The sequence below is a fragment of the Nicotiana tabacum genome, chromosome 24 (genome assembly GCF_000715075.1).
Source record: "Nicotiana tabacum cultivar K326 chromosome 24, ASM71507v2, whole genome shotgun sequence".
Lineage (NCBI taxonomy): Eukaryota > Viridiplantae > Streptophyta > Magnoliopsida > Solanales > Solanaceae > Nicotiana > Nicotiana tabacum.
The window spans coordinates 101,989,165-102,061,253 of record NC_134103.1 but is presented as its reverse complement, the minus strand read 5'-3'; the positions used below and the strand labels follow the sequence as shown (position 1 = coordinate 102,061,253).

Genomic DNA, 72,089 nt, shown 5'->3' with positions numbered 1-72,089 from the left:
ATATCGAACAATATCAAAATCTAGTACGGGGGCAACCCCGTTCTCCTTAGTATATGGCTCCAAAGCCTTGATTCCATTCAAAGTCGGGGAACTCAGTGTCAGGTTTCGATATATAACAGAAGAGTCAAATCACGAGGCTATGAATACTAGCCTCAAATTATCGGATGAAAAACGAGAAGTTGCTCTCGTCCAATTGGCCGCCCAAAAGCAGTGAATCGAAAGATACTATAATCGAAGAACCAAGCTTCTCCATTTTAAACTCAGGGACTTAGTGCTAAGGAAAGTCACCCTCAGTACCAGAAATCCAAATGAAGGAAAACTGGGTCCAAACTGGGAAGGATCGTATCAGGTTCTCGAAAATGTCGGAAAAGGATCCTACAAGCTCGGTATTATAAACGACAAACAACTATCAAGCAATTGGAATGTGTCTCACCTAAAAAAATACTACTGCTAAGGTACGACCCCCCCCCCCTCCCATATTCATTTATATTTCGAAACAAACCCTTGCAGGAGTCCGATCGGGAACAAGGATGGATCCTTCAATAGGAAGCCCTAGGTCTGAAAGCACGCGTTGCAGTCTTTTTCCCTTAGACCGGTTTTATCCCAAATGGATTTTTCAGCAAGGTTTGTAATGAGGCAACCATTGATCGTGCTAACTTAGAAATAATTTGACAGTATCCGAGGCCTCTTTACAATCGACCTCGAATACTGGGGGGTATTACCCATAAAATATATCAAGTTCGATGCAAGAAAGTTACTTCATAATAATAGGGTTCCGATAGGAAAACTTGTAAGAGCCAAATGGTCAAAACGAACCATGCTCATATAGTTGGCCTGAGCCCTGATGCAAAACATGAACACATGTATAATGACTTACAAAGAAAAATTTCTTCTTTACCGATATCTTATATCCAAGAAAAGTTCCTCTATTTCGAGATTTATTATGAAAACAAGCTTAATGTAAATCAACGAGTTCGAGCAATACTCACTCAACTATAAAGCCCAAGGGCTACACCAACTCGAGTTCGAGCAACCATTCTCACATGGGGACTATCTACGAAGCCTAAGGGCTACCTTATTTCGAGTTCGAGCAAGCACTCACTCGACTATTAAGCCTACGGGCTACATTATCTAGAGTTCGAATCACTCACTCGACTACTAAGCCTACGAGCTACTTTTATTTCTAGTTCGAGCAAGCACTCACTCAACTATTAAGCCTACGGGCTACATTACTTCGAGTTCGAATCACTCACTCGACTACTAAGCCTACGGGCTACCTTTATTTCAAGTTCGAGCAAGCACTCGACCATTAAGCCTACGGGCTACATTACTTCGAGTTCGAATCACTCACTCGACTACTAAGCCTACGGGCTACTTTTATTTCGAGTTCGAGCAAGCACTCACTCGACCATTACGCCTATGGGCTACATTACTTCGAGTTCGAATCACTCACTCGACTATTAAGCCTACGGGCTACTTTTATTCTGAGTTCGAGCAAGCACTCACTCGACTACTAAGCCTACGAAATACTTTCATTCCGAATTCGAGCAAGCACTCACTCGACTATTAAGCCTACGAGCTACATTACTTCGAGTTCGAATCACTCACTCGACTACTAAGCCTACGGGCTACTTTTATTCTGAGTTCGAGCAAGTACTCACTAGACTATTAAGCCTACTGGCTACTTTCATTCCGAGTTCGAGCAAGCACTTACTCGACTATTAAGCCTACGGGCTACATTACTTCGAGTTCAAATCACTCACTTGACTACTAAGCCTACGTGCTAATTTTATTCCGAGTTCGAGCAAGACTCACTTGACTATTAAGCCTGCGAGCTACATTACTTCGAGTTCGAATCACTCACTCGACTATTAAGCCTATGGGCTAATTTTATTCCGAGTTCGAGCAAGCACTCACTCGACTACTAAGCCTACGGGCTACTTCCATTCCGAGTTCGAGCAAGCACTCACTCGACTATTAAGCCTACGGGCTACATTACTTAGAGTTCGAATCACTCACTTGACCATTAAGCCTACGGGCTATGTTATTTCCAGTTCGAATCATTCACTCGACTAATAAGCCAACGAGCTACATCATCTCGAGTTTGAGTAATCGTTCACTCGACCATTAAGCCTACGTGCTATATTACTTCAAGTTCGAAATCACTCACTCGACTACTAAGCCTACGGGCTACTCTTATTTTGAGTTCAAGCAAACACTCACTCGACTAATAAGCCTACAGGCTACATCATCTCGAACTTGAGCAAACACTCACTCGAGCAATAAGCCTACGGGCTACATTATCTTGAGTTCGAATTACTCACTCGACTACTAAGACTACGGGCTACTTTTATTTCGAGTTTGAGCAAGCACCCACTCGACCATTAAGCCTACGGGCTACATTACTTCGAGTTCGAATCACTCATTCGACTACTAAGCCTACGGGCTACCTTTATTTCGAGTTCGAACAAGCACTCATGAGACCATTAAGCCTATGGGCTAAATTACTTCGAGTTCGAATCACTCAGCCTATGGGCTACTTTTATTCCGAGTTCGAGCAAGCACTCACTCGACTACTAAGCCTACGGGCTACTTTCATCCCGAGTTCGAGCAAGCACTCACTCAACTATTAAGCCTACGGGCTACATTACTTCGGGTTCGAATCACTCACTCGACTAATAAGCCTACGGGCTGTATTACTTCAAGTTCAAGAAATCACTCAACTCGACTACTAAGCCTATGGGCTACCTTATTTCAAGTTTGAGTAAGCGCTCACTCGATTATAAAGGCTAGAAAGTCCAAATTCAATCAAATTGCCTAAAGCCTTATGAAAACATTCATAAGGCATGAATAAAACAAAATCTTCATAAGATAGGAAATAAAACAGAGGCAAGTCGGGAAAAGAAAAGATATTTATATATGTATACAAGATTGTTTACATGATTGTTTACAACGTCCAGAATGGAAACTAAGGGCTAAGTTTCTTGGTTATCTCCGGGGGCGGGCTCCTCCCTGCTCTCGGACCCGCTCTTGCTCCCATCATCGCCATCATCATCATCATCGTCATCATCGAAAGCCAAGGCTTCAGCATCGGCCTTGACCTTTTTATCTCTTCAGTGAGATCGAAACCTCGGGCATGGATCTCCTCAAGGATCTCCCTTCGAGATCGGCACTTAGCAAGTTCAGCAACCCAATGTGCTCAGGTATTGGCAGTCTCGGCTGACTCTCTTGCTTGTACCTCAGCAGCTTCAGCATTCGCCCGATAGACGGCCACTAATGCATCCGCATAGGACTTTGCTTTTTCGGCATTATATTTGGCCTTATCAAGTTCGGAGGCCAACCAAGCCTCTAGTTCCTCTATTATTCTCGCTTGAACCAAGCTCTTCTCCTTCATGCCTTGAAGTTGGCTTGCAGTCGATGACAATTGGGCCCGAATAGTTTCCTTTTCTGCAGCAAGATAGACCATGCCATATTTCCATCCCATAGTCTCCGCCCTTATTGTATCGACTTCCTCACGAAGCTTCCCGATCGTGTCGAGTTTCTGCTGCAGTTGTGAGATCGAAATATTAGCCTCCAATCCTGAATCAAGCCCACGAATTCTTAATATTATCATTACCTTCTCAGGCGGGTTGGTCTGGTCTTGATGAGCCTTGGCCAACTCAGCTCGAAGACCTATGATTTCTTCTTCCCATTGCCTGGAAAGGAGTTTAAGGGCATTCCTCTCCTCCGTAACCCGTCGGAGTTCGGTCTCGAACCGATGCAGCTCAGCCCGTGTTACACCCTGTGAGTCCCAAGGTGACGTAATGAATATGAGACTTGTTAATCATGATTTAAATGATTTCAAAGTCATAATATGGCTATATATGATTTTTGGATAGAAAATATGAAGTTTGAGAAAAATCGGATTAAAGTTGCGAAAACACCAACTAGGGATTTGCCCTGTAACAGAGCTTTTTGAGAAATATATTTAGTGTGATATATGAGGTATTTTTGGGACATATTATATATCAAATTTGAGGTCTTGGAATGTAGTTTCCAACTCACTTAACCGTTCATTCATACGACGCCCGGATAAAAGGTTATAAGCGTTGGAAGAGGGGTCAATCATAGGGTGCCAACTAGCACTTTTGTTTGACTTTTAAATAAATGAGATTTTTACATCCATCTCGTCTCTTTCTCCAAAAATTCAGAGAGATCGCCCAAATAACATACCTAACCTTACCCTTAAGCTCTCTACAAGATCTTCAAATAATACTAACATCCCGGGCACGAAATCAAGAAGCGATAACATTAAAAGGATCCCTACGACGTAAGTATCACTATATCGCCTCTCTTTTTCTTTGTAGTTTGAGTTTTGGAATGTATTTAATAGTTAACAAAAAATTCCTATTTTCTATATTTAAGCTATATAATATCAAGAAAGGTTGATAAATTCATTTCCTAATAGTTAGAACTCACAGGACGGTGATCGGAAGTCGTGAGTTCGAGTTATTTGACTTGTAGTGGACTATTTTTTGGGTTGTTTCGTGTTGCCTCTGGGCTGTATATTTTTCTACTGTTTAATAGAGTTTTGGAGGATAAATGGTGTGGAGAAATACCACATAATGACGGAATGGTGGGCTGGTCGTTCATCGTTACATTATTTTAAGTTGTTTGACACTACTTTGGTTGTCGCTTTATGTATGAAGTGATTAGGGTGAGTGGGCTATTTTGTGGTATATTATGATGGATATAAGGTTGGAAAATGATGCTCACATGTTGTTATTTTTTTGTTCTTCTTGTTGTTAGTATATGGTATTAGAGGAGGGCCTAGTTACAGGGGAGATGCTGCCCAAATTTACGTAAACGAACTACTAGTTTAAGTTGCGGACTTAGCCTTTACTCAGCACTGATTTTGAATCTCCTTATGATGTGGTAGATTGAATTGAGTTGTTTGAATAATTTCGTGGAAGGTATTAAGGACTCAACGGAGTTAAGGTATGTTAAGGCTACCTCTCCTTTTCTTTTGGCATGATCCGTACGATACAAACGAAACGAGCAAATATGCAACTTTCATAAATGACTCTATTCATAGAAATACTATGGATGTCTATATTCTTGATTCCCCATGTGAATTATTGTTATATCCTTTGTTCATGGGTCTCAGAAAAATACGTATTTGATAAAGTTTGTCCGAAAGGCATATTGATTTTATGATATTCGAGAAATCTTATTAACGTATTTCTTATGCATTTCATGCATTTATACATGTACATTGACCCATGACCAGAAGGTGTTATATACGCATATATTATATGTATATGGGATATGGGAAAAGGTTAAGGCGCTATATACGCACTACCATCTAATCAACTGGTATACGTTGATGATTTTGCCCACAGTGGATGAGATGATATGATGGGATGCCCTCAAAGGCTTGATAGTGTTATGAATGCATATACCTATGCATGGTATGACATTTATATGCACATGCATGACATTATAAATTTTCATGATTCACAGAGCTATTCAGAATTTCAGGTTGAGTTCTTTACTCCATGTTTCTTTCATGTCTTTTATATACTACTATCATGCCTTACATACTCGGTACTTTATTTGTACTGACGTCCCTTTTGTCTGGGGATGCTGTGTTTCATACCCAAAGGTCCCGATAGACAGGTTGAGAGTTCTCCTAGTAGTCTATCAGCTCAACAGAAGGTGTTTGTGCACTCCACTTGCTTCGGAGTTACCTATTTGGCCAGTATGATTTGAATATGTATTGTTTGGTATGGCGGGGCTCTGTCCCGACCTTTATGATATTTATGTACTCTTAGAGGCTTGTAGACAGATTTCATGTATACGGATACTGGTATGGCCTTATAGGCCAGTACGTAATATGTATAAGTCGGTATATCAAGTTGGGTCACCCTATATCGAGTATTTCCTCATGTTTTATTCTACAGCCTCTCCGACTCAATTACCTATGATAGTATGATATAAAAGATACGTTGCGTTAGTACTCGATTGAGTAATGTGCCGGGTGCCCGTAATGGCCCATCGGTTTGGGTCGTGACAAAAGTGGTATCAGAGCAGTTCTGTCCTAGGGAGTCTATAAGCCGTGTCTAATAGAGTCTTGTTTATGGGTGTGTTGTACACCACACTTATAAGTAGGAGGCTACGGGGCATTTAGGACTGTCACTCTTTCTTCTTACTCTATATCGTGTGGTAGAACTCAGTTGTAAGAAATTCAAATTTCTAAATTCTATTTTATTAGTTATACAACAACATCTACATCCAAAACGACAGTTGGTAAGAGATTGAATGTGGCTGTGAAAGAGTTGAGTCAGAGGAACTTGATTTTGCGTCATGCTTATGATGAGTAAATGTAAGGCCTTCAGTAGATATGTGTGTACTACGGCGTGTGAGCCTCTTGATAAGGAGCCCTAAGACATGAATATTTATCTACCCCTATGGTAAAAAGCAACGAGAGAATCAGAAGGTAGATACAAGTTTCAACAAGTAAAAGAAGCTAGGTGAAGAAGGATCCCAGTTAGTGAAGATTATCTGTATTTACAATTCAGGCATAGAAATATAAGCATTCCGAGTTACTTTCAACAATAACAAAGATATATTCACTTGACAACACCTATTTCAGTTATGCCCCGTGGGAGCTAACAGATATAATTTAAGAGAAGGATGGGATATCAGCATCCAGCTAGGGTTAGAGTAACCCAAAATTATGGATGGATTATTATCATTAGCTCATGTTTCCGAGGGATATTGCAAACGTGGTAATGGTTCTCTTTGTGAGACACCCAGATGGTGCACTCTAGAATAGTACAATCAGATATACATACTAGAATGTTCAGAAATTTCAAAAGATTGGCATTCGAAACCTAGAAGGGATAAATATTTACCTTTGTATGGCTCTCGTCCCTAGTAAAGAGAGAGTGTTAGGCAACCCGAAGAGCCAATAGGTTGAATCAAGGGGGGCTAAAAGTGAAAGAATATTTAGAAGAAGTTTTCATAATGAGGTGATAGACAGAAATATTGTCCGGAGAATAAGAAGAAAGTAAATGAAGCATCATGAGTAAGATATGATATATGGGTGATAACGGTAAATCAAAATATGACAGGAATACAGATTCTATAGTCAAGTGAAGGAAAAGACAAGAAGTTACAGGCCTTGAGACAATAAAATAGTATAAGCTATAAAGTCATGTTCCCATTTCGAGAAATGAGTTGGTGACTCAAACATGATTACCAGAAAGAAAGGTTAGACCCCTGGAGTAATAGAAATTGGTATGGGCTAGTGAATAAGATAAACTGAACATGAATTCGGGACCGAAGGATTTGATAATAGTTGACATCGTGAGAATTTCAGAGGTTGCATTCCGACAATAATTGAATGGGCAACAGAAGAATAACCTTCAAAGGTAATTCAGGAAGACGCTTCCCTAAAACAAGCGTTGTGAGAAGAGTTAAGCTTAATGGACTAAGTGTGATAGTTACATTAGGTGTCACCTTTGTGTGTAAGAATTAAATTATCCCTGGTACAGAAGGGTTACCAAAAGGCAAGTAAGAGTTCGTGAAGATGTGAAAAGACGCCAAATATAAAGAGGTGAAACATTTATAGGTAAATCTTCATAGCAATAAATGTTAGTACTCCCCTAAAGAGGGAAAAATGGTGTGATATGATATTAAGTCGAAGTTACATGGTTAAGGTAACTATGGAATAGTAAAGGAAGAATGTGGTAGAAAGGCGAAAGGAATGAGATTTTATTTATTCAAATCTTACGGATATGATATGACTCCAGAACATTATGTAAGCATGACGACGGGGAGAGGCAAAAAGGGTTCCATCACTATATGTTATTGATAAATAAGTGCAAATGAACACTGGATACATAAGGAGCCAGTGTGCGGGGTAAGTTAAAATAAAGGATATAACCCAAGAGAGATTACGCAGAATATAGATATGAGAATGGACTAACATGTAGTTAGTAGTTGATTCAGGAAGAACCTAGCCATGGCTAAACAAGAGGGTACTGACAAATCAGCAGGCTGTGCAAGATAAACATAGCGAAACCCAACATAGGGAATATAGTCTCGCAAATATGATGACATTGTAATCCTTGAGAAATATTCAGATAGGAGTTGGGGTTGTTAAAGGTACCGTATAAGTGTTACAAAAAAAATGGTGCCACTGAGAAGTCAGTCAAAATATTTAGTTTAGAATCAACCTTACGAGCAGAAGGGTGCGGAGGTAAGTAATTAAGGATAATTATAGGCGAGTAAGAACGTCAAAAATTCTTTCGAGTATACAATGTAATAAGCTCGCAACTTTATAGAAGTCAAAAGGTTTCTCTTAAGTACTACAAAGAAAGACTAGCTGAGGGAATAAGGAGAAAGGTTTCAACTTAAGCATAGTGACATAAGGAAGAAATGGTCTTGTAACAACAGTCTCACAACAACATTGTATGTACTCCATAAGAAAGTGGCAACTATCGTGGCTAATGAATGGGAAATAAATAAATCAAAAGATGATATTTGAGATCATTTGAGTTACAGGAAATTCCAGTAATTATGGGCAATGAGATAAGCCATGTATTCATGCAACAATTGGCAGAACGACCATGAAAAGAAATTGCTTATGTTTAAAGACAACTAAGAAAGCACATGAAGAATTATCTGACCCGCGATTTAGAGTTAGATGCGGTGATTCATGCACTAAAGATGTGGAGACACTATTTATGTGGCATTCATGTTGATATCTATACGGATCATAAGAGCCTTCAATATATCTTCAATCAAAAGGAATTGAATTTACGCCAAAGGAGATGATTGGAGCTACTGAAAGACTACGACGTTGATATTTTATACCATCCGGGGAAGGAGAATGTAGTAGTCGACACCCTCAACCATAGATCTATGGGTAGCATGTCATATTTACAGCTACAGAAGTGTGGTATAGCCCATGAAATTCATCAGCTAGCTAGTCTTGGAGTTCGATTACTGGACTTAGGTGATATCGGAGTTACTATTCAGGACACGACAACATCCTCTTTAGTAACTGAAGTGAAGGAACGCCAGTATAAGGATCATGTGCTAGCTCATTACAGAGATACATCCCCTCAAAAAGAGAATACACCATTTGAGATTACAGGAGATGGAGTCCTCAAATATCGAGGTCGATTATGTGTTCTAATATGGCAGGGTTGCATCAACAGGTTATGGGAGAAGCTCACTATTCTCGTTATTCTATTCATGCAGGAGCAACGAAGATGTATCATGATATCAGGGGAATATACTGGTGGGATGGAATAAAGAAGGATATAGCAGACTTTGTTGCCCAGTGCCCTAATTGTCAGCAGGTTAAGATTGAACATCAGAAACCCGGTGGATTATTACAGGCTATAGAGATTCCGACTTGGAAATGGGAAGTGATTAATATGGATTTCATCATAGGCTTACCTCGTACCCAACGTAAGCTCGATTCTATATGGATTATTGTCGCTAGACTTACAAAAGTAGCCATTGTCTGTCTGTTAGGACTACTTACTCAGGAGAGGATTATGCAAGGCTTTATATTAGGGAGATAGTAAGAATTCATGGTGTCCCTATATCTATTATTTCAGATAGAGGTTTTCAGTTTACAGTTAATTTCTGGAAGTCCTTCCAAAAAGGATTGGGGACTCAGATAAGTTTTAGTACAATATTTCATCCCCAGACAGACGGTCAGGCTGAACGTACTATTCAGACACTGGAGGATATGCTACGGGCTTGTGTGATGGATTTCAGGGGTAGCGGGGATGATCATCTTCTACCTATTGAGTTTGCATATAATAATAGTTATCATTCCACCATTCAAATGACTCCATACGAATCTCTTCACAAACGGAAGTGTAGGTCACCTATCAGATGGTTCGAGATTGGGGAAACTAAGTTAGTAGGACCAGATTTGGTACAACAGGCAGTTGAGAAGATTAAGCTTATAAGGGAAAGGCTATTAGCAGCACATAGTCATCAGAAGTCCTATGCAGATAATAGACAACGAGACTTGGAGTTTCAGGTAGACGACTGGGTATTCCTAAAGGTATCACCGATGAAAGGCATTCGGTAAGAAAGGAAAGCTTAGTCCTCGGTGCATTGGACCTTATAAGATTATATGCAGAGTAGGCCAAGTAGCATATGAGTTAGACTTGCCTTCCAAATTGGAGTATGTACATCAAGCCTTTCATGTGTCTATGCTCCGTAGGTGTATTAGAGATCCCTCTAAAGTCATTCTAGTTAATAATGTTCAGGTTACAGAGCAGCTATCATATGAGGAAGCTCCCATTGCTATACTAGATAGACAAGTTCAGAGATTAAGAACTAATGATGTAGATTCGGTTAAAGTACTTTGGATTAACAATAATGTGGAGGAGATGACGTGGGAAGCTGAAGAAGAAATGAAGACCGGGTATCCTCATTTTTTTTCACTTCCGAATGAGGATCAGACTGAGACATCACAGCCTTTAGGTACGTATATGGTACTTGATTCTTATGTTAGTTACTGTTATTGGTCGTGTGAGGCCATTGGTGTTATTGTTGATTGTGGCCCTGTGTGGCTTTGTATTGTTGGGTTTGATGCATGGCAAGTTGGTAGTAGTACCATTACATAGGAGACTTTGCCAAAATTTCTGTAGATTTCTGGGAGTTTAACATTCGAGGACGAATGTTTCTAAGGGGGGAAGATTGTTACACCCTGTGTGTCCCAAGGTGACATAATCAATATGAGACTTGTTAATCATGATTTAAATAATTTTTAAAGTCATAATATGGCTATATATGATGTTTGGATAGAAAATATGAAGTTTGAGAAAAATCGGATTAAAGTTGCGGAAACACCAACTAAGGATTTGGCCTGTAACAGAGCTTTTTGAGAAATATATTTCGTGTGCTATATGAGGGTTTTTTGGGACATATTATATCTCACATTGAAGGTCTTGGAATTTAGTTTCCAATGCACTTAACCGTTCATTCATATGATACCCGGATAAAAAGTCATAAGCGTTGGAAGGGGGGCCAATCATAGGGTGCCAAGTAGCACTTTTTTTTACTTTTAAATAAATGAGATTTTTACATCCATCTCGTCTGTTTCTCCAAAATTCCAGAGAGCTCGCCCAAATAACATACCTAACCTTACCCTTAAGCTCTCTACAAGATCTTCAAATAATACTAACATCCCGGGCACGAAATCAAGAAGCGATAACATTAAAACAATCCCTACGACGTAAGTATCACTATATCGCCTCTCTTTTTCTTTATAGTTTGAGTTTTAGAATGTATTTAATAGTTAATAAAAATTCCTGATTTCTATATTTAAGATTTATAATATCAAGAAAGGTTGATAAATTCATTTTCTAATAGTTAGAACTCACAGGACGGTGATCGGAAGTCGTGAGTTCGAGTTATTTGACTTGTAGTGGACTGTTTTCTAGGTTGTTTCGTGTTGCCTTTGGGCTGTATATTTTTCTACTGTTTAATGGAGTTTTAGAGGATAAATGGTGTGTATAAACACCATATAATGACGGAATGGTGGGCTTCGTTCATCATTACATTATTTTAAGTTGTTTGACACTACTTTGGTTGTCGCTTTATGTATGAAGTGATTAGGGTGTGTGGGCTGTTTTGTGGTATATTATGATGGATATAAGGTTGGAAAATGATGCTCGCATGTTGTTATTGTTGTGTTATTCTTATTGTTAGTATATGGTATTGGAGGAGGGCCTAGTTACAGGGGAGATGCTACCCAAATTTACGTAAACGAACTACTAGTTTAAGTTGCGGACTTAGCCTTTACTCAACACTGATTTTGAATCTTCTTATGATGTGGTAGATTGAATTGAGTTGTTTGAAGAATTTCTTGGAAGGTATTAAGGACTCAACGAAGTTAAGGTATGTTAAGGCTACCCCTCCTTTCCTTTTGGCATGATCCATACGATACAAACGAAACGAGCAAATATGCAACTTTCATAAATGACTCTATTCATACAAATACTAGGGATGTCTATATTCTTGATTCCCCATGTGAATTATTATTATATCCTCTGTTCATGGGTCTCAAAAAAATACGTATTTGATAAAGTTTGTCCGAAAGGCATATTGATTTTATGATATTCGAGAAATCTTATTAACGTATTTCTTATGCATTTCATGCATTTATACATGTACATTGACCCATGACCAGAAGGCGTTATATACGTGTATATTTTATGTATATGGGATATGGAAAAAAGTTAATGCGTTATATACGCACCACCACCTGATCAGCTGGTATACGTTGATGATTTTGCCCACAGTGGCTGAGATGATATGATGGGATGCCCTCAAAGGCTTGATAGTGTTATGAACGCATATACCTATGCATGGTGTGACATTTATACGCACATGCATGACATTATAAATTTTCATGATTCACAGAGCTATTCAGAATTTCAGGTTGAGTTCTTTACTCCATGTTTCTTTCATGTCTTTTATATACTACTGCCATGCCTTACATACTCGGTACTTTATTTGTACTGACGACCCTTTTGCCTGGGGACGCTGCGTTTCATGCCCGCAGGTCCCGATAGACAAGTTAAGAGTTCTCCTAGTAGTCTATCAGCCCAGCAGAAGGTTTTTGTACACTCCACTTGCTCCGGAGTTGCCTATTTGGTCAGTATGATTTGAATATGTATTGTTTGGTATGGTGGGGCTCTGTCCCAACCTTTATGATATTTATGTACTCTTAGAGGCTTGTAGACAGATGTCATGTATACGGATACTAGTATGGCCTTATAGGCCAGTACGTAGTATGTATAAGTCAGTATATCAAGTTGGGTCACCCTATATTGAGTATTTCCTCATGTTTTATTCTACTTATCTCACGAAAGCCTCTCCGGCTCAATTACCTATGATAGTATGATATGAAAGATACGTTGCGTTGCTACTCGGTTGAGTAAGGTACCGGGTGCCCATTGTGGCCCATCAGTTTGGGTCGTGACAGTTCGAGACCGAGAACATGCTTCTCGATGAACCGCCACGGCCTGCGAAGAAAGAAGAAAAGAAGTTAGAAAAAATTAGCAAAACATAAAAAGTAATATCAATAAATAGAGTTAAGAGCTTACCCGATTCAGAGCTAGCTGCACTTCGCAGAGAAGGCCCGACACATCACTAGGGCCAGCAGCGTCCTCGACCCTAGTAAATAAATCCCAGAAATGGTCCTCCCCTTCATGAGACCGGCTCATCTCGAGGGCCCCCAAACCTTGGGCTTCCCGAATAGCCCTTTCGGAAAAGGCAGGGAGAGTGGGAGAATCTCCGATTACTATTGCCCCAAGCGACTCGCTTGGGGCGTTCTCCTCAGTTCGGAGAGCTTCAGGACCGGCCCCTTCCGATGTACCCACCGCTTGTTGACTTCGGTAGAAAGCATCCTCGATCTCTAATGACTTGGGGACTTTGCTCGAGCCTTCCTCCGATATATCGTCGGTCCGAGGTGGAGCCTTATCAATCACCATCGATTCAGCTTTCTTTGGGGCATCGATGCTTTTCTTCATTCGGGCCGCCAGCACAGACCCGCCATTTTTTTCTTCTTCTTCTTCTTCGTCTTCACCCCTTAGACGTAGAACTGATTCTACGGTCAAAGGAATGGTATTATTCCTCGGCTTACGAGCCATCCTCGTCTTTGGTTTTGGATCTTCAGAAATGGAGGCCCTTTTTATCTTATTATCCTTCACCGGCTTTGGAACAGAGGTCGTAGCCTCTTCCTCGACAGACAAGGACCTCAAAACTGCATCTTTGCCCATACCTCCATACAGGAAAATTTATTAAAGTATATGGAAAGTATCTCGTTCGAACTACCAAAAATACTAGAAATGGGCTTGCCATGATTTTTGGCCTCCCATCGGCCCTTTGACAAATCACGCCATGAGAGCTCGGCATATGTGGAGGTCGACGCCAGATCTCGTACGCAGTTCTTGAGATCGGGAACTATGCCGGGCATCCAGGGAACCGTTGCATCATAAAAAGGGGATATCGGTGAGAAAAGAAATGAAAGGGCAAAATAGTAGGAGATAACAACAGAATTACACTTACGCTTCATGTTCCACTCCTCGGGAAAATGCATCTTTTCAGTCGGAATCAGGTCCGAAGTCCTTACTCGAATGAACTTGCATATCTAGCCTCGATCCATGTCCTTGTCTATGCTCGATAACAGAACCTTGGTAGCCCGACGCTAAAGTTTTATTAACCCGCCTCGAAAGAGGCGAGGACAGTACAATCGAATGAGATGGTCGAGGGTGAAAGGCATCCCCTTCATTTTGTTCACGAAGTATCGGATAAAAATAACAATCCGCCAAAAAGAATGATTGATCTGGCCTAGGGTTATTAGGTATTGATGGCAGAAATCAATAATAACGGGGTCGAGGGGACCTAACGTGAAAGGGTAAGTATACACACTTAAAAACTCTTTCACGTAAGTGGTGATATCTTCGTCAGAAGACGAGATTACTACTTCTTTATTCTCCCAATTGCAATCTTTCTTTAGGTGTTTGAGGTGCCTCTTGGTTATCGAACACATATACCTCGATACTGGCTTACATCGGCCGGGAACCGACGAGCCTTTATCGACCTTAAAATCAGAGATAAGAACACACGCCCCGGGAACGCACTCCTCAGGTCGTGGCTCTACCAGTGTTTTGTCGGCGGCGGGCTGTGAAGAAGAAGCTTTCTCTTTCTGAGGAATGGTTTGTGATGTTTTCGCTATTTTTGAATTTAAAGATCGAGAATCAAAGGAGGTAACAAAGATTTGGTGGTTTTGAAGAAGGATTTTGCAGAGAAGAATCACAGATTTGCGAATGAACGCAGAAAATACGAAAAAGAACTTGAAAAATTAGGAAGATTAAAGATGTAAAAGTGATAAATGGTAAAAGGAAGGGCTATTTATAGATTGAAGCAATGGCGGTTCAATATCAGCGATGGCCGACCACCGTCTGACACGCATTAAATGCCTTGGTAAACTAAATCGATGGGACAGCTATCACGTACGTCATGGTCGGGTTCGATGCAAACGTCAGTGCATATCTAATCGAGCCATTGGGAAATCATATCGTTTCTCGCCACATCCTTCCTGAGAAATGAGGGGACTCTGTATACGGTCGAAATTGAGTTCGGCCTTCGTACGATTGATCGAGATGGGGTCATAATGGACCAAAGGAAGACTTTGTAATATCGAGATGGGTTCCGAAGATGGCACGAACGAGCTTCAGTTTTCAGGTACAGGTCAAACACCGAGTTCGAAGTCATTATCGAGCTCGGGTCTGAATCGAACTATGATGAGATGTTATGGAATCGAGCTTAAAGGGCAAAGGCCAACCACTACCTAGCTCGAGTCATTACCAGACTCCGAGTCGGCATCGAGATCAAATCTGCATCGAGCTCTAAAAATAATACCGACCAACACCGAGTCCGATCAAGCTCGAGCCCACAGACAAGAGTTGTTGCAACCGCATTAAGGGAGAGAATCTCGACGAGAATTAGGGAAAAACTGATTTATCATGGGTTCCCCACTATGTATTTTTAATTATATCTAAAGTAGGATCCTCCACTATAAAGAAGATGGCTACATTTCTGTAAATGATAAGTTTTTGCTTACATTGTAACTCAAATACCGTACACTCATATATTGAAGAGTTATTCTTTTTAGCTTTATAAGATTGATTCATCTTGCTTAGTCCTTAAATCATCTTCTTTCCCACCTTGTTTATTCTTCATTCTTTACGGTCCACATTTAATATTTTCTATTTATCCTTACGATTTGTGTTAAGTTATACTACATACCCTTAGAATTACGTTTAAATTCAACTCTATCCGTTTTTCGGGTAAACACTTACATAGGAATTGTGGCATTTTTGTGATTTGAGCTTCGTGGTAGGTAAAAAAACTCAGTTGCAAGTTGGTGTATAGTTTTAGGATGTGGCATTACTTCTAAGTTTTCAAAACAAATTTTATTTCTAGTGTTCCATAAATGCCATAAGATGAAAGGAAGTAGTTGTGGTAAAGGAATGGTATAAGATTTTGTATGACTATGTAGATGAATGAGTTGCCTAAGCCAAACATAATTAAGGACTCCTTCAGTATTTAGTTTTTGTATAATATGCCCTAATTTCATAGTATTTCAACAGTGTCGTGCATTGGTGCAATTAAATAAAATATGACTAACTGATTCAGCATCTAGTTGGCAAATGGTACATGTATTTGAAGTAATAACTCTTATCCTGTGTAAGTAAGATTTGATTGGCAGACGATTATGGCTTAGCAACCATAGGAATGTTTTAATTTTTGGCGGTGTGTGTAGGCGCTAAATCCAACCATGATTGTTTGCTGCTTGGTAGGATTGAATGAGTGCTTTGTAACAAGAACTAACTGTAAACTTACCCGTCAATGTTAGTCCCCAAATGATTCTATCTGGGCGTATTGAGTATAAAGGCATATAATAACTGGTTAGTCGTTCTACAATATTTTTGGGTAACTCAAAGGAGATTAGATAATGTTGTCTTATATGTGTGTAATACGCTAGCTAACTTTAATTGGTCCTCCTTATGTTGTAGAGGTCCCTCAATAAGGCTTCGTATATTAATATTTGGAGCTAGCCAATTGTCAGTCCAAAATTTTACACGAGTGCCTTGCGTGACGTGCCATACCAGTCCTTTTTGACATGTTGCCCACAGCAAGGAAGACACCCTTTCGGGGAATACAATAGTGTAGATAGGTAAAAAAAATAAATTATATGTATATATATTATGTATTGACTTCCTTTAATTTTCTGGTATGTTTACTTTTATATATTTTGATATCCCTTATCAAAAATTCTGGCTCCGCAATTGATTGCCCATTCTAGTGAAATGTGTTTCCAAAGTGTTGATGTTCGTCTCCGTGGACAATTGCCTGATGATATGTATTTAGAGATGAGAATGGAAGCTCACAGGGCATGTGAGTTGTGGAATAGTCTCCGAGTTGTACTAGCCAACAAAGCGTGATTTTTGTCTTTAACCCACCTTGCTCTTTTGGAGTAGTGATTGTTTCCCACTTAATTAGATGTAGCCGTTTTTTTCTGGGAAGTGGTACGCCAAAGAAAATTCTTTTGATAGCTTTCTAGTTTTGTGGTTATATAACTTGGTAATGAAATAAATTGCGTTATGTGATTTGGCATTGAGTTTAAAGTTGCTTTCATAAGGTAATATGCCCCACCATTGTTAGATGGTTTATTTTCCATCCCGCGAGTCTATTTTTGAAGTTGTCGATTATAAATTGGAAATCTCACTTTGTGGGTTTTGTCAGCATGTGTGCAATATTTTGAGAAGAAAACTTGTGATTTTTCAGAATTTATCTTTTGATCTGAGAGCTTGGTGAAGTGGTCGAGGTGATCAATAATTGTATGACAACTATTAGTATTAATTTTTTAAGCTAAAATAATGTCGTCTAAGAAGAATAAATGCGATATAGGAGGTGCTTTCCTGTGCAAAGAAATAGGTTTTCATTGATTGTAGTCCACAACAATATTAATACTTCTTGAGAATATCTCCATGCAAAGAATAAATCGGTATGGGAAGAGTGGGTCGCCTTGCCTAATACCTCTAGTTGGGATAAAGAACGGTGTTGGTGACCCTTTAATTAGAATTGAGGTGGTTGGTGTGGATACACATCACATAATGAGAGTGATTAAGTGTGATAGAAAATTGAAGTATGTTAATGTTTGGCGAATAAAAATCTATTTCAGTTTGTCGAAAGCTTTTTCAAAATCAATTTTAGGAAGCATGTTAGAGCATTTAGACTTAAATGTTCTAAATTGATGAAGTATTTCTTGCACTATGATCGCATTGTCCGATGCTCGATGATTTTTCTGAAAAACAAACTGTGATGGGTGTACAAGCTGGTCTAGAAAAGGTTAATACGATTAACAATTATTTTTGTAATGACCTTATAGATGATATTGCATAAATTAATAGGTCTAAAATGAGCACTTGTTGAAGGACTTTTAATTTTTGGGACTAAACATATATAGATTTTATTTAAGTCTACTGAAATGTGCCTTTCTTCGAAAATATTTTTGCAAAAGTGAATTAGTGATTGCTTAATTTAAATCTTGGTGGGATAGCCGCGTTGTTTCAAACCTAAAAATATTATTTCGCATTGGAGAATTTTTATGAAGAGTAACATTAACGGGCAATGATCTGAGTGGGTTCTAAACAAGTGGTGCACATGCGCTTCTGGGTAAAGATTGAGCCATTCATAGTTGGCTACAATTCGATCTAATCTTTCCAAAATCATGGCTCCTCTTCTACGTTTATTTGTCCATGTGTATTTACTGCCTCTAAATCCTAAGTCAAGTAGATTACAATAGTTGAGACAATTTAATATTAAATCTGCGCTAGTGTTATTTATAGGACAACCTCCAAATTTTTCGTTTGAGTAGAGGATGTCATTGAAGTCTCCTCCTATGATCCAAGGACCCTTATATGTATCTGCTATGAACATTAGATTTTGCCAAAGTAATTTCCTATATGTTAACAATGTACTTGCAAAAATTGCTGATAATAGAAAGGAGTGGCCTTGTGGACATACATGTACGATGCAGTGAATCTCTTGATTGGTACTGCTATTTCATTAACATTAACGAGATTGTTATTCCATAACATCACTATGCCCCCCGCATGTCCCTCAGCTGGGGCCTGTGAGAGGTTGGTAAATTCAAAGTCATCCCCTAGTATTGCATGGTCCATTAGGTATGTTTCTAGCAGAACTACCAGTGGTGGCAGAGGCGAATCCAGAATTTAAATCCTATGAGTTCAATTTTAAGATTTTTAATATTGAACCCATTATATTTTTAGAATTATAGGTTCATATCTACTATTTTTGCAATTTTAATGCATTTTTACATACAAATTTTTACTCCGCATCGAAAGTTATGAGTTCAGTTGAACCCGTAGCTAGTACGCTATATCCGCCTCTGAGTGGTGGTCTGTAGTAATTGAGCATTGAGCGAAAGTTCCTTCTAAAGTCCGGAGATTGGGCACCCATACACTTCCATATGACAAAATTCATAGAATTACTACGTGAGGGTGGTGCTGGTGGTACTGGTATCTGCTCCTCCGCGGTCTGGTCCTCCCCGTTGGTTGCCTGAGGGTTGGAGTGATCACCACTACAAATTTCCCGGCCTGCAAGTTCACTATTGGTCAGAGTTTGATCAAGCACTTGGTCACTTCTGGCGGGCAATTGAGCAATATTTTTTTGTTGTATTGCTCCTTGAGGACAGAGATATGGTAAGCCCCTAGCCACACTGGTTTCGTTCTTGTTTCTCTCATCTCTTCCATTACTGTTGCGATTTTCTATAGAGAGAGGTTGTCTTGTTCCCTTGGGCTTGGTCGTTGTGGGCTCATTGAGCCGTTGGATGGAGTGAGTGGGTCAAATGGTCTCATCGGGGGCATGGGTAGGAGGGGAGATTGCATGTGCATGTACTCGTGGATCCAAGGAATTTGGGATTGTGAGGGTGGGTAAAAGGGTAGCTCCACGTAAGTGTGAGGTTGTAGGTTGCTCTGGAACAGTGGTAGAAGGTTCCACATGTAGTGGTATGGATGTGGTTGTTGTTGCATCCCTCATGTTGTTGGTTGATTCATCTATGTTGTTGCCCATTGATACTGGCCATAGAGGTTCGTTCCGGCTGTCATTCCCTCCGTTACTATCTGGGCTAAGTCTAGTGGATTTTGAAGGAGAATGATTACTTATTGGTTGTTCACTATCATTGAGAAAGTGAGTGCATGGTTCTGTAGCCCCATTTCGAGCCATGATTGAGGTGGATTGAAAAGGTTTGGTGTTTGGGAAGTGTAGATTACTAGCTATGTTTGAGGTGGTGGTGTATGGTTCGTCATCGTTCATAAAGCTAGAAAGTGAAGGTTGAGTGGTCGGAAAGGAAGGTTTGAAGGTCGTTGATGGTGAGTTATGAGGGGAAAGGTTGGTGCATTGTGTCGTTGCATGTGTAATGGCTGAAATATATGAGTGATCAATAGTGAAGTCTTTCGTGTGAGATATTAGTGTTAATGATGCATTGTCAATATTAGTAGAGTTGGAAGAGGGTGAGTAAGACGGTGGGTGTGGAGAAGAAGAAGTAGTGTTTTGTTTAGTGGGCTTTTCGCATGGGCTAACATTTGAGTGTATAGTCTGCATGGGGCATGAGGTCCATTGTGATGTAGTGAATTGGGCTTGGTGTCTACCGTAACAAGGTCATGATTACCTACCGATGAGGTTAGTGGGCTTGGCTTAGGGTTGCTATAGTGGGTGTCTAATTATTTTTGAGTGGATAACTTGGGTGGTGCCTCGAACGTGGCTTCTATTATCATTGGCGTAGTGTACATGTGGGCACTGTTCATACTGGTAACGTGTGATAGAGAGTTATTCTCTAGGGGTGTCTCTATGTGTGTTAAGTGCAATGGGGGTAATAAAGGGGGTTGTATAGTGGATTCATAATCCGTTTCTTACTGTGCCTTATTTTTGTGGGCTGGGCTTTTAGGGTGAAGAGCAGTATCCGGGTCCAATAGATCTTCAGATTGGTTAAGTAATTGAAAAGTATATTTTATTGTTAATCCCTTAGGGTTATGCACGACTTTGTTTAATGCTGGGATAATTTATGTAGGGGAGATAATTAAAGGAAGAGTACCTGAGTTTGCCTCTTTAGTCGTTGATGGCCTTGTAGTTTTTATGTGTTTTCCGTGAGAGGATTGCTTTGGAGTTGAGTGGCGTGCATCAGTATTACATTGAGTTGGGAGATGGTGCCCCTGGTCATTGTTTGATTGGTTTCCGTGGGAAAACAATTGTTTTCCACTCAGAGTTTATTGGTTGTATATCTTGCTTGGTGTTGGAGGTAGATGGAGAAATATGGTCTAGTTGTTTTGTTGCGGTTGTTGTAGTGTTATGAATGTGAGTATGGGGGACAGTTGACATGAGTATGGACTAATCATCCACATACTACACATAACATGTTGAGATCTTCATAGAGTATTTATTGGCGGTGTGTCCCAATGAAGACATGGGACGTTAGTGATTTTTCTAGTGACACTTCTATGCAAATAGGAGCATAACGCCCACGAGATATGACGATGTGCATGTATCTATTTTTAATAGTTTACCTAGTTTGTTTTCCACTTTTTGTAAGATCTCTGGGTCATAGAACTTTGTTGGTAACTCCAGAGACGAGTCCAGATGACAGTGTAAGTAAGTTGTGGGGTGGAGGCTACAAACTGTGGTTCCCAACAACGCACTAAGAGGAGGTGGTTTAAGACAAACCATGGTCCCTCATGAAGTGCTTTGTTCATGTTTTCTTCATTTTGGTATTTAATTAAGAAGAAATCATTTCCTAAGTCGATTAATGATAGTGTTTCCGTTGGTTTCCACATGGCTTGTAATTTTTGTTTAAGGGATAGATGTCCCACTTTTCGTCCAAACACCTTCACGATAATTGAGTATGTCCATGGAGAGTAAAGTCTGGATTTGTTAGAACTGGAAAGGGGAATAAAATTTTCTGGCGTTGGGTCCTCTAACACTTCGTCAGACATGTCAATGTAGGATTGGGTGTTAGAGATGGGGGGTAGTGACATAGTATGACTATTTAATAGAGTTTGCATAAAAGAAGGATGTTGCTGTTAATGATTGGATCGTCAATGTTCATTGAACTCAGATCTGGCGGGTCTGTATTGGCAGTTGGTGGATTGTCAATCATGGTTTTGGAAGGAGAAGAAAGTTTTAGGAGGTATATAAAGGTTTAGCTAGTTAGTGAGAAGCTAAAGCTTCTCTCTCTAACCCATTCTGCGAACTTGTTGACGGTGTGTCCCACCTAGTATATCTCACATTGGTTGAGAGGATAGATTATTAGGATTATGGGAGTAAAATTGAAGAATATTTTAAATATATTAGTTGTTTCACATTGGTTGAGGAGATAGATTATTGTCTCTCTGTGTATGATCTTTGGACAATCTCATCTCATGAGCTTTAGAGTTGAGTAATTCCATATTCATTTTCTTCACATCAAATCAGAGACAGACTCATCTATGTTGTTGGCAGTGTTTTAAAAGGCGTGGGCGTAAGGCGAGGCGTTTTACATATGCCTCAGCGAGGCATAAGCCCCGAGGCACGGGGCGTAAGCCCCATAGGTATTTAATTTTTAATATTTTATAAAATAATATAATTACAGTAAATATTTATAAACATGTAAAATTGCATAAAAAATAAATAAAACTATAAATATGTGATATATATATATATATATAGATGTGTTTCATCTATATATATATGCGTGTGTGCGCGCGCGCGCGCTTCATCTCTACACAAAAACTAGTCAAAACAATCTATTATATGCTACTTAGAAGCTCAAGTAACTTGAGTCGAAAAGAATAAAGTTTTCTACATGGAAAAACAAAAAGAATGACTAACCTGCAATTTGACCTTTGAACTTGCTGCTACGAAGGAGAATGGAGTTCTCTTTGTATTTGTAAAAAAAATTGAATATTCGTTACTTTTTGGAGATATTAGCACACTAGCGGACAAGATAAAAAATTGGGAAAGACCATGAATTGGGGCTTCAATCAATAAAAAAAGGTTTTCACTTTTAAATGTAATACATTTCAGTTCCTTTTTAAAAATTTTGAGTACTTACCAAGCTGAATTTTGAGAATTTGGGTATTATATGGTCTTATTCAACAAAGTTTGTTTTAATTTGAAAAAATCTCTCTGATGCGTAAGCTTACGCCTCACTAAAAAAATACGCCCCGAACGCCCGGACGTACGCCCCGCAAACGCCTCATGAGACTTTCCCCCACACCATCGCCCGGGACGTTTTTGGTGCGCCTCGCCCAAGGGTTCGCCCCGAAAATGCCTTTTAAAACATTGGTTGTTGGTTTATTTAATATTGGGGCCCCGTGTTATAGCATCCACGCTTTCAAATGTCCAAACCTGGTGTGCAGCATATCCTTAGCACGTCTAACATTGGTTGAGAGAATGAGCTAATTTTCAACTCAAGGCTAATGTCCTTTTTCTTCTCAAGATCAAAAAAAAACCAGAACATTTGTCTCAACTCTATATTATGTACAACAGAACTTTCCAGCAAACATAATGCACTTGGTTTTTATTTCCAAGGGAGAGAATCTTCAACATGGTGTAGTGTACACAGGTGTAAAAATTAGAAAAAAACTAACATCTTGAAGTAAGTACATTATCTCCTCAATAGATTATAGGCAGGCAAATCTTTTACAGTAGAGGTATCTTCAAGAGCAAGCTCGCGCTCTAGCTGCAGTCTTGTGGCCTTCAAAACATCCTAAGAAAAGGAAAGTAAAAGGAAAATGTGTTGGTATGGCTACATATATGGAAAACAAAATCCAATAGTAAGTAAACTGTTACCAACATTAAATTCCATATATGATGCACGCTTCACTAGCCACTGTGCGTCGAGCATTTCAAAGGCGATACAAAACAGTTTGTCAAACGCCATGTCATCCTCGCTGAGTAATTCTAGGAAGCGGATACCTGCCAGGGTGCTTGGTGTCCCTGCCACTCAAAAAGAAGTATTAAAAAGTTCAGAAAAGAGAGGACGACCTGATATCGATAAAATTTTATCTTACTCGTGGAAAAAGAACAAAGTGAATATAAAATGACAGAGATCTTACACAAGATCAACAAGTTCTTCTTGTGTCATTAGAAGGAAATGACGATATTAGATCATATGATCACAAAATAGATTTGCAGAATAACTAGTTCAGGACAATTTAATTACCACGAAATTTATTCGAAAGGATGCACTGGAAACTGTTGACTGTTTACATATTCACCACGTATTTCTCAGCCAAAAAAATGGAAGATGCTCTAACTTCTAACTGAAATATTTCCATACCTGATTGAAGATCCAACATTTGGACCAACATAAATGATATATTGATGCCAGCTACAGCAAATGGATACTCCCACTCAGATCTATTCCCCTTTCTTTTGTGCAACAAGTTCTGGAACGATTCCTGTAATAGAGCGGGCGGCCAGGGAGAAACTATTAATGAAAAACTTACTTGCTCTAGAGGACAAAAGAATAACGGTCTCAACTCTCAACTGAACCCAATTATGCTTTCCTAAACAGTTATATACATCAGGCTTCACAAAACACAAAAGCAAGTGCCTAAATATTAGGAGTCTGAAGAGGAAAAGGATAAGTTGAAGATAAGAATACCAAAGAACATGGATTGCTCCAGGAAACAAAAAATAAGAATCGTTCTCTTTCTTCAGTACTAATACCAAGATGAGGTGAATGCTCTATCAGCCTAGAAACTAACTTTTGCGACTCTAGCCATACTCACTAAGAATTCTGAGTCTTCTTCCACCCAGGGTCCCAGGGGAGGACAATTTGGCAATTTTAATTTAGATTGTCCTAAAAAAGTTCACTTCTCTTTCCCAACCTCTTCTCACATGGAGCTTTTTATATTTCTTTTTTTTTCAGTGGAAACTCTCGCATATCATATTTCCTCATTCTGCAGATTCCAAAATTCAACATAAACATAACAAATTATAGACATACATAGGAGTGTCAAACCGGCGGGTCGGGTCGGATATGAGCGGGTTGAAAACGGGTAATTCAAAAACCGGATAAATTATCCGACCCGACCCATATTTAATACGGATAAAAAACGGGTTATCTGGTGGATAATATGGTTATCCATATTATCCATGGCTTCTTGAATATAATCACTCTTGGGAGAATTCCTAGTCTCCCAACCTTGAGTAGCCCCCAATTTGAGGCTTTAAAAATGTAAAAGTTAAACCCATTAGTTATCCATTGGTTATCCATTTTCTAAGTGGATAATATGGTTCTTATCCATATTCGACCCGTTTTTAAAATGTTCATTATCCAACCCATTTTCTAATGGATAATATGGGTGGATAACTGTTTTCTTCTAAACATTTTGCCACCTCTAGACATACATATAACAGACTGTTCAAAAACACATGATTGAAAAGCCAATTCCAATCAGAACAAACATCAGGTAAATAAGCTGATGTACAAACCGGGTATGTCTTGGCAAAGAAGATAAGGTTCTCCAATGATATGAATCCTCCACCCCTACATTTGTGTTCATAATCTTAGTAGAAGCACCAGCAGCACAGCAAAATTGTAAATCAAATATATAGCCCTTTATACCTGAAGTCTGTTGAAGGGTCAGATCCTTGCCAACCCATTTCTTTCCAAAGCTCAGATTTAAGAGATGGAAGTGGCCTATCAGGATATGATAACCTCCATAGTTGCCTAAGAGCATCCTGGCACCAAATTTGCATTTTTTTGAGTAAGAAAGAATCAACGAGGCACAAAATATAGGTTCTGACGTACGAGAGACTAGAGTATCCTGCTAAACATGTTAAAAAGGCATAACTACGTCCTTCCTTAATAAGAAAAATTACATGTAATTAATTGAAAGAAAAGCAGTTTGACGCTCTCCTTTCTATTTTTCTCATCACTAGTTTAAAATAAGGTGATATGTTTTGCTTGATCTCATACTATTTAGCTGTTCTTTCAGTCACAAATGAGATGTGTGTGTGTGTGTGTGTTTGTAAATGAAAAACTTTCCAGTAATTCAAAAATCGCAAAGGAGAAAAAATCAGAGTAAGTCATGATATCTTCTCATAACAAAGCAACCATCTAACGTGTGAACCTCCCAAAAGTTAGTACATAATCCATAAATAATATTGACTAGGAGCTTTCAGACTAAGAAACTTAACCACATGGCAGTAACGACTTCCAACATTGTTGCAACCTCTTCTACTGCTTATGAAGAGAAAAAGGTAAACATTTGAAAAGGTGTTCAGAAAGAAAGAAAGCAAAGATGGTGCAAGTTTCCATACTTGATGATCCAAGAAAGAGCCATCAAAAGGGATTGCTAGCCTTTCCTTGAGATGTTTCAGCCTTGCTTCCTACAATCAAATGTTAAAGAATTTAAGGCAATGAATGACTGATATCATGGATCACTAAACAGAGAAACAAAATATGGATGATAGGCAGGTAGCTGGATGAGCTTAACGGATTTTTTTTTTTTTTTTTTGTGGGTTGGGGGGAGGGGAATAAGTGATGGACATGATGATACTCCGAAGCCAAATTACATATCACAAGGTAAGCCACAAAAATTCCATGCATCAAACCTCTGGAGACTGCCAGTCCAGCAAAAAAGAATGGATTTGGATAGCTTAGGCAACAGTTGTATCAGATGTGTTCCTTAATTACTCTGAAATCCTTCTCTATGCTGATAAATTTCCAATTTTTTTTTTTTTTTTATGACCGAGAAATCCGTCTGGGGCCGATCCTTTGGACCAACCGCAGCCTTCGAAACTCGGTGGATAATGGGCCTGCCCCTCTACCCTTCTCCACTTAAATACCAGGCTTTGCTTTGCATGGTGTGGGGGCTTGAACCTGTGACCTAAGACACAAATCCACCACCCTTTGCCACTTGAGCTAGGCCCCGGGGGCGATAAATTTCCAAATTATGCATTATATTTTTTGTTATGTACACTTAGCAAAGAAAGTTAATATCATACATCTGCAAACAACAGGTGGGCGAAGTCATAGATTTTGCTCTTTAAATCCTCATGTAATACCTGTAAAGGGCTAAGTAAAGGAGGTAAAAGATTTGCTGTTGATCCAGCTTGAGTTGCTGAGGCAAAAGGAAAAATCCGGCCAAGAAGTGACCCAGACACAAAGACAATATTTGCTGCAAGATCAATGGAGAATGAATCAGAAATGTTGAAGCCATAAAAAATTGAAAAAAAAGAAGATATTTGCCGATGATTTTAATTTTCTAATTCAATATGCATAAATAAATAGTTGCTGATACAACAAGACAGATAGATGCTCTAAGAGTAAGGCAAACTTGGCAAGAAAAACAAGCAATACACTCTAGAAAGTAATGAAGTGTACCCAGAATAGTTAATGTACTTGATTATGACATTGCGATGAATGGGCCCCGATAAATAGGCTACTGGTTGCTGCACTGTAGCATGATATTCATGCTTAAGATTCCATATTCTTAGGATTTAATTATACAATATTGCCTCCGAAATACTTTTGAGGCCTAGTTAATTTAATTCCATTTAGCTTATCCAAAAAGGATAATTCCGTTGAGTTGGACCCTTGCAAGGACAAGAATATCAAGTCCAAGGTTGACTAAGATATTAGTCTTACATATGTTTTATAACATTTTCTCGGTTGATATTAGATGCTATATTTCACCTTTCTTGAATTATATTCCATCAGAAGTATTTCCTTCTTCTGGGCCAATACCGCGTTGGGTATGGGGAATTGCATTTAGTTGAATAAAACAAAGAAAAACATATGGGAAACAGCATAGAACAGAATCCTCATAAGCCTATCTTCCTTTTGAGGTTTGGCATGTAGAGAAAGAGCGAAAATGCTAAAACTTAGAGAAAGGCTTTTCACAAGCCTACTATCCTTGCTTTCTTCCACCTCAAGAAAACTACATACCCCCCTACATTGGCCTCTTACCTTTTTCCATTTCCCTATGGCCCCTGAATCTTTTCTTAACGTAGGATTGCTAACAAGATACCAAAAGTAACAAAAGGGTCTAATTGTCCACCTATTTTTACTGCTTGATGCACCATTCCACTTCTTCATTGTGTCTTCTCCCACTCTAACCTCTCACATGATGCTTCTTGTTCTACTCATTTAGCATTGATCATCAATCCATGAGGAAGGAAAAAATAAATAAACATATTATAATGTTGTGACTGCCCTGTATTTCAAGTAGTAAAAGGCAATCATCTCAACGCCATATCTCATATTAGTCAATAAAACCCTCAACATGTTATTTACTACTGCAACTACGTCTCAACACCAAGCTAGTTGGGATTAGAACAATACAAATTGCTCTACTATTTCTAGACCTAGTAAGTTTCCCCATGATGGGTTAAATTAAGCCACAGGCTCCAATCGTGGTGGTGCCCTTCCATCAATTTCTTTAAACTTAAGCCTTGCGACCATACTTCCCTGCAACCTAAAAAAATGCTTGATTCTAGAATCAAACTCATAATTTTGGCTTTTGTTGGACTCGCTTGACAGCTACTCAACACCTTACGTTATCTATTGATCTATACTAAACGAATAACAACAATTTTAGACTTCTGAGAATGCCTCGAGAGAATGAGAAGGCATGCAAAGTAGTTTCAGAGAAAGAACTATACCAAGAAATCTCACTAGATTAGGCAAGAGGATTGGCCTAGATGACACTATCTAGAAGGAAAATGAGATGGAATCTAGTTAATGAAAGGTCAAATACATTTTAGAGGACAAGGGTATCAAGAAAAGGCTTTACCAACTGCATAATAAAACTAATGCTGCAACAACATCAACTACTAGTATGCCTCAATCCCATTGCTAGTCAGGGACACTGTCTCTATGTGGAGCCCAACTAGCACCAGGTCCTTGCAAGGAAGATGGAAGGAAATAAACAAAATTGCATCTCTGATCCTTCAACGTGTATTTGAAACTCTCTACCTTGAAATGGATTTTCTGGTTTCAAAGGTGGATTGGTTGCCGTTAGACTTAAAATATCAACCGTTTCATTTCTCTGTGGTATACAATTCATGTTAAGGTCTAGCTCAGAGATTTAAGAACTACCAACATTTTTTTTTATAATGGTGGTGTCTGTGGGGAGGTGAGGCTGGACTCGCTGGTCACCCCTTGGAGAGGAAATTTTAAGTACCTTGAGTCTATTATTCAGGGGATGGGGAAATTGATGAAGATGTCACACATCGTATTGGGGCGGGATGGATGAAATGGAGACTCGCTTCCGGTGTTTTGTGTGACAAGAAGGTGCCACCGAAACTTAAGGGTAAGTTCTACAGAGTGGTGGTCAGACCAACGATGTTGTATGAGGCTGAGTGTTGGCCAGTCAAGATCGCTCATGTCCAGAAGATGAAAGTAGCAGAGATGGGTATGTTGAGATGGATGTGTGGGCACACCAGGTTAGATAGGATCAGAAATGAGGTTATTCGCGACAAGGTGGGTGTGGCCCCTATTGAGGACAAGATGCGGGAAGCGTGGATTAGATGGTTTGGTCATGTGAGAAGGAGGAGCACAGACGCTCCTGTGAGGAGGTGTGAGAGGTTGACAATGGAGGGAATACGGAGAGGTAGAGGTAGACCAAAGAAGAGGTGGAGAGAGGTGATTAGGCAAGACATGGTGCAGCTTCAGCTGACCGAGGACATGACACTTGATAGGAAGGTATGGAGGTCGAGGATTAGGGTAGTAGAGTAGGTAGTCTAGAGTATTCATAACAGTAGTATTAGCACGCAGTCTCGCTTTCTGTTGGTAGTAGGTTTTTATGACTAACCGTTGTTTTCTTTTATTGTTGATCATCTTACTATCTTGTTGTTTTTATTCTGCTTTTATATGATTTTTGGTATTGTCCCTTCTTATCTATATTTTCATTAATGTAGTGCATATGCTTTCCTGAGTCGGGGGTCTATTGGAAACAGCCTATCTATCCTCACAAGGTAGAGGTAAGGTCTGCGTACCACACACTACCCTCCCAAGACCCCCACAGTGTGGGATAATACTGGGTATGTTGTTGTTGTAGTATAATGGTGGTGTCTATCCACAGTATTACTATGATGCCTTAGGTAGTAAATAGTACATAGTATGGTACGTTGTCAATACGGCTCCCATATAGGAATACCAAACACCTGAATATACTAACGTGGAACTCAAAATTGTTTCACTTTCTGATGGCAGAATAGACAAATTTAGGCTTGCATTTTGCAAATACAAGCTGAAAGGAACTCAAAATTGTTTCACTTTCTGATGGCAGAATAGACAAATTTAGGCTTGCATTTTGCAAACACAAGCTGAAAGTCTTTACGTTGGATACAGTAATGGTATATTTCACCAGAGAGACCTGACTAGTGATGACTACTAACTCCTAAAGTCTCCAAATGCACTTACGCAAAGCAAGACAATAGGTATCAAGTGGAAGTGAAGAACATTTCCATCTAGAAAATGGTCCACTTTATCTCCAGAACAAAGGATTAACAAAATACTTATTGGAGAGGAAATGGTTAACTAATTCAACAGGAGGATAACACTACCCATGTAGTCAATAGTCATGCTCTACGGATAATTCAACTACATATGTGGGCAAGTAATTGCATTGCGCAAAATACACAAAGAGCATAACATCAAAATCACAAACAAATGAAATCACACCTAACCATTGTGCCCATTGAGAAATCAAATGAGAAAATAGCAGTGTCCAGTGCAGACGTTCCTGCCTTCGCCCTTCATCCAACACATCTTCAAGTGTACATACCTATAATATAAAGAATTCCCATTTCACAATCTAATCCAATTTTTCTCTACCAAAGCACAAAATCCCAAAAAGGGAAACTTTTAGCAACATAACTCAAAAGATTATCAACAAAAGCCTATAAAAGGCAAAATTAATTGAAACCCGCAAAACTAATCACAAAATAGGGCACAAATACTCCAAAAAAAAAAGGAGAAAGTTTCAGCAACATAATTCAAAGAAGAGTATAATCAAAAACCCTATTAAAAACAAAATTAGTTGCAACCCACAAAACTTATCATAAAATAAAGCAGGAACATTCCCAAAAGGCAAAACTTTAGCAAGATAATTCTAAAGATTATCAATAAATAGCCTATAAAACACAAATAATATTACAAATTAACCCCAGAAATTACCTGATCACTGTCATCATATTTATTGTACCCAAGTAAAGGCTCGTTCAAACCATCATCAGAGCCCAAAGAATCAAACTGCTCATTCTTTTTGCCACCAACATCCCCATGATGTAGCCTTCTCCTCAAAGTTGTTGATGTCATGAGTCTATATATATTCTTTGAACTCAAAACCCACTTTGAATTCTCTAATTGAAACCCAAAAATTTGAGAAAATCCCCAAATCTTTTTATGTAGGGGAAAATTCAAAACCCCAAAAAATGTCAAGAAAAAACTCTCCTTTGAGAATTTGTGTTCTTTTCTACACTATTTATAATTAATTTGCTGCTTACCTTTTTTGTCTGTGTGTTTAAATTGTTTCTTTCTTAGGAATTAAGGGAGGGGAGATAGGTGATGAATGCACGCCAATGAGAAAGCTTTAACGAGCTGAATAGGTTGGTTTGATTAATTAATAATTGCCGATTCCGAGTCTTTGCGATCCGGTTATCCGGCTTGGGTTACTGGTCAACTTCAATAGTTTTTTTTTTCTTTTCTCGAGTCAACTTTAATACTTGGGGTCAATTTTGAAAAAAATGGTTGTTTCAAAAATAATTGAAATTTAGTCATTTTTTCATATAAAAATAAAATTTGAATAAAAATACAAATTACAGCATTATATGTCGGAGTTTGAATTTTTTACATATGAGATTTCAGCATAATGTGATACATTTTATAATGTGCTAGACTTCCAACATAATATGCTGTAAGTTTATACATAGAAACTCCAATGTCCAACATATTATGCTGAAACTTTTCGTGTGATGGAGTTCTAACATAATATGCTGGAAGTTTATACGGAGAAGCTCCATAATCCAGCATATTATACTAGAACTTTCCAGTGTTTCAGCAAAATAATGGTTATTTTTTAATAATTTTGCAAACGCCGGCTATTTTTCAATTACTAGTCCGAAAACTGGCTAGTCGGTGCTATTTTCACTAAAGTTTAGACACTATTTAAAACGTAATGGGAAAATACTGAATGAAAATGGAATCAGGTAGCCACTTTTAAGCATGATGTTTAAAATACACAACTTACAATATATTTAAAGATTAGCCAATTCGCTCAAACTTCAGGATACAGTGTCCTGAAGATTAAACCCCAAGGTTCAAACTTCAGGACAACGCGTCCTAAAGTTCGAAAATTGCGTCCAAAAATTTGAATCTTATGTCCTGAAATTTTAAATTAGCATTTCGAAAATTCAGGACACTTAATCATGAATTTCAAATTAGAAGCTTAGAAGTTCAGGATACTTAGTCCTGAATTTCAAATTAGCAGTTCAAGAATTTAGGACACAAAGTCCTGAATTTCAAATTAGCAGCTCAAAAATTCAGAATACTTAGTCATGAAGTTTGGATAAATTAGCTAATCTTCAAATATATTTTAAATAGCAGGCTTAAACGTGGCTATTGATGCACTTCGCCCAAATACTAACTATCTCATTACATTTCAAATACTGATATAATCTAATAGCTAGTCCAAAAAGCAGTTATGTCAAAAAAAAAATTGCAAGCCTACTCACTTTACGATCAGTTTCAGACTTATCGGGTCTGAAGTTTAAAAAAAATTAGTCTGAAGTGAAAAAATTACACTTCAGATGCACTTAAGGTCAAATAGGTTTGAAGTGCAACCAATGGTTTATGCACTTAAGGCCAATAAGTGTGAAGCGAAAAATTACACTTCAGGTGCCTTTAAGGCCAAAAGGTTTGAAGTGCAACAAACGTTTTTCCTACACTTAAGGCCAATAAGTCTGAAGTAAAAAATTGCACTTCAGATGCACTTAAGGCAGGTCTAAAATGCAACCAATAGTTTCATCCACTTAAGGTTAATAAGTCTGAAGTGAAAAATTGCACTTCAGATGTACTTGAGGCCAAAATGTCTAAAGTGCAACAAACGTTTTGATGCACTTAAGGCCAAATAGGCCTGAAGTGCAAATTGCCCAGGGAACAAAAATTTATTTTTCGAATTTTAACAATCCAATATACGATTTAATACCTAAACCTACTCCAAATGAGCTCAAATTTGAAGCATAACCTCCAAATATCATCAAGGACAAGCCCTAATTATCAATTTGTCAAAACAATAATAAATATAACGAACCCATTTTGCAATAAAACAAAAGAAAAAGAAGAAACCCTAAACAATAGTAAAAAATAAAGTGTCACAACAGCTCACCACTGTAAAATATCATAAACTACCTTAAAATATGTTCACAAACACCATATAAAATGATTGTGAAGAAGAAGAAGAAGAAGAAGAAGAAAGAGGAGAAAAATATCTAAAGTTGCTTAAACAGTGGGTACAAGTTAAAAATAAAATAAAAAATAAGTATAGGTTAAATGGGGGCGCCCAAATAGTAGGCTTGTATAATTTTTTGGCTAATTTTTCCTGTTTTAACAAGTGCACAACTAGCCGTATTTAGGATTCTACTTATAGAATAGTCGAAGTTTATAAAATACTAAGTAACTATTAAAAAAATAATTTTAGATTTGTGAGATCGAAGTTGAGAATCATCTGCCTAAAGTTTTCAAATATAGATCTAAAGTTGGGGATTTAGCAAACTAAAATGAAGTTGATATATTGTGTGTATAACTTAAACAAGTTATTTTTAAATTGCAGTGCTATACAAATATCTAAATGTTCATATAACCTTCAAAAATGTATTTTTTTTTTTGGAAAAGAAAACCTCCAACTTCTTAGTTACTCAAAGCAAACCAATTTAGAGTGCAAATCACAAATAAAGAATCACCATTTAAACTGTACTGCAAGTTAAACAAATATTGTACAGTTAGGATCATTTGGTTACCGAGATAAGGATATTAATTTCAGTATAAAATTTGATATTATACTTATTTTATATTTTATTGTAGGTATTAATTAATATCGAGATAATTTTAATATTAAAATAATAATATTATTTATTTCATATAAGAAGTGGGATAGATAATCTCATAATATATTCGCTAATCCCAAAATTGAACCAAAGGATAACCCCTAAACACCTCCTTTACTCTCTCTTATTAACCATCTACAAAAAGCATCAACTAAATTTAAAGTAATGTCAACTTCTTTCAAATATAAGTACAATAATTTACCCAAAAATTGGCACGAATTTTAACGAATCGTATGTGAAAACTCTATCCTTTTGCTTTATAATTTCATTAACTTTCTTCACAGATAATTTCCATTGCAGGTCTTGAAAGCATGGCCGTTGCAAGCTTTAGTTTACCTCTTACATATTTCCCTCAACGTCACAAATTACCATTTTCTTGTTGTTGCAGCAGCTCAGTTAAGCAGTCAAATTCTGTGCCTTCAAATTGTATAGCCAACAAAGCGTTGCAGGAAATTCAAAATTCTGGTGTTATTGCTTGCCTTCGAACCCAAAAGTAACTCATTTTACCATTCTTGTATTCTCCTTTTTTTTTTTTTTTTTTTTTTTTTTTAATCATCCCTCTTTCCGTTTCAGTTTCGAGAAATAAAGCTTATGTTTTGAGATAAATTGTGTAACTTTTCTGGTGAAGAGTCTAATAATTTGGTCATTGCAAAGTTTATCTTGAATGAAAGTATTCCCTCCGTTTCAATTTAGACGAGTTAGTTTGACTCGGCGTTTAAGAAAAAAGGAAGAAGACTTTTGAAACTTGTGTTATTAAAAGCTTAGGGATAAAAGCTTTGTGACACCGTGACATTTGTGTGGTTATAAAAGCTTCTCGTAAAGGGGTAAAATGGGTAAAATGAAGAGTTTAAAGTTGAATTATTTCCAAATTTAGAAATGTGTCATTTATTTTGGAACAAACTAAAAAAGAAAGTACGTCATCTAAGAGTCATCTAAGAGGGAGTAGTACTTTCTAGTAAATTTGTTACTTCCATTTTTCCACTCCAAAATTTTTTCCCCATATTGTTTAGTGCAGACCTGGCGACTCGAGCTGCACGTGCCGCATTGGATGGTGGAATATCAGTTGTAAGTTTGTATCTGATATACTTATCCCAAGTTCTTTGTCCAAGTTTAACCAGATATAGGTTTAGAGATGATAGTTAAAAATCTCTATGATCTATAGAATATGAGACTAATATTTTTCTTTTAGACAAGTGGTAACTAAAAGATTATTATATTATGGGCAACTACTAATAATATATTGGATGATATGTTTGCTAGATTAAAAACTTTATGCATATACAAAACCAAATTTTGTTTAATGAAGTATTGCTAAACCATTGGTTATTCAAGCTGTTTGAATACATGTATAGGTTTCTTCTCTCTTGGATTATGAAAAATAAAATTCATTGAGATTTAAAATTTAATTTCTGTATTTGAGATGCCCTGAATTGGAAAAATGAATCTCAACTGCCATGTGGTTTTTTATGCTTAAATGCCCAATTCTAGATTTATTAGTTGATATAATTGAAACCACCCTATATTTATTTGTATTGAAAGGCTTCAATTCATTTTTTTGGGGACAAAACACAAGATTAAGATCTTGTTGCTTTTAAGGTTTTAGATTAAAGAAGAGGTAGGACTTAGCAAAACCTTAAACTCTGGTAACCGAACCATATGCCATGATACCTTGCTAGTGCGCACTTCTTCTTTTCCTTAAATGCGAATGTGATTACTCTTTCTCAGAGGTGTTCTGATAGTCATTGTCTTCTAATATTGCAGCTGGAAATTGTGGTGTCCACTCCAGATGCTTTTGAGGTACTCTGAGACATGCAGTTTCTTGTGTTCTCTCGTGGTGTACTGAAGTAGACATTTGGCTAACTTATGTGCTTCTTTTCCTTTGTGCAGGTGTTAAGAAACCTAGTACATCATTATCCTACAAAAACTTTCGGAGTAAGTATTCAGTAGCTTCTTTTATTAATCCGCACTATTTTTTGTTCAAGGAAAGGGAAGGGAAATCAGAATAGGAACTTGTTGCTTTACCTCTCTTTGGAGGAACTTCCGTTTTTGGGTGTCTTCTGTAGCTGAAAGGAAGTAGAAGACATTCATTTCCATCCTTTATTATAATTTCTTTCTTCTTTTTTCTTTTGTGGTGGGGTGGGGAGGGGTTGAAATGCACCCCCGACTTTACTTTGCCTTGTCTTCTCCTTCGCCAAGGAGGGAAATAAGTCTTACTCTTCCTTGGCTTTCCCTCTACCATATCCTCCTTTTATCACCCATCAAAATGTGGCATAAATTCAGCCTCAAGATCCTCAATGAGTCTATTTCTTGGTAGGTTTTTAGTTCCCCTGATTCTGTATTGTGATATTTTTTTAACTTTCCCTTTGTTTAAGTGCAAACTCTAGTTTCTTTAGTAGATTCTCTTTATTTTTGATTTGCAAGACATTCTTTCCAGAGGCATGATAATTGTCTGTGGATAAGCAGGTATGCCAACGGTAAGGGCATTCTTGTATCATGGAGATCTTTATCCAACAAAGAAGCATCCTAATACGATAATGTTAACTTTGTGTATTGTGGACTGTATGTAAAACATAACAAGGACAGACTACCAATTGTTATTGTAAACATACTTCTCTATGTTTGCAGGCTGGAACAGTGTTACAAGCAAAAGATGCCAAAGATTCTATAAAGTCTGGAGCTAAGTTTCTGATGAGTCCTGCTACAGTTATGGTATGCACTAAAGTTTCGACCTTTTAGATATTATGCCAAATCCAAATGTCTGTTTAAATGTCTATCTTATATGAAAGATCAGTTCCTGTTACCCGCCAATGTCTTTAATGGATATATACAAAGTCATGAAGGCCTAAATGGTAGTTGTGATTGTGACCTTGGAGACTGCTTTTTCTTTGATACTTACATGTTTTTTCTTTATCTCAGGATATTCTAGTTGGTGTCTCAGAGAGGGACGCTCTATATATACCTGGGGTAATGACCCCCACGGAGGTACTGGAAAATCTTGGTCTTCATTCATCTTGTGATCTTAGAACAGAAAAAGATATCGGGATTTTGTCTCCAAGGACTTGGGAAAGGGCAGAGGCCCAACCGAGTGCTGAATTTTTTGTGTCCATCTGTATCCCACAATGGGGACAGGCTTATTTCTTGAGTATCTACAAGATTTCTTCCTGTAATAATAATCTTCAGATTATAACGGCATAAGAGAGTAATGCAATTATTTTGTGATCCTGCAGATATTATCTGCTTTCAATGCAGGTGCCAAGATTGTCAAGGTGAGTCATGACTTCTTTAGGTTTGTTCCTTGCTCTATGGTATACCAGTATAGCTTGTAGGATTCTTGTGTTGCTAACCTATGAAAGGATGTGATGAATAATGCTTATTGTTTAAACTCCTTTTGCTATGTAGTTAGTGTTTCTAGGAATTTGTTATATATAGGCAACCACAGGAACTTGACTTTCAGTCCAGGTATATGCTGTTGGAATTGTGTAAAAGACTCATCTTTACTTATATTTCATTCAACCAATCGTACAAGTATTCCCCAGAAGATAGGATTGGTCAAATGGCTAAGTAAATGTGATGTATGTCAGGATGTTTGTTCCTTCGATTGAAATGAATATAATTGTCTGTAGAGAAGCTTGATAAACGATTGAGTTAGTAGTGATCCTCTTAAAACTTTCTTTTTTGCCTTTACATAGGTTTATCCTGTCTCTGCATTAGGTGGCGTTGAGTACATTTCAGCCCTGAAAAGGCCTTTTTCTCATATCCCTATGGTTGCATCACAAGGCGTAACAATAGGTTGGTTATCTGAATAGAGATTTCTTGGTTTAAGCCCTTGTTTTAACTATTACTCTTTTCATTTAAATTAATCCTCTGCCAATTTTCAAAAATGTCATCTTAGGGACATTTCAAAGTTGTGCAGTGCTTTTAATTTGTAAGTAGAATTGAAAGATCTGCTTCACCTGTTGATACTAATGAAATTCGAAATGTTGTTTTTGCTGAAGTTTGATTTTTAAAAATTCTTAGGGAGAATATGTTGATAGTGAAAGGAATAATGCAATGTCGCTGGTGCCTTTGGCTCTTCTTCCACCATCTCTCCATCAAACAAGGAAAACTTAAATGAGTTCCAGGCAGCAAAAAGTACAATGAAGAAGAGTGTAAAAGTGCTTAAATCATTACACAAATCAAAGTTTACTATGTTTCGAACAGATTTAGAATGTGAAAAAAGAATTGATTTATTAGACCTTCTGGAGTTTTCATTTATAACTGAAGTGTCTTATGTGGAGAATCTGTTGTTTCTTTTATCTGTCATATCTCTTTTGCATATCTTTATTAGCAGATTTATTATCTAAAACATTTTATGAGAAATGCTGGATAGAGCAACCCAAAAAAAATAAAATGATGGATAGCTGTGCTTTGGTACAGATTTGGTTGGGCAATACATTGGTCAAGGCGCATCAGCAGTTGTTCTATCAGATGCCATATTTGACAAAGAGGCAATGAGTCAATGGAATTTTGATAAGATATATCAACTTGCGAGCCATGCAGCTTTGCAGGGTAAACAAGCTGTTGAAAGCCAAGGTCAGAACATTAGCTGCTGATGCATCTTTCGATTTGTTAAATCCTCATGGAACTGAAGGTATTTTCAAGAAACGAGAAATGAGATTAAGACATCCTGCTCGAAATTTGGTAAGCAAGCATGTGTTTTTAATTTTTAATGCCTAGATAGATGTGCTATGCAATGGGTTTTTGGCCCAGTTATGATGCCTTAGTCCCTAAACCTTCCTGTCTTCCTCGGACAAACACCACAAAAAGAAAAATTAAAACTTGCTCTTTTTCACCATTTTGTTGAATATGTACATTCATAATTCTTGGAGAGAAATTTCTTGAATGATGTGGAAATCCAAATGTGAAGTAATCACTGATTTTTTGACTCTTGTTCTATATTCAAATTTGTCACCATGTGCGGAGAATGGGATAGAGAAAAGAATGAAATGGAAAATTGTAGTGAAAGAAAATGATTTAACATAAATATCTTGCAGGGTTAGCAAAGGCGCTAAGACATTAACCCGGGCTGCAGCTTTTGCTTCAAGAATGCCCGATAATAGTTACTCCTGTTAAAATACAGAACAATATTATGAATCTGTTGATTTAATTTCTGTGTCTCAACTCGAAATAAGTGCCCAAAGTAGCCTCATTGATGTAAAACATCTCCATGGAAGCTTGTGTGCAGTGGAAGTTTGGGAGATCAATCTCTGAAGGAGGACAATTTTCCTATGGGAATCAAATAAGTTTTACTAACTACATTAAATTAGTAATAAGATGTTAGTTGGGTCTCTCACACAGGTAATCACGGAAACCACAAATGCAGCAATCATTTTATCGCTTGGATTTGCTACCAATTGTTGTCTGTCTCATAAGCTTCTGTCTTTTTGTTTAGCATTTACCTTCTTTAAACATTCCCTCATTCAGTTGTGTCTATTCGCTTGCTCGTAAAATATGAGAAATAGAGGCCAGGATTCATGATTAAATATGTCCATGTCAAGTGTCAAAAGTACACTTGCTTGTTACTCAAACATGGAGCCAGACGCTACATACTTTTCATTTGAATGCGGCAGCTCAAGTGTCTAAATCTATATATTTCACTTAATTTAACCTTGACTAGCTGTTGTGCAGGAAAGATAGTTGTGCTGATTTTGGTATGGAGAGCTTTACTCCCCTTACTGGGACTCTGCGCGAATCCAGCTTAATCGAATCCAGATTAGTCGGACCAATGGACTTTGGATAACGGAGGTTAAACCGAAAATAAAGGCTGTGTTGGTTAGTTTGTCTGTTGGCTATGCGCATGTGTTACAGTCCATCAAGTCGTGCAGGCATGTAGATTACAAGCAAATGCAGATTGCTAAATGAGCTGCTCTTTCATAACTTCATTGTTGTTTTCGTCTAACCATTCAGCTATTGATTGCAGTTGCAGGCTGACTGAACTTTTAGTTTCCATATCATCATACATATGTACATAAATATATAGACAAATTTATGTATTCTTGATTGCGTGATTCGTGTGGAATCAGATACTAGGGCCCCGTTTGTCCATAAATATTTTTCCTTTTTTCCATTTTTTTTTTTCCAAAAATGTGTTTGTCCATAAAATTTTGCAAGTTTATGGAAAATTTTTGGAAATGAGTTTTCAAAAACCAGAAAATGGTTTTGACAACTTTTTCTAAATTTCTGATTTTTTTTCTTCATTTACAAAATTTCAACATTTTTTCAAGTGAAATGCATGTTCAAATATACTTTCAAATTTAAAATACCATTTTTAAACTTAACTCTAAATACTATTTTTTTTCAAAAGTTAATAATTTTTATGTTCAAACGCCTACTAGGACGTGATTCCGGATTGCAAAATTCTCTCTTCTTCTAAACAAAAGAAGGAAAGGGAAAGCTAAAAAGTTGAACTACATCTTGGCCCGTGCTTTGCACGAGATATCTTTCAATTGTTAGATAAATAATCTTGATCATTTGTTGTTTGGACATCAATGGTAGATATGTACTTAGCACAAATATTGTAATATTCATAAAACTCGAGGTTCATCGTTACTCTCTAAAAGTATTTGAAAATAACAAAAAGAAAACGGGACTTTTTTTCTATTTGTTCTCTTTTTTCACTTTCTTGAAAAAAAAAATCTTTTAAAGGAAATTCTAAGTATGTATTTTTATCTTTTTTTAAGTAAGTATTTTTATCTTTTCTGGACGCCAGTATTCTCTTCCAATACTTACACTAGTCTCCATTCACTAATCAACATACCAATCAAAGAAACAGCTGAACGCTAATTTTTCACCAACCCAAAGTGAACTTTAATTATTTAACCTAACATTAGTTGAATATAAATATTAATTATGATGGGCAGGAACCACACAATCTAAGTCTTGTAGGTACTTCACAATCTTGATTGGTCATTAAAGTGCGGCATGAGAAGTGTAACTAAAAACAAAAGAGAAGAACAAACAAATAAAAAACATATTCCCTCTCTATATATATGTTCGAAAAGAGAAGGAATAATTATATGTAATCACTAGAAATTGATCTCCATTTTTATTTATTATCATGTACTGATGAGTTATTTATTTGTTACTCCAATTTTTAACTCATTTATTAATCATTCGTGATTGGTGCCTAATCCATTATCCACGTACTTCCCGGTCCATCCTTTAGAGCCACATCAAAATGCAATTTTGAGTATAAAGATGAAAAGAGACCATTTTATTAGGTTATCAATCAATATTTGCATATTTTAGTACAGAGAACTTAAACTCGATATTGTGGTTGGAACGGAAAAATAACGGGTGGTGAAAAGGCCTATGCATTTTGATCATGGTAGAGTATAAACACTCTTTTACTTCACATGTAATTCAGTAGATCTTGTTTTCAGAAATAGACTTGAAACAACAACTCGTGAGTTGAGTTAGATTCCTTTTGAAAATCAACTTTCCACTTGTACATCAAATCTTTTCGTTTGAACTTGAAATTTTAATATATATTGTTATGAATGAGAATTCAGGATCTTGCACACCAGACATCATAAATTGTTATGTAAAATGAGAGCCGGAGAAGTGGAGAACTTCCTGTTAATGAAACAGTGAGCCTAATCAACTTAATTATGCTATTATAGTTTCGCAATCTCGGTTCGTTGTGAAAGTGACAAAAAAATGTTGCTAGAGTTGGAATCAGATTCAAGTTTAAAAATTAGCAGAAATAGAACCCGCTGCAACAATAACAACAACATCACTGTATTCCCATAGTATGAGATCCGACAAAGGTTATGTGTATGCAAATTTTACCCTACCCGGGAGGTAAAGAGGCTATTTTTGATAGACCCTCGACTAAACAAAATCATTACTCAGCAGGTTTGAAAAAGAAAAGCAGTAGTGAAGAAGTCATTTTGAAAACAATACAAAGACAAGAATAGTGACAACAATAAAACAACAAATCAATAAAAGAAATCGAAGCAAGAGAAACAACAGGTAGTAATAAAAATCGAAGAATAAGATAATACGGTAATGATAATAATAATAATAATATTGATATGAAAAATACGGGACATATACGGTGTCCCAAGCTCGACTACCTACTAATTACCTTCTACTCTAATCCTCGCCCTCCATATCCTTCTATACATCTAGGATCATATTCTCAGTAAACTGAAGATGTGTCATGTCCAGTCTAATCACTTTTTCTCAATAACTTTTTGTGCCCACCTCTACCTCTCTTTATAACCCCAAATTACCAACCTCTTGCACCTCTTCATTGGGCTTCCGTGCATCTACTCTTCACATGCCCGAACTATTTCAGCAGCGCTTCCCTCATCTTTTCAACCACGGAGGCCGCTCTCATCTTGTCCCGAATCTCTACGTTCCTAATTAATCATATATCTTTTAGGCCAACACATCCATCTCAATATTCTCATCTTCGCTATTTTCATTTTTCGAGCATGAGAATTCTTGATTGACAAATACTCTGCCATACAACATAGCTGGTCTAAAATAACTTTGTAAAACTTACTTCTAAGTCTCAGTGACACCTTCCTATCACAAACGACACCGGATCCCACTAATCTCATTGATTTCTCTTTATGGTAAATGGTGCTAATTAATTAGTATAAATATGTATACTTTAAAATTTATGAACCATATATTTATGATTTGAAGAATGGTGGATGTAATCATTATTCGTCTCTAAGATGTAACATCTGCACATGCTTAATGGTTCTATATATAGATGGTTCAGAAACAAATCTCAGTTTTTTATAAATATATTATATTATGAATGTCCATTTAGTATTCCGTTGTAAATAAGCTTCCTGAAGAAACTTATTCATATTGGAATTCGTCGTAAATATGTTTATATATTTAGAACTCTATTGGAAATAAGCCTCCTGAAGAAGCTTATCATTTCGGCACTCCTATGTAGAAGATTATCTATATCTGATACAATAATAACTTACACGAAGCTTACACAACAACTTACAGTAGGAGCTTACAAACACCTTATACAGTAACTTGCAGTAGCAGCTTACAGAGCATCTTCCTTTCTTATATAAATAGAAAAGATTTCAGTTCATTATGTACATGAGTTTGAAGTTGAATAATATATCAATCTCTCTCTATACTTGTCTTCGATTTATTTACTTTATAATTTTTTATAACACGTTATCAGCACGAGACTCTGTCATCTCGAGCAAATACTTTAAAAGTATTAGAGGTGCGAACTTTCTTTTTCTAAATAATGTTAAATCTTTCTAAACTTGAATTTGTAGCCCTGGATATATCGGGCAAAAGCTACATATCTTGGGTGTTTGATGCTGAAATTTATCTTAATGCGATGGGTCTGGCAAACACCATCAAGGACAAAAATCAGGCATCAAATTAAGACCGTGCCAAAGCAATGATATTCCTAAGCCATCACCTTGATGAGGGCTTGAAAATAGAATATCTTACTGTTAAAGATCCAGTCATATTATGAAATAATTTGAAAGATAGATATGACCATCTGAAGACACTACAACAAAAAGAGACTTTAGCGGCAATAAAAAACAACATTGGCGGCAATTACAATAGTCGCTATATCATTTACCGGCAATTGGTATTTTGCCGCTGAAACCGGGGTCGGTAAAGCCTTTAGCGGCGTTTCTGACAAAAGCTGGTAAAAGGTATGACTGATTGCCACTAAAACTAATTTGCTTTAATGGCAAATGTTTGCGGAAATTATTATGGCTGCTAAACCAACTCTAAAAACGGCTAATAATGCTCCTTTAACGACCATTTCTATAGCCGCTAAATTTAAAATATTTGTCGCTAAAAGTCCATACCTTTAGTGGTAATTATTTTATGGCAATTAGAGTGGCAACAATATCTCTTATAAAAACGTATTAGGATGCCCCTTTAGCATCCATTTTAATGGCTAATAAAGTCAATTAAATTGCCGCTAAAAGTCATCTTTAATACTAATGTATAAGCGTCTTAATTTGTCCTTTTATCGTCCATTGTTATAGCGAATATATCCTATTAAATTGGCACTAAAAGTCACAAGCTATTACGGAAAGTTTAGCCACCATTAATAATAGCTACTATTGACCAAAAAATAATGCAAATAACAAAACATATTAATATTAATTCATAAAACCATAATATATCACGTTAAATCTTAACAAACAAAAGGAAGTACTATTCCAAAATATTAATATCACAATAACTTAAAAGATAAACTTATATTGTTTGAAGTAAATAGATAATGTCATTATATAACTAATCTTAACGAATAACAATCTTCAAATAGTTTCTACAACTCTTTTTGTGATATTGAAATCTTCCACCCGCTAAATTATCGAACATCTGACTGTATGACCTGAAATTATAAAATAACTATGTCGATGAAATATAATAATCCTCAATTCCATGCTAAGTTAAAGCTTGCTTGAAATTATGATTAGATAAGTCAATTGTTCCATATAGTAAAAGAGAACACACAATGCTCATGCAATGTTGGGAAGAGAAACTCTGCGATAATAGTGAAGCATGTCACTTTAATCTGCTCATAGTACTAAATAGATTAGATAAAGAAAGTGTATGTAAGTTAATATGTGCTTGAGGTAATATGAACATGGATCACAGAACATTAGGGAAAGAAAGGAAAAGAGTATGCAGAGATGTTTACAAAATACTATTTCCATCTTTCCAGAAAAGGTCAGAAGTCATTGTCTAAGAACTTTACCCCCTAATACTTGGTGCAGAGATATTTACAAAATACTATTTCCTCGTCCTGAAGACAAATGTATATCAAAAGACTTCCAGTAACATGATTCATTTAGTTTCTTGATAAAACGAAGTGACTATAACGTAATAGAATCTCGATTTCTTGATCCTTCTTATAGGTAAATGAAAGCAGAAAAAAACCAAAAATAAGGGGTAAACAAATGATCGAGCTGTTATTTATCTTTGTTGGCCAATCTTTTATTTTCCTTTGTACAGTTTGTACTTCCATTGAATAGAGAGATTGAATGACAAATAGAGCAAGATTCACCATTAATTCATTCCACTAGTCATACGTATGTTGGGATTGAAATGACAAGGTGTCATGCGAAACCTAACGAAACAAACCTTAACAACTAGAAATCAGATAAAAGGAGAGTGAGGTATGCATACAATCAGCTAAACACAACTAAGAAGGTTTGCGATGCTCTTTAGATGTACACATAAGCAAGAAAATCTTCTTCTCCTACTAGTGCAACACTAAATATAAGAGGAATGCAAGACAGAGATGATCATACCAATTTAGACGGCAAAAACATGTACACTGTCTAATGCACAACACCATCAGACCAACCATCCGGGCAGTGAAAAGATAAGTTATCACAGCTGCGAACTAACTACATGTTAGATACCGATCTGCACAAGTTCATGGACTTTCCATGCCTAAATGAACACAAAAATCTTGCAGCCACTGAGGGATGCCACACTGAGGGTTGTAATGGATCAGACTTCCAGGAGAAATTAGAGAAACATGAGAAGAAAAGGGTGTATTCTGAAATTACAAGTAGTGACAAGAACAACATCAACCATCTTAACAAGTAGTGTTTGTTACATGCAAAATTGTACCCTCGAGGTTTATTTATGCAAGTGAAGTTACTGTTATAATATCAATAAGTGAAAGCTGCAAGATTTTGGTGTTCATGCTAACTCTTGCAAGTTTACATGAAATTAGATTCATGGCCATTATTGGCTTCAGGGACCTGATAAATATTAACACATCAGATAACAATACTTTTATAGGATTAAAACTTCATTAATAATGTCCATAACTTATAAAATCGAGTTAGTTTAATTTGTAGATTTTTAGTTCTTTTTAGGCCATTTGTTATTCGAGTTCAATTGTGTGTCCATGTGGGGTAAATCTGAACTGGGTTAACGTGATACATGCTCTATGGGGACTGGGTTAGTGAAATTTCATATTTTTATAATGTTGTCATGTCTAATTGTGCGAGAATTTGAAAAACCTAACTAGACAAATTTGATCCGCACGTAATTTTTTGAAATCTACGGCCGCACTTGAATTTGTGCGGTCCGCAGATGTTGAATTGGGGGCAACTAAGTAAAGAAGGAATCTGCGGCCGCAAATTAAAATGTGTGGACCGCAGAATTCCTTTTGCGGCCGCAAATCAGCACATTTACTGTCATCAGAGAGTCCTTACTTTGAGACTTCAATGTGCGGCCGCAAGTCTAATTGTGTGGACCGCAGAAATCCTTTTGCGACCGCACATTAGCCAATTCTTTGTCATCAAAGAGTTGGCATTTTTGCGATTCAGAGGTGCGGTCGCAAGTCAAATTGTGCGTACCACACTTTACTTCTACGCCGCACAACAAAAATATACGGTCCGCAAGTCCTTATCTGCGGCCGCAAGTGAAATTCTGCGGACCGCAGATCACTTTCCCAGCAAGCATAATCTAATTGTACACCCTCACTGTGTCCTCTGGTTTATCCTTTACTTGCATGTCTCCTGTGCATTTTTGAACATTGAATTGCAACTAACAATCGCCTTTGCTTGATACAGACAATGATTCGATCCAAAGGACGAGGCGACACTTCAAAAGGGAGAGGTGAACCTTCTCGGGGCCGAGGCAAAAGTGCCTTGCCCCTTGGCCAGCAAAAGACAATAAAAAAGAAAGCACCAGCAGACAAAGGGAGAGGTGCAGACCTCTTCGAGACCAGCTCATATGTCCCGTCTAGGGAAGTGTTAGATGGCAACTCAGCCTATGTGCAGGATCAGTCGGCCATACAGTCGAGGCCGCAAGGTGATACCAGCTCAGAGATGAGCCGTCCTCATCTCATAGCACTTCCGAGGGATCAGAGAGTGCTAGTTAGGATTCAGAGCCATCGGCTACACCAGTTCCCGAGGCACAGGTTTCTGCACCAGTTCATGATATCCCCGATGATGATAGAGGGGGAGATGCTACAACTGTCATCCTTGAAAGATCAAAGAAGAAACAGGTTTGGGAGGACTGTTTTGTCAGCCTGGCCGCCTTCACTAGCTTCCGAATATAGTGTCCAGTGAGGTCGCTAACTCTTTAGCGACAATTTCTGTTGAAGGATTTGGAGAGGTACAACCCAGCCATTTTGAGACAGTTCAGGGCTGGATGTCGTTCACCCAGAGTGTAGTGGATGCCAAAGAATACCTCGTCCATGAATTCTATGCCAATGTGGCTCATATAAAAAAGGGGACTTATTTCAAATATTTGAGTCCCCGCATTCCAATATTGTATACCATCTTCTCGAAAGTTGAAGTTGTAAAGATATAGTGAATAAATCTGTCGGATTGTCACTTGAACGGATTTGCTGCATATCGATATTACCATTCTTTTGGAGATCATGTGCGAAGATGAACTTTGGTGAAATGTATTTCGTTCTATCTCCTTTTCTGAATCCTTCCTTTAATTGGGCTATGGATGTCGTATTGTCTTCGTATAAAATATTGAGTCATTTATCAAACCACATTTTTTTCCAATGAAATGAATCACTGACCTCAACCACGCATTCCCTACTTGCTTCACGAATAGTTATTATCTCAACATGATTTGAAGAAGTAGCAATAATAGATTGCTTTGTGGAGTGCCATGATATGACAGTACCTCCACATGTAAACACGTATCCGGTTTGAGATCGAGTTTATGAGGCTGAGATAAATAACTTGCATCTGCATAACCAACAATGTCTGCACTACCTTTGTTAGCAAAGAATAAACCCATACCAAGAGTTCCCTTTAAATATCACAATATATGCTTAATCTCGTTCCAATGTCTCCGTATAGGAGAAGAGTTATATCTTGCTAGTAAATTAACAGAAAATGTTATGTCAGGCCTTGTAGAATTACCAAGATACATAAGTGCACCAATTGCACTGAGATAGGGTATTTTAGGACCAAGGAGTTCCTCGTCCTCTTTTGGAGGTCGGAACGGATCCTTATTCACTTCAAATGATTGAACAATAATCGGTGTACTCAATGGGTGCGCTTTGATCGAGGTTCAAGATCCTCACTATCTTGCATAATTTTAAGTACAACATTATATGCAAAAATATTATCCACCACTATTTCAGAACGATTTAAATTAATCTCATCACCAGTAGAACTTATTAAAAGTTCCTCGCCCACTAAAGTCTCGGGTCCATTGATTTCTTCAGGAATCTCAGAACTAATCAGATCCTGGGTCTCTTCAGGATATCTCTTTATAGTATCATTTTGATCATTTATCGATTTTCTGTTTTAAGGATTTCGATCCTTAGCATCCAAAGGCCTAACACCCTTCAGGCGTGCTTTCACTAGCTCTTATGCTAGTAGATGGTCTTTTCGGATATGCACATTCTCTACAGGGATATGTGACTTAGTTATCCTTTTTAAATCAGTAAACGCGTCTTCCATTTAATTTGCTATATTCTGTAAATAGATGACATTCTGGACCTCCTGATTACATATAGAGGTACATGGATCAAAATGAGATAAAGATGAAACTTTCCACACAATTTCTCTTTTGAGTTCCGTTTCCTCTCCCCCTAATCGTGGAAAATTTATTTCATCAAATCGACAATCTGCAATCGACCACTAAATAAATTTCTCATCAATGGTTCAAGATAGCGAATAATAGAGGGTGATTCAAACCCAACATATATTCCTAACCTTCTCTGTAGGCCCATCTTACTGTGCTATGGTGGTGTTACTCTCACATATACAACATATCCAAAAATTCGTAGATGAGTGATATTTGATTCATCACCAAAAACTAATTATTGCGGAGAATATTTATTATAATGTGTTGGTCCGAGACGAACAAATGATGCTGCATGCAAGATAGCATAGCCTCAAACAGTAGTGGGCAATTTTGTTATCATAAGTAGTGGTCTTGCAATCAATTGCAGGCGTTTAATAAATGATTCTGCAAGGCCATTTTGAGTATGAACATGAGCTACAGGATGTTCAACTTTTATTCCAATTGATAAACAATAATCATCAAAAGCTTGAGATAAGAATTCTCCAGTATTATCAAGGCGAATGACCTTTATAGGATAATCTGAAAATTATGTCCTTAATCGAATTATTTGGGCTAATAGCTTTGCAAACACCAGGATGCATCTATTAGGACCATAAAATATCTAAATAACCCACTGGGTGGGTAAATAGGTCCACATATATCCCCATGTACACGCTCTAAAAAGGCAAGAAATTCAATGCCAACCTTTATTGGTGATGGTCTAGTGATCATTTTTCATGATAACATGCATCACAAGAAAATTCATCATTTGTAAGAATCTTCAGGTTCTTTAATGGATGCCCACTTGAATTTTGAATAATTCATCTCATCATTATTGATCGAGGATGGCCCAAGCGGCCATGCCAAAGTACAAAAGTATTTGAATCAATAAACTTCTGGTTTACGATAGAGTGTGCTTCAACTGTACTAATCTTTGAATAGTACAATCCAGAAGATAAAGTTGGTAAGTTTTCTACAATGTAGTTCTTGCAAGAAACATTCTTTGTAATACAAAGATATTCCACATTCACTTCATCTATCGTCTCAACATGATACCCATTCTGGCGGATATCTACAAAACTCAACAAGTTTCTTCGGGATTTGGAAGAGAACAATGCATTGTCTATAACAATTTTTGTTCCCTTAGACATAAATATAGTGGCTCTTCCGGAGCCTTAAATCAAACTTATATTATCAGAAGTTGTAGAAACACTTGCTTTTTTCCCTATGCAAATAAGAAAAGTATTTGTGATATTTGAATATGGCATGAGTTGTTCCACTATCAATAACACAAATATCTTCATGATTGGTCGTTGATCCAAATATAATTTGAGGATTATCCATATTCCTCAAAATGAAATGACAGAAACAAAATAAACATTATAATAAACATCATTATCAAAGCATGACTTTTTTTATGTACAAGGATTATATTAACATAACCATACTATCTAATACAAATCATAATAATTAAAATATTTAAATTTCTACATGATCTTCACCGATTACATGACTTGTTTCTGCTTCTGGGAGTGCAAAGAAATCAGCTATATACAAATGCATGAAGTCAACATTATCTTCAGAAATAAAATTTGCTTCAACATTTTTCTCTGTCTTCTTTACGGAGGTTTGATAAAGCTCAACTAGGTGCTTTGGGGTACGGCAGGTACGTGACCAGTGCATTTTTCCTCCACATCTATAGCATGCATTTTCTGTATTTGTCGTCTACACCGCTTCATTCTTTTGTTCCTTTCTTATCTACTGTTGGTGATGAGTAGGGTTTTTTGGTGCATTATAATTACCATGATTAGAGTTTCTTCCCCTACCATGACCATGACCACGACCGCTTAGCTTGGTGGAAGTTTGTCTCATTCACTTCAGGGAATGGACAAGAACCAGTAGGTCGACTTTCATGGGTTTTAATTAATAGTCGATTATGTTGCTTGGCTACAAAGAGATGAGAGATAAGTTCAGAATACTTTTTGAATCCCATCTCTCGATATTGTTGTTACAGGAGCATATTCGAGGCATAAAAAGTGGTGAAAGTTTTCTCCAGCATATCATGATCAGTAATATTATCACCACATAATTTAGCTGGGAAATAATTCTAAACATAACGGAATTATACTCGCTGATAGATTTAAAATCTTGTAGCCTTAAATGAGTCCAATCATAACGTGCCTAAAGAATGACCATCTTCAGATGGTCATTTCTGTCTTTCAAATTATTTCACAGTATAACTGGATCTTTGACTGTGAGATATTCCACTTTCAAGCCTTCATCAAGGTGATGTCTTAGGAATATCATTGTTTTGGTAAGACCTTGGTTTGATGCCTGATTTTTATCCTTGATGGTGTCTGGCATACCCATCGCATCTAGATGAATTCCAGCATCAAGCATCCAAGACATGTAGCCTTTTCCCAATATATGAGGGCTACAAATTCAAGTTTAGAAAGATTTGACATTATTTAGAAAAAGAAAGTCCGTAACTTTGATACTTTCAAAGTATTTGCTCGAGATGGCAGAGTCTCATGCTAATAACGTGTTATAAAATAAATACTATAAAGTAAATTAACCAAAGACAAGTATATAGAGAGAATGATATATTATTCAACTTCAAACGAATGTACATAATGAACTGAAATCTCCTCTATTTATAGAAGAAAGGAAAATCTTGTATAAGTTTCTACTGCAAGCTGATGTGTAAGCTGCTTGTAAGTTGTAATTACAAGTTGATGTGTAAGTTGCCACTGCAAGTTGCTGTGTAAGCTGCTTGTAAGTTGCTACGGTACCAGCTATATATAATCTTCTACAGGGGGTAATATTTATCTACAATGAAGTACCGAAATGATAAGCTTCTTCAGGAGGCTTATTTTTAGTGGAGTAATAAATAGATAAATATATTTACGGTGGAGTCCAATATGAATAAGTTTCTTTAGGAAGCTTATTTATAATGGAGTATTAAATGGACATCCACAATACAATATATTTAAACCATTATAGTCTGATGCACATGTTAGTATTTTTACTATTACCAAGGAATATAAGAACCATCGAGATGCCTCACTCACTCCCAATGTGCACACCAATAAAATGATAAATATGACAAACAAATAAACAATGATAGAATCCTAATATACTTGACATACATTTGCGAAGAATTAAGGGATCTTTATGCATTTAGCCGGCTTGTTTTACTATTTATTTTTTTAGTCGATATACATTCATTATATATTCATCGGCTATTTTTAGTTTAAGTAATTGTGTGGGCTGCTATTTAAGTTAAATCTTCATGAATTAAATTGCTACAACTATCTAATAATCCATTCTACCCAAGTGATATACTTCAGAACCAAAATTAAGTATATGAGAGAAAGATTGAAACCTGAAAAAGGTATATGACCTAAATGAAGTTGTGAAACTTTAGGTCACTAAAACTGAAAGTAAACTAAACTAAATTGTAATAAATACTAACGCGAATATTGATTTTAAAGTGTCTGCGACTTCAATTGGTATGAAAAATAAGAGCTAATTAACAAGAAAAAAGGGAGAGAAGGAAACTTTTAGCTCCAAGCGTTTACAAAAAAAAGAGATGTTAGAGGAGGGACTAAAGGTGCACCAATTTGACAAATAAAGTGGACTATTAGTGCAACATGTGAGATAATAGGGATGATACTGAGTTAAACCCAAACAAGTCGGGGACTTTTCTCCTAATCAGATTATAAGAAGGCCTTTTGGTCAGCCAAACAAGTAAAATAGCAGGAGCTAGTCAGTTTTCGGACTGGTAATTGAAAAATAGCAAGCGTTTACAAAGTCATTGAAAAATAGCCACTATTTTGCTGAAACACAAAAATTTTCAGCATAATATACTGGATTATGGAGTTCATGCGTAAAAAATTCCAGCACATTATGTTGAAACTTCAGTTCCAGCATAATATGCTGGATCACAGAGCTCTTGTGTATAAATTTTCAGCATATTATGTTGAAACTCCAGCACATTATGCTGGAATCTCATATGTAAAAAATTTAAAACTTCAACATATTATGTTGAATTGCTTACTGATTTTTAAGGCAGTTTTTGTTTAGATTTATCTTTACATAAACAAATAATTAAATTTCTATTACTTATAAAATTGTGGATATTTTTCAATTAATAATTATAAATGTAACGATCCGACCGACCGTTTTGAGTATTACAGCCATGTTCTCCCATTTTCTGCTCAATTTATCATTTACAGTGGTTATGTGACTTGCCGGGGTAATTGGTTCGGGTCCGGTGAGGTTTTGAAATGAATTGAGACATTTAGTCTCCAAAATAAAAACTTAAGTTGAAAAGGTTGATCGAATATTGATTTATGTGTAAACGACCCCCGAATAGAGTTTTGATGATTCCAATAGCTCCTTATGATAATTTTGGACTTAGGAGCGTATCCGAAAAATTATTTGAAAGTCCGTAGATAAATTAGGTTTGAAATGGCTAAATTAAAAATTTATGTTTAGAAGTTTGAGCGGAGAGTTGACTTTTTGATATCGGGGTCAGAATCCGATTCTAGAAATTAGAATATGTCTGTTATGTCATTTATGACTTGTGTGCAAAATTTGAGGTCAATCGAACTTGATTTGATAAGTTTCGGCATCGAACGTAAAAGTTGGAAATTCTTGATTTCATTAAGCTTTATGATTCATGGTTTTAGCATTGTTTGATGTGATTTGAGGTTTCAACTAAGTTCGTATGATATTTTAGGACTTGTTGGTATATTTGGTTGAGTTCCCGGGGGCCTCGGGTGAGTTTCGGATGGTTAACGGACTAAATTTTGGACTTGGAAGAAATCTGAAAATTTCTCCTTTCTGATGCAATCGCACCTGCATAATTTGGCTCGTAGGTGCGAGCTCGTAGAAGCGAGCCTGGCATCACAGAAGTGGGAAGTCCGACGAAGCGGACAGAACCTCGCAGAAGCGACACAAGGGTCGCAGATGCGGAGGCAAGGGAAGCTGGGCAAAACCGCAGAAGCGGATGCTTCACAGAAGCAGACTTCTTTTCCGCAAAAGCGGAGGCAGTCGCAGAAGTGGTTGGTTTCTCGCACCTGCGAGACGGCAGACGCGGCTAAGTAAGTTGCAGGTGAGGAACCCCTCAACAATATATATATTTCGAAGGGGTTCCGAGATTTTCCATTTTTGGACATTTCCAACACGGTTTTGGGGCGATTTTCAGAGAAAATTCATGGGAAACACTTGAGGTAAGTCACTTGTGATCATTGTTGGTCAATAATATTGGATTATTATTGAGTATTTCGACTAGATTGCGTATTTTTGAGGTGAAATTAAATAATTTGGTCCTAGGGATTTCAAAATAAGAATTTAAGATTTGAAGGTTGAGCTGATGTCGGAATTTGGTATAGTTGGACTCGTGGTTGAATGGGCATTCATATTTTGTAACTTTTGTGGGTTCCGAGACGTGGGCTCCACATGCGATTTTTGAGTGAAATTTCAGATTTTGTTGGAAAAGTAGTATTTTCATATGAAATTAATTCCAATAATTTGTATTGACTGAATCGAATTAATTGTGATTAGATTCGAAGCGTCTGGAGACCAATTCTCAAGGCAAAGGCATAGCAGAGTAAGGAATTACACTGTTTGAGGTAAATAACACTTCTAAACTTGGTTTTGAGGGTATGAATCAGTGAATTTTATGTTATATCAATTGTTTGGAGGTGACGCACACGCTAGGTGACGGGCGTGTAGGCATGCACCATAGAAATTGTGACTTAAATAAATTCTGTGGAGTTGTAAAATTTAATGAATCATGTTATTATTTGTGTATCCTCCACGTGTTAGAGAAGTTGAGTCGAGGCTTGTATTAAAGATAATGTTTAGGCTACGTGCTGATACTTTGGGACTCATAGGGTCGTGCTGCTGTTGAATTTAATTATTTTAAAATATACATTTCATACTCAGTCATGTTCATCCATTGTGAGGATATTTATGGGACCGGGGCTGCCCACCTGCAGTATGCCATATCAGCTTTATTATTATATGGATCGGGGCTGCCCGCCTGCAGCAGGCCATATCGGTTTTATATCACGCTTGGGCTGAAGGAGCCCCTCCGGAGTCTGCACCCCCCCACAGTGAGCGTAGATGATTATATTCGGGATGGACTTCCCAGGGTATAGACTTGCCTTATTTATTTATAATTGTGATGAATTCCCTGGACATGGATCTTGTCCGAATCATTTATATTTGGGGATAAATTACCCCATGGGGATAAATTTACCCCTGGGTTGGATTTGGCCTTATACGATACTGAGTCACTAACTGTCAGTTGATGTATATATATAAGGGATGGAACTTCTCTGGGCTGGATTGGCCATATACAGTACTGAGTGACCGAGTAATTTATGATCGTGAGTACACGAGGTTTTCCATTGAGATGCCATATTTCTCATATTATTCAGAATTGGTCTATTTTACTTGTACTAAGTTTAACCGTTGAACTTGAAATCATGCCTATATTTATGTACCTTTATTGCTATACTGGACTGTACTTGTTGAGCTCGTCACTACTTTCAGCCCAAAGATTAGTCTTGTTACTTTTTGAGTTGGTTGTACTCATACTATACTCTACACCTCGTGTGCAGATCCAAGTGCTTCCGGACACAGCGACTGTTAGATCTCAAAGTATTATCAGTTGGAGACTATCAAGGTAGATGTCTGGCGTCCGCTGACCTTGGCTCTCTTCCTTTCAGTTATTGTATTGTTCTATATTTTCAAACAATATTTTTATCAGTCAGACTTTGTTATCATTTAGATGCTCATGTACTCAGTGACACCAGGTTTTGGTGTGTTTTGTATCTGTATTTGTGAGATTTTCTATTGAATTCAAATATTATGTTTCAAACTTATAAAAAATTGTGGTTTATTGAAATTGCCGGCTTGCCTAGTATTGAGATAGGCGCCATCACGACATGCGAATTTTGGGTCGTGACAAGTTGGTATCAGAGCCAAGGTTACATAGGTCTCACGAGTCATGAGCAGGTTTAGTAGAGTCTTGCGGATCGGTACAGAGACGTCTGTACTTATCTTCGAGAGGTTGCCGAACCCTTAGAAAAAATTTCACTTTCTTGTATTCTATCGTGCGAATTTGTTGATTCCGGAAACTAAATTTATGTTATTCTATTCTCTTACAGATGGTGAGGACACGTACTACCGAATCAGATGGTCAGCCACCAGTGCCATGTGTTAGGGCCGTAAGAGGCCGGGGTCGTGGTAGAGGCTGGGGCCGAGGTAGAGGTTGAGGTGTAGCTCGTACAGCAGTTAGAGCAGCACCTGTATGATTCCAAGACTTCAGGAGGCTTTAGCTCAGATTTTGACTGTTTGCACTGGCCTTGCTCAGGTGGTTTCGGCTCAGGACGCACCTGCCACTTCTCAGGCTGGGGGAGGTACTCATACTCCTATTGCCTGTACTCTAGAGCAGGTAATGCATGGCCTTCAGATACTGGGGACACCACCAGTCCAATCAGTTATAGCTGCTCAGGACCAGGTGATCCCCGTTATGGCCGATGATGAGCAGAGGAGACTTGAGAGATTTGGGAGGCTTCGACCTCCATCATTTAGAGGTGTTGAGTCAGAGGATACTCAGGGTTTTCTGGATAAGTGCCAGCGGATGCTTCGGACAACGGGTATTCTGGAGACTAGTGTGGTCTTGTTCATTACTTTTCAGTTTTCTGGGGCTGCCTTCAGATGGTGGGAGACTTATGAGAGGAGCAGACCAGTTAGTGCAGCACCACATTCATGGCATGAGTTCTCCGTATTATTTCTGGAGAAGTTTGTGCCACAGACCCGCAGAGAGGAACTACGCAGGCAGTTCGAGTACTTACGTCAGAAGGACTTGTCCGTGACTCAGTATGAGATGCAATTTTCAGAATTGGCTCGTCATGCAGTTTGGCTGGTTCCCACTGAGAGGGAGAAGATCAGAAGGTTCATTAATGGCCTCAACCAGCAATTCTGTTTTGTTATGACTTTGGGGAACGTAGCAGGTGCTAGATTCGATGAGGTGGTTGATAGTGCTCAACGGCTAGAGATGGTCCGTACTCAGGAGCGTGAGGAGAGGGAGGCTAAGAGGTCTCGTGGTCCGGGAAATTCCAGTGGTGTTCCTTCTGGGGGACAGCCCTATCACAACTAGGGTCATCCTTATAGGCCCGCTTAGATGGCTCGTTCATCTCATCATGGCACATCAGCTAGCCATGGTTCATATAGTGCTCGACAGAGTCAGTCTTCTCTTGGTGCACTTCCAGCTCAGAGTTCATCTCGTGCACCATCATTTCAGGGTTCATCGGTATTGGGTTCTTCTGGTAGTTATTCTGGTTCTCGAGGTCCACCTCAGAAGTTGCCACCATTTTTCGAGAGGGATTACTATGAGTGTGGAGAGTTGAGTCATGTGAGGAAATATTGTCCCCTATTTTCGCGAGGTCTAGTTCAGTAGAGGAGTCAAGCTAAGACTCATACACTAGTTGCTCCACCACCCGTCCAGCTAGCTCAGGTGAGGCTCAGTCTGCTAGGAGTCGTCCTAGAAGGGGAGGCCGATCAAGTGACGGTCATGCCCGATTCTATGCTTTTCCTGTCAGGCCAGATGTCCTTGCTTCGGATGTAGTGATCATAGGTATTGTCTCAGTGTGCCACGGGTAAGCCTCTATATTATTTGACTCTGGTTCCACTTATTCGTATATTTTATCATATTTTGTGCATTATCTAGATATACCCTGTGAGTCCTTAGTTTCACATGTTCGTGTATCTACGCCGGTGGGCGATACTATTATTGTGGACCGTGTGTATTGATTGTGCCTATTTGGGGGACTAGAGACTAGAGTGGATCTCTTATTGCTTAGTATGGTTGATTTCGATGTAATCTTGGGTATGGATTGGTTGTCTCCATGTCATGCTATTCTGGATTGTCACGCAAAAATAGTGACATTGGCGATACCGGGATTGCCAAAGTTCGAGTGGAGAGGTTCTCCGGATTATGTTCTCAGCAGAGTATTTTCTTACTTAGAGGCTCAACATATGGTTGGGAAGGGGTGTTTATCATATTTGGCCTTTGTGAGAGATGTTGATGCAGATACTCCTACTATGAATTCAGTACCGGTAGTGCGAGACTTTTCGTATGTATTTCCTGCAGACCTGTCGGATATGCCGCCCGACATGGATATTGATTTCGGTATTGACTTGGTGCCGGGTACTCAGCCCATTTCTATTCCTCCGTATCGTATGGCACCGACGGAATTGAAAGAATTGAAAGAGCAACTTAAGGAACTTCTATTTATGAAAACGAAAGATGGTACTATGCGGATGTGTATCGACTATAGGCAGTTAAACAAAGTTACAATCAAGAATAAGTATACTTTGCCGCGTATTGATGATTTGTTTGACTAGCTTTAGGGAGCGAGGGTATTCTCCAAAATTGATTTGAGATCCAGGTATCACCAGTTGAAAATTCGGGATTCTGATATTCTAAAGACGACATTCAGGACTCGTTATGGTCACTATGAATTTCTCGTGATGTCTTTTGGGCAGACCAAGGCCCCAACAACATTTATGCACTTGATGATATCCTGATGTACTCATGTAGCCAGGAGGAACATGCATAACACTTGGGTATTGTATTACAGAGGCTACGAGAGGAGGTATTTTATGCCAAATTTTCTAAGTATGAGTTCTGGCTTAGTTCGGTGGCATTCTTGGGACACATAGTGTCCGGTGAAGGAATTAACATGGATCCGAAGAAGATAGAGGCCATTCAGAGTTGGCCCATGCCATCTTTAACTACCGAGATTCGGAGTTTTTTCGGCTTGACTGGTTATTATTGTCGCTTTGTGGAGGGATTCTCATCTATTGTGTCGCCTATGACTAAATTGACCCAGAAAGGTGCTCCATTCAAGTGGCCAGATGAGTGTGAAGAGAGCTTTCAGAATCTCAAAACTGCCTTGACCACAACTCTAGTTCTAGTTTTGCCTTCAGCTTCAAGCTCTTATACAGTGCATTGTGATACTTCTCAGATTGGTATTGGGTGTGTCTTAATGCAGGAGTGTAGAGTGATTGTTTATGCTTCGCACCAGTTGAAGCCACATGAAAAGAACTACCATGTCCATGATTTAGAATTGGCAGCCATTGTTCATGCATTGAAGATTTAGAGGCACTATCTTTATGGTGTGTCTTGTGAGGTATTTACAGATCAATGGAGTCTTCATCACTTATTCAAACAGAAGGAAATTTGAGGCAGCGGAGATGGTTGGAGTTGCTAAAAGACTATGATATCACTATTTTGTATCATTCCGGGAGGGCCAATGTGGTGGCCAATGCCTTGAGTAGAAAGGCGATGAGTATGGGTAGCCTTGCATTCTTTCATGTTGGTGAAATGCCTTTTGCAGTTGATGTTCAGACCTTGGCTAATCAGTTCGAGAGGTTAGATGTTTCTGAGCCTAGTCGAGTTCTAGCTTGTGTGATTTCTCGGTCTTCTTTATATGATCGCATCAGAGAGCGCCAGTATGATGATCCCTGATTGCTTGTCCTTAAGGACATTATTCAGCACGGTAATGCCAGTTATGTTACTATTAGGGATGATGGGGTATTGAGGATGCAGGGTCATATTTGTGTGCCAAATGTAGATGGGCTGCGTGAATTGATTCTTGAAAAAGTCCACGGTTTGCGGTATTCCATTCATCTGGGTGCCGCTAAGATGTACCGGGACTTGAGGCAGCACTATCGGTGGAGAAAAATGAAGAAAGATATAGTTGGGTTTGTAGCTCGGTGTCTAAATTGTCAATAGGTGAAGCACGAGCATCAGAGACCGGGCAAATTGCTTTAGACACTTGAAATTCCGGAGTGGAAGTAGGAGCGTATTACCATGGACTTCGTAGTTGGAATCCCACGGACTTTGAGGAAGTTTGATGTTTTTTGGGTGATTGTAGATCGGTTGACCAAGTCCGCGCATTTTATTCCAGTTGGTACTACTTATTCTTCGGAGCGGTTGGCTGAGATTTATATCTGCGAGATTGTTCGCCTACACGGTGTGCCATTGTCCATCATTTCAGATCGGGGCACGCAGTTTACATTATAGTTTTGGAGAACAGTGCAACGAGAATTAGATACACATGTACAGTTGAGTATAACATTTTACCCTCAGACGGACGGGCAGTCCGAGCACACTATTCAGATATTGGAAGATATGTTACGCGCTTGTGTTATAGATTTTAGGGGTTCTTGGGATCAGTTTCTGCCACTTGTAGAGTTTGCCTATAATAACAGCTACCAATCGAGCATTCAAATGGCTCCATATGAGGCTTTATATGGGAGACGGTGTTAGTCTACAGTGGGTTCGTTTGAGTAGGGTGAGGCTAGGCTATTAGGTACTGATTTAGTTCAGGATGCTTTGGAAAAGGTTAAGCTGATTCAGGAACGACTTTGCACGGCGCAGTCTAGACATAAGAGTTATGCAGACCGGAAGGTTTGTGAAGTTGCTTACATGGTAGGAGAGAAGGTACTACTCCGAGTTTCGCTTATGAAGGGTGTTATGAGATTCGGGAAGAAAGGCAAGTTGAGTCCTAGGTATATTGTGCCTTTTTAAATACTTAAGAAGATTGGAGATGTGGCTTATGAACTTGCTTTGCCGCCTAGTCTATCGGGTGTTCACCTAGTGTTTCATGTATCTGTGATGACCCAATATGTCATTATATTTTAAATATTTATTTTTGTGTTTTGAGACCTTGAAAAGCACTATTCAGCATTCCTCGACTTGCGTGCGTAGTCCGTAATTTTTTTCGGAAAGTTTTTATATGAAAAATTGATTAAAATGTGAAATAAAGCTTTAAAACTCAACTGTGTTGACTTCGGTCAATGTTTTGAGCCAACGGACCTAGATTAGTATTTTGACAGTTCCGGTAGCTCTGTATCGTGATTTGGGACTTGGGCGTATGCCCGGAATCGAATTCGAAGGTCCCTAGCTTAAATTATCGGCATTTAACGGAAATTAGAAATTTAAAGGTTTAAGAATTCCTAATTTTTGTCATAATTGGGTTTTTGTTGATACCGAGTCCCGATTTATATTCCGAGAGTTCGATCAGCTTCGTAAAAATATTTATGACTTATGTAAAAAAATTAAAGTTATTCCGAGGTACGTAGGCACGTTTTCCGTTAGTTTTTGAAAAAAATAAAAGGTTTGATTTTATAAAGCTTGAATTTCTAAAGTTTGACCAGAGATTTGACTTTTGAGCAAACGACCCTGGAATGGAATTTTGATGATTCCAATAGCTTCGTATGTTGATTTTGGATTTAGGCGCATGCTCGGATTTGGATTTGGAAGTCTGTAGGACAATTCGGCGCATTTTAGCGAAAGTTGAAAAATAGAAGATTTTTTGAAAGTTTGACCAGGAGTTCTGGAAATTGAAACAGCTCCATTATGTCATTTATGACTTTCATGCAAAATTTGAGTTCATTCCGAATTGATTTGGCATGTTTCGGCGCGTGTTATAGAATTAAAAATTTCATAAACTCATAAGTCTGAATCGACGCGCGATTTGTAGCTTCACCGTTGTTATGTGTGATTTGAGACCTCGAGTAGGTCCATAAATTGTTTTGAGACTTTTTGGTGTTTTCGGACTGGATCCCGAGGGGCTCGGGGTGAGTTTCAGAGTAGTTTCGAATCATTTTTAGGTCATTTTTAACTGCTATTTTTTACCGCAATATGCGAAATTTCTGATGCGTAGAGCTGACTTTGGAAGCTTATATCTCGCAATATATAAGGAATATGGAAATTATCAAAACACAAAAATTATAGCTCTTTGATTATAGTTTTCAGAAAGATGAACCATTCATCATTTGGACATTTGTACTAAATGTTATGATCGATTGACTGAAGGCTGGTAATGCAGTTTTTGTTTGCCTGGCAGTGTGCATCGCCAGAAATTTCTGATGCACAGGGCTGATTTTGGAAGCTTATGTCTCACAATATATATGGAATATGGAAATATCAAAACATAAAAGTTGTAGCTATTTGATTCTAGTTTCCAGAAAGATAAACAATTCATCATTTGGACATTTATACAAAAAGTTATGATCGATTGGCTGAAGGCTGGTAATGCTGTTTTTGTTTGCCTGGCAGTGTGCATCGCCAGAAATTTCTGATGCAGAGGGTTGACTTTGGAAGCCTATATCTTGTAATCTATAAGGAACCAGGAAATTATTAAAACATCAAAATTGTAACCCTTTGATTCGAGTTTCCAGAAAGATAAACCATTCATCATTTGGATATTTGTACAACAAGGTATGATCGATTGACTGAAGGCTGGTAATGCAGTTTTTGTTTGCCTGGCACTGTGCATCGCCAGAAATATCTGATGCACAGGGCTGACTTGGGAAACTTATATCTCGCAATATATAAGGAATCTAGGAATTATCAAAACATGAAAGTTGTAGCTCTTTGATTCTAGTTTCCAGAAAGACAAACCATTTATCATTTGGATATTTGTACAGAAAGTTATGATTGATTGACTGAAGGCTGGTATAATAATTTTTGGCTTGAAACGTTTGAGACATGCGACTTACCTGGACAAAATATATATGTCCGGAGTCCGACATTTTTGTTCATTTTTAGAGTTTTAGACCTCGATTTGGGAAATTTCAGAGGCATTTTTCATGAGTTTGAGTTGGGTAAGCATTCTTTATCCGAAATTAGTTATATTTCATGATTCCATACTCATTTACATCATGAATCTGTGAATTTATGATAGAAAAATCAGATTTTTATAAAAATATTTCAAAAACGAAAATTTAAGATTTGAAAGCCAATCCGATGTCAAAATTTGATTAGTTTTGTATGGTTGAACTCGTATCGGAACGGGTATTCAAATTTCGTGAGTTTTTCTGGGATTCGAGTCGTGGGTTCTACTGTAAATGAATTTCGGATTTTAATCCAGAAAATTAGTAATTTCATATGGAATTAATTCCTATAATTTGTGTTGAGAATATTGAATTGTTTGTGACTAGATTGAAGCTTTCGTACATCAATTCGCGAGGCAAAGATTTATTGGAATCTTGAATATAGTTGCGAAGCGAGGTAAGTGTCGTGGTTAACCTTGACTTGAGGGAATAGAACCCTTGAATTATTGTTATGTGAATTTCATGTGTAACGACGTATAGGCGAGGTGACGAGTGCCTATACGTCATCAAAATTTATTATTTGCACATTTATCTGGAAATCATAAATTATTTTAAATTATGAATTAATTATTATATTAATTATTTCTATCATATTCCTTACTCAACATTATGCCTTGAATCAATGCTATATTTGCTACATGCTTATTTGATTTATGTGACTTAATTGTTACTTGACATTTAGCATTCTAAATATTAAATTGCCTATTTCCTCCTTGATTTTCACAATTAATTGCTACTTGTCATTACTTGTTTCTAAATAAATCATAATTATTATATGCTTGTTGTCTTACAATTTCATATTAATTGTTGCATTTATTGGAATAATTTCTTTTATAAGAATTGGTAAATTATATTATTGAGGAGCGGGTTGCACGCCGCAACAGAAATAAAAGTGAATATATTGGAGGAGCGGGTTGCACGCCGCAATAAAATTAATTGAAAATGAATATATTGGAGGAGCGGGTTGCATGCCGCAACAGAATGGATTGAAAAGATATATTTAGATCGGGTTGCACTCCGTAACGGAATTAAATAAAAATGAATATATGGTGGGATCGGGTTGCACACAGCAACGGAATTGAATATGAATATATTGTGGGATCGGGTTGCACGCCGCAACAGAAAGTGATTTAAGTAATAATTGGCTGTCAGAATTGCGAGAGATGAGATGCAGAAGCGAGCAGGCCAAGGCTGCCCAGGACCACAGAAGCAAATAAATTTCCGCACCTGCGAAGGCGCAGGTGCGAAGGCAATGGGCGCAGAAGCGGCTTGAGCCGCAGGAGCGGCAGTTTTGGCGCAGAAGCGAGCCTAGCCAGCCTTGGGCTCTTCCGCAGAAGCGGACCGTGGTCCGCAGAAGTGATGCCGCAAATGCGGCCCAGGCACCGCAGATGCGGAAATACTGTCTTGGTAGAACCTTAAAAAGGGACGAGGCTCAGCCATTTTAGCTCGTAATTCCTCCATTGTGTGGGCGATTTTGGAGCTTTTTGAGAGAGAATTTCAACTAGCAACTTGAAGGTAAGTTAATTCTACAAACTTTGAGTTAAATACATAGATTATGAGTAGATTATAGCCTGTAAATTGTGGAAATCAAGGGTTAGAGGAAAAACCTAGATTTGTATAAAAACGAGATTTTAACCACGAAAATAGTTATGAAATTGAATGGAAATTGTATATTTGAGTTTTTGAGATTATGGGTAGCGATTTTCTTCAAACATTTCCGGAATCCGGGTACGTGAGCCCGGGGTAAATTTTAGGAATTTTACCATTTTGGGTGGGTAATTAATTTAATAGTCTAATTTCGAATTATTGAGCATGTAATAAATATTTTATATAACATTTGGATAGTTTCGGATTTTTCGGCACCGAATTGGGATTTTTACACGACATCATGATCGGAAGTGGGCTTTGAGACAAGGTAAGTCTCTTGTCTAACCTTATAAGAGAGAATTTACCCTATAGGTGATCTAAATTAATATTTTTTGCTAATTGTGAGGGCTACGTACCCACGAGATGACGAGAGTCCGTGTGTAGCTACTAATTATGCTATGTCCGGGTAGTTTAGGACTCAAATCATGAACTACTTGTGATAATTGCATCTTTATTTAATTAAATTACCGAATAAAATTTCAACATCAGCATAGTGGAGCTGGTGCCGACTATGAGTAACATTGAAGAAGCACGGTTTCCGAAGCCTATAAGATCCGATCCCAGCCAAACGGATCCTAATTTATGGTGCGAATACCACGGGACAAACCGTCGTTATGCGGTAGCAGACTTGTAATCTCTCTAAATGTCTTAGATTTTAAATTCAAACATGTTCTGGTGGACCCAGGAAGTTCGGCCAATATTATCTAGTGAAGAGTGTTGGATCAAGCTAAGCTCACCGAAAGTATCGTTCTGATCATGAAACTTCTCGTCGGGTTTAATCTGCTAAGCGTGACAACCTAGGGAGAGATCCTGCTGCCCACGAATGCCAAAGGGGTGATGAAGACGACCCTTTTCGAGGTAGTGAACGGTGATATGGGTTACAGTATCATCCTGGAGAGACCATGGTTGCACAAGATGAAGGTTGTGTGATCAACATATCATTAGTAACTGAAATTCCCAACTCCCGACGGAATTAAACAAATAAGAGGTGACCAACAGGCAGCAAGATAAATGAATGCAATCTCAGTTTCCAGTAGCAAAGGGAAGGAGCATGCGACATAGCAATTATAGGAACCGACGCCTACTCCCGAGCCGAGCAAAGTCAACCAGGAGGAAGAGTTGTCGGAATCCTATCAGGTGCCAAGGTATTTTCCAAGTACCAGAAGAGACGGATGCAATAAATTCCACATTGGAAAAACTTGAACAAGTCACATTATTCGAAAAGTTCTTAGAGAGGATTTTCTATTTGGGGACAGAACTGCACCCCGAACTCAGGTCTGGATTTATTGAATTTCTTAAATTTAATGTCGATTGTTTTGCATAGTCGCATGCGGATATGACAGGTATCTCGCTAGAAGTGGCCATTCACAAGCTAAGCCTGGACCCCAGCATACCTCCGGTAAGACAGAGAAAACATCCTATTGTCAAAGAAGAGGTAACTCACTTGCTTGATATCGGTTCAATCTGAGAGGTAAAGTATCCTAACGGGCTAGCTAACGTAGTAGTAGTTCCAAAGAAGAATAATAAGTTTTGCATGTGCGTAGACTATGAGGATTTAAATAAGGCATGCCCAAAAGATTCGCTCCCACTGCCAAAATATTGATCAAATGATTGATGCGACATCCGAGCACGAGTTGTTGAGTTTCCTCGATGCTTACTCCGGGTACAACCAAATCAAGATGAACTGGGAGGATCAGGAAAAAAATTCATTTAAAATGAACTTTGGCACATGGTGTAACAATGTGATGCCTTTTGGGTAAAGAACGCGGGAGCCACTTATCAACGGCTCGTAAACAAAATGTTCGAGAAGAAAATAGGGAAAACTATGGAAGTTTACAAAAGCTGATATGCTGGTTAAGTATTTGAACGCAGGTGACCATCTGAAACACCTGCAAGAGACCTTTGACATCTTGAGGAAACACAACATGAAGCTTAACCCCCATAAGTATGCACTCGGGGTCAGCTCCGGTAAGTTTCTGGGATTCTTCGTGTCGCAAAGAGGGATCGTGGTTAACCCCAATAAAATCAAAGCCATCAAAGACATCTCGGACCAGCTATCAAGCATAAAAGAGGTTCAAAGGCTAACGGGGAGACTGGCCGCTTTGAGCAGATTCATTTCCCGATCTTCGGAAAAATGCTATCATTTCTTCGCACTTATCAAAAAGAAGAATAACTTTGAGTGGACACCGGAATGCCAGCAGGCTTTGAAGGATTTGAAAAGGTATTTGTCAAGTCCTCTGTTACTGTCAAAATCGAAGGAAGGCGAACAACTACTGATCTACTTAGCGATCTCGGAGGTATAGGTAAGTGTTGTTTTAGTCCGCGAGGATGAAGGTACGCAATCTCCTATTTATTATATAAGTAAAATTTTGACAGGAGCAGAAACCCGCTACCCACATCTTCAAAAATTGGCCTTAGACCTTGTAGTCGCCGCTCGAAAGCTAAGACCTTATTCCCAATATCACCCGATAGCTGTGGTGACCACTTTTCCCCACAGTTTTGGGTAGGTTGGCCAAGTGTGCCGTCGAAATGAGCAAATTTGACATAGAATATAAATCCATGACTGCAATTAAGTCAAAAGTTTTGGCCGACTTTGTAGCCGATTTCAGCCCGGGGATTTTACCTCTGTCTACCAAAGAAGCAGTAACAGTGTCAGAATCGACATCAAGAGTTTGGACCCTATTCACGGATGGGGCATCCAACGTGAAGGGGTCCAAGCTCGGCATAGTACTAACCACGCCTTTGGGAGAAATCCTAAGGCAGGACATAAGAACCGTTCCTCTGACTAACAATGAAGCAGAGTATGAAGCTTTGATTGCAGACTCAAACTGGCCCTGGGGAAGGACTCTGAAGTCATAGAAATCAAATGCGATTCCCAACTGGTAGTAAATTAGGTCTACAGGATCTTCAGAGCCAAAGAGAAACGTATGCAACAGTATGTAGTGAAAGTCCAGGCTTTGCTCGCTCGGTTCAAGGAATGGTCGATTACACACATCCCGAGGGAAGAGAATGTAGAAGCAGATGCACTAGCTAACCTTGGATCGTCCATAGATATGAAGGGATCAGACTCTTGTACGGTAGTACAGCTTATGCATTCAGTATTAGACGCGGATAACTATTATGAGGTAAACGCGACTAATTTGGTCTGGGACTGGAGAAACGAGATTATTGACTATCTCGAGCATAGAAAATTGCCTGAATATCCTAAGGCATCTCTGGCACTGCGCACTAAAGCAGTTTGATACAGCTTTAAGGGGGTCAATTCTACAAAAGGTCTTTCCAAGGCCCGTTGTCCGATGTTTGGGAGCCTCCGAAGCTAATTTTGTTATGCGAGAAGTCCACGAAGGGATCTGCGGAAATCACTCAGGCCTAGATTCCTTAGTATTAAAATTAATTAGGGTAGGATACTACTGGCCCCGGATAGAACAAGACACCGAAGCTTATGTTCAAAAATGTTATAAATGTCAATGCTACGCACCATTGGTACATCAATCGGCATAGCCATTGCACTCAGTTTTGTCTCCATGGCCGATCATGAAGTGGGGACTGGATATCGTCGGACCTCTACCACCGGGCCCCGGCAAGGTAAGATTTCTTTTGATTTTAACTGACTATTTTTCTATGTGGGTTGAAGTAGGTCCTTATCAGAAGATCGGTGAACGTGAAGTGGTAGATTTCTTATGGGAGAACATAATTTGTAGATTTAGGATACCAAAAGAGATAGCCTGGGACAGCAGGACACAATTTATAGGCGCAAAGGTCACAAAGTTCCTTGAAAACTTGAAAATCAAGAGGATCACATCATCACCCTATCATCCGAGCGCAAACGGCCAAGCAGAATCAACGAACAAGGTGATTATACAAAATCTCAAAAAGAGATTGGAAGCAGCTAAAGGTAAATGGCCCGAAGAGCTTCCAGGTGTACTATAGGGTACCAAATCGAGCACGGGGGAGACTTTTTTCTCTCTTGTGTACGGGGAAGAAGCCCTGATCCCGGCGGAAGTGGAAGAACCTACCCTGAGGTATTTCCGAGCAAAAGAAGAAGCAAACAATGAAGCAATGTTAGTCAATTTAGAGCTGCTCGATGAATGCATGGACTTGGCGCATATAAGGATGGCATCCAAAATCAGAGAATAGAGAGATATTACAATCGAAGAGCCAACCTCCATTATTTCAAAGTACGATACCTGTTTTTAAGGAAAGTAACTCAGAATACCGGGGAGCTCAATTCGGGGAAGCTAGGTCCAATATGGGAAGGCCCCTACCGGGTTTCCGCTGTCACCGGAAAAGGGTCATACGCGTTAGAAAATCAATATGGAGAAAAGTTGCCAAGAAACTGGAACGTGGAACACCTCAAGAGATATTATTGTTGATAAACATCGCATGTACTAAAACTATGTGCTGCACTCTTTTTCCTTTCGTTCAACATTGTCCCAATTGGGTTGTACTAGCAAGTTTTTTAATGAGGCAGCAACGGAAAGCATACTACGAAGGAATCTTTAGCAGTAGCAATAAGACCTTTAAATGACAAGGCACACAAGCAAAGAACTACTACGGAGCGGTTAGATAGCCTTTTGCTCGATGGCAAAGTTCCTACCGGGAAGTAAAATTTGCCGTCGAATAGAGATTACCTGACCGTTCACAAGTGCAAGACACTGGAGGATTGATAGATAATCTTTGGCTCGATAGAATAAATTCCTAAGGGGAAGTAAAGTTTGCTATCGAACTGAAGATCATCTAGAAATTCACTAGTGGAATCCTCGAAGGAGCAAAACTTCCAGTATTCAAATTCGCATTCTTCGCATTCGAACACTGGGGGGTGATATGAGGATATGGCAACATTGACTGCCACATCGATCGGAATACGAAAAGCAAAAACATAGTTGTATCATCGGGACCAGGGACTGTGCGTCCAGCCCTGTAGAAACAAGTTGTACAAGTTAGCCACAAGAAATGGCAATTTCTTTTTAGCACAGCGAATGCTTATGTAATTTGAAAATGGAAGGAATAAAGTAAAGTCCTTTTATTTTTATCTTGTTTCTTGTCTGAATGATGAATTGATTTTATCATTTGAAAGTTTACTTCAAATGCTAGTGCCATGATGAACATGAGATGTCCTCTTCAAGAGCATTGTAAGCATAAGAGGGCCCTCTCTTAATAAACCCTGACGTTAAAGGGTTGATTTTGGAAGAACCTATGCCCGAAATCCAAATACTATAGGGGAAAATACACCCGAAGTCTCGCATATCTCGGCACGGAAAACTTACGGGTATACTTAAATGAAAAGGATGCAAAAGAACAAAACTTGTGAAAATACTTAAACGAAAAGGATGCAAAAAAGCAAAATTTGCGCAAATACTTAAACGAAAAGTACGCGTAGAGGAAAACTTGCACGATACTGGATCGAAAAAGTGCTTCTATTCAGAATAAACGTGCTAAACAGCACAAGTGCAAAAATATGAAAGTGCGTAAAAGAAAACAAAACTAAGTTGTTGCATCTCCGGAACCCGGAGGAAGAGAAGCATCAACGCCCCCGGGAGAAGTGGGTAGATTTGCTGCCGGTTCGATATCTTGGCCTTCATCATCTTGGCCTTCAGCATTATCACCTTCCGGTTCTTCTTCCGTTCCCGAGAACTCAAAACCGAAACTAGAAGAATTGGTAGCATCAGGTCGGTTCGGAATACCTCTTTTGGCAGTTAACTCCAGCTCTCTGGCCTTAGCGATTTCGGCATCAAATCTAATGACACCCGCTTTGGCTTCTTCCAAGGTTTTTCTCCCCATGCTGTACATAGCATATATTTTATCAACAATAAGGGAAGCCTCTTAGCACTGGAGTTATTCTTTAAGCTGGCCAACCTCAGCAGAAAGGTTGTCCCATGCGAATCTCATGGATCGAAGGCTGACATCAAAATCACAGACAGTGGAACTGTAGATTTTATTATACTCTATGATCTTCTTATGTTTCTCCTCCAACCGAACATACTTTTCCTCGGCAGAAACAAGCTCTTCAGGTTTGGAGTTTTAGGTTGCCTCCAAATTACTCAATCTTTTAGCAGAGGCAGCCTCACGATCGGATGCAGCAAGAACGACATTTTGGACTTCAACCCATTTGGTCTTAGTTTCTTCAAATTGTGCCCTTAACGGTGCGACCTCCTGACTAAGGGTTACCACTTATTGCTCGCTTTGCTGCAACCGAGACTCCAACTCAACGGCCTCAGCAGCTCGTGCTTCCAGTTTTGAGAGGCGAGTACCAATTTGGTCTCGCTCAGGCAAAACTTTATCTCGCTCGTAGATAAGTGCCTCCTTATCACGAATCAACCTTTGAAGGCCCTCGGAAGCAAGAAAGTTGGCCTACATAATAAAACAAAATACAAATTCAGAACCATGCCATAAAAATATAGAAGAAACAAAGGAAATAAATACTATACAACTGTTGCGTTGTGCATGGCATTGTTCAACACACTCACCCGAGAGAGTTTGTATTTTTTCCATATCTTTTTCTAAAGCCAAAGGCTTCATATAGTTTACAAGTTCAACCGGTTGGGACAGCAGGTGGCATCCGGTAGAGACCGAGAGAGTAACGCTCCTCCTTTTTTGAGGATCTTCTGAGGGGGCAGCATAATTTTGCCCCAGGTTCCCATGAACTGGGGACTGGGGAAGAGGGACATCCTCCTCTCGGGCAGCTGTGGCTGGTGGAGATGATGTAGCAGTTGCTGGTGGCGAAGGCAGAGTTGGAGAAGAGAGAGAAGAAGCAGATGGCATTGTAGGGTGAGAAGCAGCTACGGCAAGTGCAGTGCTGGTTGTTGGTTACTTATCAACCAAAGACGGAAGGGGCCCGGTACTCAGCCTTACAGTACTGGGCGCGGCAACTGGGACTCAGAAGCGTGAGTTGGCATCTTCCACCATATCAAATTCCCCCATAGTACTGAGGTATCGTCCTCGGTTGGTGTAGCTAACTCAGCAGATTGAGCATTTTGTTGATATAGCTAACTCATCTTCATAACATCCGGGGATGCCTCAGGCACTACATTCTTTGCCTTTTTATTTTTTCACCCGGTCGAGGAAGAATGCCTCCTTTTTGGTTGCTTGTTCTCCGGCCGGGGACTCCGAGAAAAGTCACATGCACCAGAAGCAAGCCCGGAGACACATGTTCGGGTAAAAGCCTTCTGCAGCAGCCTTGCCGCATCAGCAGGATTAGCCAAAACGTCCTCCACAGGGACAACAATTGAGCCCTGGGGTAAACCTGAATTCAACAAGAGGAAAAGGGTTAATTAGTTTTTCTCATACGAAAGGGAAAAACAAGATAAGTTTAACCTATCATGATTTTTGGCCTTCTACCCATACGTACACCCTAGTTCTTTCCACGTACGGGTCTCGGGCGTAGTAACATCCAAAATATTTTGGACCCACTGGTCCAAGCCTTCGTCCCTCGGTGGAACCCACTGAGTCGCTGAAACAAGTGAAAGAAGAAGAATCAATAACAGCATGGGATTATCTTTAGCTAGAAGAAGAAACCAGCGATAAACTTATGCGTATGATTCCACAATTCATGAAAGGATGAAGCCGTGGACAGAATGATATCCCTGGTGGCAACTGCAATGAATCGTTCTATCCATCCACGGTCATTTTCATTATCCATGCTGGCTAGTAGGGCATGGTGTCCACGTTTGCAGAAATTTATCATTCCCCCGCGAAAGATCGTGGGGGAATAAAGGTTCATTAATCAAGCTAGGGTTAGCTCATCTCCCGTTTCCTGACACAGACCCCGAAGACAAGCGACTGTCCTCCACACAGAAGGACTTACTTGTGCCAGGCATACCTGGTAGTAGATGCAAAACTCCACAATAACAGAATCAAGCTCCCCGCTCAAAGAGAATGGCCCCAAAGTGAAGGGATACGTATAAAAATACATGAAACCCTTCTTGGGTAAGGTTATCAGTTCCACCAGATCAGGAGCGATAATATCTAAATCATGGCAATGGCAGTCTTCCTTCACAGCAGGAATGCTGGATTAACGAATGGGAGAAGGGTACACGCCAACGGCCCACGTACGAAGGTTAGCAGAAATATACTTCTCTTCTGCCGAGTTGGCTTGATTTTTGATATGATTTACTGGTTTAATTTCTATTCATGTTCTCATATATTGTTGTTATTATTATTATTGCGTACAAGTTACTGTAAGTGACCTGCCTTAGCCTCGTCACTACTTCGTCGAGGTTAGGCTCAGCACTTACTGGGTATATGGGGTCAATTGTATTCATACTACACTCTGCACTTTTTGTGCAAATATTGGAGTTGGTCCCAATGGCGTACAGTAGATTTGCTCGGATTCAGCTATCCACAGGAGACTTGAGGTATAGCTGCACGACGTTCGCAACTCTGAAGTCCCCATCTACTTTATTTTAGTTGTATATTTCTGTCAGACAACTTTATTTTCATTCAGACCCTTATTGTAT

At 38.4% G+C, this 72,089-nt stretch overlaps 2 protein-coding genes across 2 annotated transcripts; one reads left to right on the top strand and one right to left on the bottom strand.

The window, feature by feature from the left end:
• Window positions 1-23,142: 23,142 nt before the first annotated feature.
• LOC107769490 (uncharacterized) lies at window positions 23,143-31,231 on the bottom strand. Its single transcript, XM_075247967.1, has 9 exons — window positions 30,788-31,231; window positions 30,293-30,395; window positions 26,671-26,783; window positions 25,924-25,992; window positions 25,226-25,341; window positions 25,093-25,147; window positions 23,933-24,053; window positions 23,447-23,589; window positions 23,143-23,359 (listed from the first exon to the last, which is right to left on the bottom strand). Exons 1-9 carry the CDS (start codon window positions 30,926-30,928, stop codon window positions 23,258-23,260), a joined length of 963 nt encoding a protein of 320 aa, XP_075104068.1. The 5' UTR covers window positions 30,929-31,231; the 3' UTR covers window positions 23,143-23,257.
• A 290-nt stretch (window positions 31,232-31,521) lies between these two features.
• On the top strand, window positions 31,522-39,802 carry LOC107769491 (uncharacterized). Its single transcript, XM_016588713.2, has 12 exons — window positions 31,522-31,526; window positions 33,904-33,945; window positions 34,103-34,207; window positions 34,725-34,779; window positions 35,476-35,511; window positions 35,602-35,646; window positions 36,340-36,423; window positions 36,631-36,696; window positions 36,942-36,980; window positions 37,404-37,503; window positions 38,131-38,394; window positions 39,382-39,802. The coding sequence occupies exons 1-11, from the start codon at window positions 31,522-31,524 to the stop codon at window positions 38,304-38,306; spliced, it is 753 nt and encodes a 250-aa protein (XP_016444199.2). The 3' UTR covers window positions 38,307-38,394; window positions 39,382-39,802.
• Window positions 39,803-72,089: the final 32,287 nt, after the last annotated feature.

What these genes read in the sequence shown, in the direction of transcription:
- LOC107769490 (XM_075247967.1), bottom strand. Translation starts at nt 30,928, where the DNA reads ATGACATCAACAACTTTGAGGAGAAGGCTACATCATGGGGATGTTGGT. An exon ending in GCTCTTTCTTGGATCATCAA is followed by an intron (nt 25,342 to 25,923) that starts GTATGGAAACTT and finishes ATTTGGTGCCAG; the next exon opens with GATGCTCTTAGGCAACTATG. An exon ending in TCTTTGCCAAGACATACCCG is followed by an intron (nt 24,054 to 25,092) that starts GTTTGTACATCA and finishes GCTCTATTACAG; the next exon opens with GAATCGTTCCAGAACTTGTT.
- LOC107769491 (XM_016588713.2), top strand. An exon ending in TGGATGGTGGAATATCAGTT is followed by an intron (nt 34,780 to 35,475) that starts GTAAGTTTGTAT and finishes CTAATATTGCAG; the next exon opens with CTGGAAATTGTGGTGTCCAC. An exon ending in ATCACAAGGCGTAACAATAG is followed by an intron (nt 37,504 to 38,130) that starts GTTGGTTATCTG and finishes GCTTTGGTACAG; the next exon opens with ATTTGGTTGGGCAATACATT.